Raw genomic sequence first — 72,089 nt, 5'->3', positions numbered from 1 at the left:
CCAATAAAAATCACAAAGTTTTATAGAAATTGTAAGTCTCAAACTAACCAAATCTCATGACTATTCTCTAAATTTTTCAAAGTGATCAATTAACATGAATTTGATGCATGACCTTTCTTTTCCATACTAAAAATATTTTCATCATTGGCCAATTCATTAAAAGTTTCATGACAAAAATACTACAAACACACAAAATAAACAAAAAAATTAAACACACAAAAAATACACTAAATAAATAAACACACAAAATCAACTAAACAAATAAACACTCCAAATAAATTAAAACAAAGCACACAAAGTAAAATAAAATAAAATAAATAAATCTCCCCCAAACTTAAACATGTGCATCGTCCTCGATGTGAATAAGCATGATAAATAGGAGAATGCACATACACTGGGCAACGACCGTCAGTGGTCATTGCCATCATCCTCATCATCATCATCATCGTGGTGGGGTGGTTGGAACTCTGGCGGGTGGTAGACAGGTGGCCACTGTAGAGGAGGTGGAAACGGATGACCAGTAAGTGGAAGCAGATGGAAATTGCTGAGCCAACACCGAAGTGAAATCCATCATGTAATCCATGAATGTATCGGCCCTATACCTCAACGCATCCATCTCTTGGCGTTGAGCTCGCATGTCCTCTTCCAACATAGTCAATCTGTTTCTCATGTGCCTGTGCTGCGGTGGTTGTTCTTGGGCTTGGGCTTGGTCACGTCTCTCTGCAGCTCTTCTATTAAATTCCCTTTCAGCTCTACGTGCTGCAGCTTGGTCATTTCTGATGCCCCATGTGGTTGAATTATCACAATATCATTCTTTGGCTTCAACAACTCTTCATTCGGTGCCCAAGTAACCCCCGCATGTTGGCATAAAACAGTGATGAGAGAGGGGTGGAGAAGTCCACTCGGAGAGTTATCTCTTGCATAGTCGAGAATCGAATTCTGAAGCAATTGACCTAAATCGATTGCTTTCCCTGTCATAATGCAAAATGTGAGGATAACCCTCTCCTTGATGACGGTAGTGGTGTGTTCGGTAGGCTTGATCCTAGCAGAAATGAATGAATACCAATTTTTAGCAACAGTCTTCAGATCAGACTTTGCTAGGCTCAAGTGCACATCGTCCCTCATTCTCCATTCGGCTCCCTGTATACATATTGTTTGAAGAATACTGTTATAATCAACATGCTCATTTCTGTATTCTTCATACTCATCGTGCATGATTTGAGGGAAGCCATATATCGTGTTAATCGTATGTGCATCAAATGCTACCCATTTTCCCCGCACAAACACCGTCAACCGATCATACCTAACCCTGAGGTTAGCATAGAACTCTCTCACCAATGAAATGACAGCATCTTGTGGCTGCCTGCCAAATTCTTCCCACTGTCGAGCCCTAAGCATTTCTCCAATTTCAGTATGAGGGGCACTAAGATCAAATCCCCTTTCCTTTATAATGCTTCTATTCAAAATTTTGCCATATTGCTCCTCCGCCTTCTCATCATAAAACCGACTCGCATCATAATTTACCATTGATGAGGATGAAGCACCCTTTGATTGTTTTCTTCTTGGTGGCATTTTGTCGAACACCTTCTAAACACAACTTCAATTCAACCCACTTCTCAAAATACAAGATTATTGCAATCCACCAAACTTCTACTTCACAATATTCACACTTCAACAATGTACACAATAATCAATATTTCCAAAATCAACAAGATGCTTCACCAAATGAATAATTTCCTTCCTTAGCAACAAACCCAACAAATTTCGAATTTATCCATAAATTTGCTATGAATTTGCTCACCTTGGGTGTGTTGAATTGTTTCTTGAAGAACAAAAACAAAGTTTTGTTCAAATTCTTGAAGAAATTTTGAAGCCCCTTATTTCAACCCTAGGTTTGATTTTGAATTTGATGGAAAGAAATGAAGTATTTGATGGAATGAGTGAAGATTTGTAGGTTGTAGTGATGAATTTGTTGAAAGAAAAAAACAAAAATTTGGTGTGTGAGTTGTGTTTGGAGTAGGGAATCGAAAATGGAGATGGGTGATCTTGAGAGGTGTTTTTTTTTTCGAGTGTTGAAGAGAATGCCCGATTGTGTTTTTAAATGGTGTGACCGCGGGGTAGCCGGGGTACATGTTCGGCAGTCCTTGTATTTTTCCATGCGAATCAGCACGTGGGGTGGTGTTATGAATACCGCGGCTGCGGTGTATTTTCGTGCAGTTCAGCGCAAGGGCGGTATGCTAGGGAGCGCGGGTGCGCTGTGTTCTCGGCATTTGCATGTATTTCTCCATACTGCACGACCGCGGGTGCGGTGATGTTAGCACCGCGGGTGCGGTTGTGCTTCGGCACACCAAGCGCGGGGGCACTGTCTTTGTACTGCGGGAGCACTCCTGCTTCGAATTTTCTTGTATTTTGAATGCACATCAAGCATGGGTGCAGTGCACATGAGATTGCAGGGGCACTTCTGTTTTGTCAAAATATTTTCTTCTCAAATTTTCAGTCCTGAAAAGAAACAATTGAGATTCATTAAATTTGGGAAGATAAAATCACACATTATATCAAAAATACAAAACCACAAATAACATGATACAAAAATAAAATCAACTCCGAAATAAAAATTCAAAAGAAACAAAAATTTGGGTTGCCTCCCAATAAGCTCTTTGTTTAACGTCTTCAGCATGACTACCATCAGTTTAAATCAAGTTGATCCGCCCAAAGGAATGTTGTCAAGGTGCCTTATTTCATTTCCATAGTATGGCTTAACTCTTTGCCCGTTCACCTTGAAAGTCCTCCCATCACTGCATTTTAGCTCAATTGCACCATGTGGGTACACTGTTTCTACTGTGAATGGGCCAGACCATCTGGATTTTAACTTACCAGGAAACAACCTCAGTCGAGAATTGAATAATAACACCTGTTGCCCTGGTTCAAAGTTTCGTCGAAAAATTTGCTTGTCGTGCCATCTCTTGGTCTTTTCTTTGTATATCTTTGCATTCTCATATGCTTCATTCCTGAATTCTTCCATCTCATTCAACTGCAACATTCGTTGCTCGCCCGATGCTCCCATATCAAAATTGAGCTTTTTGATAGCCCAAAATGCCTTGTGCTCCAGTTCCAAAGGTAAATGACAAGCTTTCCCAAAGACCAACCTATAAGGTGACATCCCGATAGGTGTCTTGTATGCAGTCCTGTATGCCCATAACGCGTCATCTAGCTTGATCGCCCAATCCTTCCGGTTTGTCTCCACTGTCTTTTCTAATATTTGCATTATCTCCCGGTTGGATATGTCTGCTTGCCCATTAGCTTGCGGGTGGTATGCCAGTGTCACCCTGTGCTTCACATCATACTTGGCCAATAGTGAGTTAAAAATGTTGTTACAGAAATGTGTACCTTCATCACTGATAATGGCTCTAGGCGTTCCAAATCTCGTGAAGATGTTCCTGTGGACAAACTTAACAACAACTCGAGCATCATTAGTTACGGTGGCAATTGCTTCCACCCATTTTGACACATAATCGACAACAAGTAAAATGTATGATTGACCAAACGAAGATGGGAAGGGACCCATAAAATCAATACCCCAGACATCAAAGAGTTCCACCTCCAAAATATTTGTTAGTGGTAATTCATGTCGTCTAGAAATATTGCCAATTCTTTGGCATTTATCACATGACTTGACTAAAGTATAACTGTCTTTAAATAAATTAGGCCAATAGAAACCTGACTGTAATACCTTAGCTGCTGTTCTAGATGCCCCAAAGTGTCCACCGTAGGGTGAGGAATGACACTGCTATAGAATAATACCCGCTTCTTCCTCAGCTACACATCGTCTGATTATTTGATCAGCGCATCTCTTGAACAAGAACGGATCGTCCCACAGGTAAAACTTGGCATCATGAAGAAATTTCTTCTTTTGATGATACGTTAAATCTGAAGGCAATTCTCCTGCAGCAAGGAAATTAGCTATATCTGCAAACCACGGATATGTAATACTTACCTTGAAAAGTTGCTCATCTGGGAACGACTCGTTGATAGCTCCACCTTCAGTTCTTTCTTCCAACTCTAGTCTTGACAGGTGATCAGCCACCTGGTTCTCACAACCTTTCTTGTCTTTGACCTCAAAGTCAAATTCTTGAAGTAAGAGTATCCATCGTATCAACCTGGGCTTTGCATCCTTTTTGGCAAACAGGTAACGAAGAGCTGCATGGTCAGTAAAAACGGTTACCTTGGTGCCAATTAGATATGTTCTGAATTTGTCGAATGCAAACACCACTGCTAGCATCTCTTTTTCAGTAGTTGTGTAATTTTGTTGGGCTGCATTGAGTGTACGACTTGCATAGTAGATGGCTTTAAACATCTTGTCTCGCCTTTGTCCCAATGCTGCTCCCACAGCATAGTCGCTAGCATCGCACATGAGCTCAAAGGGCTCCTTCCAATCAGGTACTATCATGATGGGTGCTGAAATCAGTGATGCCTTGATTTTGTTAAATGCCTGCAAACAGTCATCGTCAAAAATAAATGTAGAATCTTTCTCTAATAAATTACATAAAGGTCTAGTAATTTTAGAGAAATCTTTAATATAACGACGATAAAACCCGGCATGTCCCAAGAAGCTTCTTATTCCTTTCACATTCTTCGGCGGTGGAAGATTTTCAATTGCCACAACTTTGGCCCTGTCAACTTCTATTCCTTTAGCTGAAATTTTGTGGCCAAGCACAATACCTTCTGGAACCATGAAGTGACATTTTTCCCAATTCAGAACTAGATTCTTAGCCTGACATCTCTGCAAAACAAGCATTAAATTTTGCAAACAATGATCAAAAGATGTACCAAATACAGAAATATCATCCATAAAAACCTCCATTATTTCTTCAACCATGTCAGCAAATATGGCCATCATACACCTCTGAAAAGTAGCAGGTGCATTGCATAGTCCAAATGGCATTCTCCTGAAAGCAAATGTACCGTAAGGGCAAGTGAAGGTAGTCTTCTCCTGATCCTCCGGTGCTATGACAATCTGATTGTAACCTGAATAGCCATCTAGAAAGCAATAATAATGATAACCACCAACTCTATCAAGCATCTGGTCAATAAATGGAAGTGGGAAGTGATCTTTCCTAGTAGCATCATTCAATTTCCTGTAGTCTATGCATACTCGCCAACCAGTCACTGGACGAGTTGAAATCAATTCATTGTTCTCATTTTTCACTACAGTTATTCCTCCCTTCTTAGGCACTACTTGTACTGGTGAAACCCATGAGCTATCAGATATAGCATAAATAACACCAGCATTTAACAATTTTAATACCTCAGCCCTCACAACCTCTTTCATTGCAGGATTAAGCCTTCTCTGATGATCAACATAAGGTGAATATGACTCCTGCATCAAAATTTTGTGCATACAAACAGTAGGGCTAATTCCCCTTATATCATCAATTGTCCATCCCAGAGCAGATTTAAATTCTCTCAACACCCTCAACAATTTTTCTTTTTCAGTACAAGTAAGAAAAGAAGAGATGATTACTGGATATGTTGAATTTTCACCTAAAAATGCATAACAGAGGTGACTTGGAAGTTCCTTCAATTCAGGGGATACTTTTGGTACTTCTATACTTGCATCTTCAAGTAGTTCTACATTATGCACATCAATCTTTTCTTTAGGCAATGTATCGAGAACAAGTAACTCCTCTTGCACGTCCCAATCATCTTCATCCAGTATAGACGCGGATTCCAACAAGCATCTCTCCAAGGAATCTTTCGTCAATCTACCTGCACCAACATGAGATACACATGAATCAATTACATCAATACTATTACAAGTACTTACCTCATTTGGTTCTTTGATTGTGTTGTAGATGTTGAACATGACTTCTTCTCCACCTACTCTCAATGTAAGCTCACCCTTGTGCACATCAATCAAAGCTTTTCCGGTGGCCAAGAATGGCCTTCCAAAGATAAGTGGAGTGTCCTGATCTTCTTCCATATCTAAAATGACAAAATCAGCAGGAAATATAAATTTGTCTACCTTTACCAGAACATCCTCCACTATACCCCGTGGATATGTAAGTGATCTATCCGCCAGCTGCAGGGTAATAGTGCTAGGCTTCACCTCGCCAAGCTCTAAAGTCCTGTAAATAGAAAAAGGCATTAAATTAATACTGGCACCTAAATCACATAAAGCTTTATTTATTCTAGAACCACCAATAATAGAAGGAATAGTAAAACTCCCTGGATCTTTGAGTTTCTGTGGTAGTTTCTTTTGGAGTATGGCGCTACACTCCTCGGTCAACTTAACTGTCTCAAACTCATGCAACTTCCTTTTCTTTGACATCACATCTTTGATGAACTTTGCATAGTTTGGCATTTGCTCCAAAGCATCGGCAAATGGGATGTTGATATGAATCTTCTTGAAGATCTCCAAAAATTTGGCAAATTGCTCATCCAATTTCTTCTTTCTAAACCGCTGTGGATATGGAAGTATTGGCTGAAATACCGGAGGTTGTTCAACTTCAACTTTGGATCCCTCAATTTCAACTTCTTCAACAGGCACCTCTTTTTCATCCTTTTCATTGGAATTTTTACCCTCAAGTTCTTTTCCACTTCTCAAAGTCACAGCTTTGCATTGCTCCTTTGGATTCACTTCAGTGTTACTTGGAAACTGACCTTTATTTTGATCTTTCAATGCATTAGCCAATTCACCAATCTGTGTCTCCAATGACTTCATTGTGGCTCCCATATTTCCCATGTGAGTTTCCATGCCATCAAGACGAGATTCAGTCCTAGCCATTCTTTTACTCGATTCTACAACAAATGTCCCAACTAAATCCTCAAGTGAAGGTTTTCCTTCCCCCTTTGATGCATTGAACCCCGGTGGAGGATTCAACACATTCTTATTATTAGCATATGAAAAATTCTCGTGATTTCTCAAACCCGGATGATAAGTGTTAGGGGGAGGGTTACTTCGATATCCTCCATAACCACCAAAATTCCTATTGTTGATATAATGTGCCTCATCTGGAATATGTGGTTCTTCAGTAACAACAGATGCATTTTCAACCTCTGATGTACTAGCCTTGTTCATTGCTGCAATTTGAGTTGTTAAAGCTGAAACTTGAGCTGTGAGTGATGTAATAGGATCTATGGCATAAATCCCAGCTTGCTACTTCACTCCTGATCTTTCAGTCGGCCACTGATAACTGTTAATGGTCATCTGTTCAAGCAAATCATATGCTTGATCGGGTGATTTGGCAAATATTGTGCCACCAGCTGCTGCATCAACAGTGCCTCTTGTTTGTCCATTCAAACCATTGTAAAATAATTCAATTTGTACCCAATCTTCAAAACCATGGTTTGGACACTTTCTCAGCAACTCCTTATACCGTTCCCACGCCTCATATAGTTGCTCAAAATCAGTCTGCCTAAAAGTACTTATCTCGATTTTCAACTGTGCAGACTTTGCAGGTGGGAAATATTTTGCAAGAAACTTAGTTGCTAAATCCTGCCAGGTAGTGATACTCCCTAAAGGAAGCGATTGGAGCCATCCTCTTGCTTGGTCCCTAAGAGGAAAAGGAAACAGACGCAATCGAATTATATCATCAGAAACACCATTTATTTTTACCGTGTCAGTAATTTCAAGGAATGTTCTGAGATGTAAATGAGGATCTGCAGTAGCGGCTCCCCCAAACTGATTCTGTTGAACCATGTTTATCAACGCAGGCTTGAGCTCAAAGTTGTTTGCATTAATTGTTCCTCGTGCTATATGTGGGGCCCTTAGCTCCTAATCGTTATTACAATGCAATCAGATTAGGATTTAATTAATCACAGCGGAAAACGGGTTTAAAATTTCTTTACGACGAGCCCAAAATATCTCTTCTATAATTTAAATACTAAAAATAGTATCTAAATTCAAATCATAAAACACGCCCACACGAAATCAAAACCAATCACATACAAACATCTCATATCCTCGGGACATGCCCCGGTATATAGATACATATACATATATACTGGGAACAAGACATAAATATAAACCTCAGCCCAAGCTGTGGCTCCCTCCAGAAGTACCCTCTCTGGTCTCCTGATATCCTGGAGTACCTGCCATTGTCCACACACAAAGACAACAACAGCCCCCCTTGGGGGTGAGCAAAGCTCCGTATGGAACAACCAATCATATATACCACAGATATCTAAACAATGATATATGGTATGCAATGCATGTATGTCGTGGAGGTATCAGGTCAAATGCCCATCCACTGAGCACATGTCAGAATCAATCGAATCGCTATCAAATCAAATCAATGCTCGAGCTGGCACACCGGCCGATATGGGAATACACATATGACAACGTCGACGAAGCGTCGTCAATCCCACATCTCATATCCAATCATATGGGGCCAAAATTGTCTATGCTTTACGGGTCATATAATACCGGCATAGCGATTGTGTTCACAAACCCCGGAATCCAATCAAATCATATCAGGGTATCCAAGGATCATAGCTCAACGTGCATCTCATGTATCGATGTATGCATTGTGTTAACAAAACATTTATTTTATACATCGATACTCCAATCTCAATGTCATGTATGCCACATCAAATCATCAAATAGGCACATAGACACGTATTCCAATCCAATCCAATCAAATCAATCCAATCATATATCATATAATACAGATACCTGTCGTATGTTACCCGGTCGCAACATACCTCAATTCTTCGTTCCAGTTGATGTAGCCTGAAGATATCGGTATAATACTTTATCTACATCAATTACATACTCATTTCAATCAATAACATACTCCAAAATCATTAATATGAGTTTCAAATATCATTTGAAACTTCAAAAATTCATATCAAATCAAAATCATATCATAATTTAATTCCGACTTCGAATACAAGTTTCTTGTCGGTTATTCTACTACATATCAGAAATTCAACTTCAAATACATGCTATTCCAGCACTATGATATTTAAAGCTGCTGGAACTCGAAGAAAATTACCTCAGTCAGAAGCCCTCGATGCGACGATCACAAATATATAATTTGTCTCGCGTTTAGACAACGTCTCGAAGTCGATTCGGGCGAAAGAAAATCGAAATCTCTCGGTTATTCTCGAAACTCTGAAATGTAAAATGAAGAAAACGAAAGAAAGAAACTCATTCTTATCTCCACCGCTCTCGCGCTCGGGCGGTAGAATTCTCGCGCCCGAGCGCGAGACATTCTGCCCCCGGATCGCATTTGTGCCGCGCTCGAGCGGTCAAAAACTACCGCTCGGGCGCGGCATGTTCTGCACGAGAACACGCTTCATAAGCCCTGGCGCTCGGGCGGTAATTTTCTACCGCCCGGGCGCCACTCGTACTGTACAAATGTTTTATTTTTGTACTATTTTTGGCGTCCGGCCTCCAATCGAGCTCTTACAACGTCAATTCATATCCAATATTCATTCTCAATTCCATTGTCACGATATACATCAAATACCTAATCCATGACAATTTCATAAATTATCGATAATCACGTAGGATTTACGATAATACGATACACGGTCCTTACACTATACCAGAATAATGAGCATTCAATACCGGCCTAAAATGATCTCGGATGGGTATTGCAGGGGGTGGATTTTCATTGTCTCTGTTTTCAGCCATTGCTAGAATCTCTTCTCTTCTTGCCTTTCTTAACCTTCTTGCGGTCCTTCAGATCTCAGGATCAAAGATAAGCAAGTCAAGATTTTGCGATCTTCGCATGCACTGTCAAACAAAGACAATAAACAAATCAGTGTTTAATGTAGTATAATAAAAATAGCTCTAAATTAAAATCTAGACTAATTGGTAACAATACTAATATAAATTCAAATTTTACATTCCCCGGCAACGGCGCCAAAAACTTGTTGCGTGTTTTCTTTAATGCTCGCAAGTGCACGACGTCAAGTTATAGTAAAATGTAATTTCGAGTACAAGTGTCGATCCCACGAGGAATGTATTTCTAAATTTATATTAATGCTTGTAATTAAAATAGTCTCGATTTTATTTAGTATATTCACTTAACAGAGTTGATTATACCAATGACTATAATTGAAAATAAATTTAATTGTAGCAACAAACAGATTTGAACAATGGAATAAAAGATCTAGAGGTCCGACTTCACGCAACTATCCACCATGTACTATTTTGTGTAGCTATATTATAATTGTCCTTCTTATTCATTAACCAAGAATTCTATAATTATCTACTCCCTCTCCCGAGTGCTAAATAGATACTAATTATCTAACAAAAGATTGTAACATCCCTGTCAACAATCTAAAATTAAATAACACAATAAGCACTAAATTCTTTTTATAGCTTCAATAGCAAGATATGTCCTCCCGAACTATATAAATACTACCGATGTATTTTTCCCTTTCTTGATTATAAATTTCCTTTTCCAAGTGATAATTTATAACATACAAATCATTCAAGAAATGGACAATAAAATGAAAGCATTAAGATTGGAAAAACACAAATGAACAATAAAGACAACTTATATAGCATAAATCATGAATCTCAACACATGGTTCTAGTTTTGTTCCATCATCCCTCTAGAATTAAAATTTAGTTCATAATAATAAAAATAACACAACAATACATGAATCTTAAACAAGACATATCAACTAAAAGTAAAAATAAAGAAAGAAAGAACTTAGAACAAGAGTTTTGGAGTGTATGAAGTTTTTGTCCAAAGATGTGCAATGACTTGTTGAAGATGATGATTTTGATCTTCAACTCTTTTCTTTGTAGCCTCCAACCTTTTCCTAGCTTCTCCCCTCTACCCTAGATGATGAAAAAGAGACCCTTTTATAGTCTAGACAAGATATCCCACGTAGCACACCATTTTCCCCTTCTTTTCTTCAAAGTCCACAAAGTTTCACAATTTCCGGAATGGTGTTTGTGCATGACCGCGGGTGCGGTGGTATAAGGACCGCGGGTGCGGTGCCCTTTCGACTAAAACTCCTCCTGCTCTTCTGGTGAGACCGCGGGTGCGGTGCTAGCATGACCGCGGGTGCGGTCATGCCTCGGAGAACAGCGCGGGTGCGCTCTTGTGAACACCGCGGGTGCGGTGTTGCTTCGTGTATCTTTGTCCTTTGCACCTTCTAATTCATTACTATATCACTCCAAACTCTCATTTCTACTCTTCCAAACTACAATAACAAAAACAACAACATATCAAATAAAACCTGCTCAAGAATCACAAAATTCCAAGTTAAAAACAAGTAATAAAAGTACAATAAATTGCACTTATCAAACTCCCCCAAACTTAAGATTTTGCTAGTCCCGAGCAAAACAAAACAACAAAAACAAACAAACAAACAAGTCATGAAATATTTTAAAGAACTTTGCCTCAATATAAATTCAAAATCCATCATGCATTTACAATTCAAATCAATTAAACCACTTGTTCATCCGGATAAAATCATGTGATGAGTTCATTCTCTAACTTCAAATCTCTTCAACCATGTTTCAAATCATTATCAATTGATTTCAAATTTTTACAAACACATATCACAAGGTCTTTTTCGGTAAAAATTGGGTTCAAAGCAATATTCATTCAAGAAATGGATACCCAATAAATATTTGATGCAATGAGGTGTGTGTAAAATTGATCAAGATTCTTATTCAATGACAGTGTTTATCAATTGTCCATAGGCTAGATCCTCCCAATCACTCTCCACTAGTATATTGGACAACTATGACTAGGTTAATAGGATTTTCAATGGTTGTAATGTTAGGCCTTGGTTCATGGCTACAAATAAAGATTAGGAGTTCAAATAAGGGAGTAAATTGAATTTCATCTCTTTTTCTAACTCCACTATTTCTTTTGATCTCCAATTTTTTTTTTTCTTTATTCATTTCATCTCTTTTTTTTTTTCTCCCCTTTTTCTCCAACTTCAACAATGTATCATTATTCATTTTTCTTTTGTAGGAGAAAATAACTTTCTTTAATCTTTCGAATTCTTACTCCCTTGAGAAGGTAGGAATTAATTGTATAAGATATTCAAAAGGTTGGTAATTGTGGGATACTTGAAAAAAAAAAAAAATTGAATGGGGGTCTTTTACACATATTTACGTGTGCCATTCAAATTCATATAAGCTCAAAGAGGTGACAAATGATAAATTAATTTATTTGGTAGCTTGAAAGGCTCAATCGATCCAAAAATCACCTAAATCATTCCTAAATCATAATTTGTCCGTATTTCGCCTCAAGTGATGTTTGGATAGTTCTAGACAAAATCTCAATTCACCATCAAAGAGTAGAATTTAATCATCGTGAAAATGGTGGCTCAATGCATCAACCAAATATATATATTCAAAAAGAAATGTGCTTGGCTTCCAAGGAATTTCAAAAACACAACTCTTTCTTTGTATAGGCTCAAAAGGGCATCAAATGAATGTTTATGAACAAAATAAATGGCCCAAATAAAATCAAAGATTGCCTCAATCATCTATGTGTTTGCAAAAATTTTATTTCAATATCCAATAAAAATCACAAAGTTTTATAGAAATTGTAAGTCTCAAACTCACCAAATCTCATGACTATTCTCTAAATTTTTCAAAGTGATCAATTAACATGAATTTGATGCATGACCTTTCTTTTCCATACTAAAAATATTTTCATCATTGGCCAATTCATTAAAAATTTCATGACAAAAATACTACAAACACACAAAATAAACCAAAAAATTAAACACACAAAAAATACACTAAATAAATAAACACACAAAATCAACTAAACAAATAAACACTCCAAATAAATTAAAACAAAGCACACAAAGTAAAATAAAATAAAATAAATAAATCTCCCCCAAACTTAAACATGTGCATCGTCCTCGATGTGAATAAGCATGATAAATAGGAGAATGCACATACACTGGGCAACGACCGTCAGTGGTCATTGCCATCATCCTCATCATCATCATCGTGGTGGGGTGGTTGGAACTCTGGCGGGTGGTAGACAGGTGGCCACTGTGGAGGAGGTGGAAACGGATGACCAGAAGTGGAAGCAGATGGAAATTGCTGAGCCAACACCGAAGTGAAATCCATCATGTAATCCATGAATGTATCGGCCCTATACCTCAACGCATCCATCTCTTGGCGTTGAGCTCGCATGTCCTCTTCCAACATAGTCAATCTGTTTCTCCTGTGCCTGTGCTGCGGTGGTTGTTCTTGGGCTTGGGCTTGGTCACGTCTCTCTGCAGCTCTTCTATTAAATTCCCTTTCAGCTCTACGTGCTGCAGCTTGGTCATTTCTGATGCCCCCATGTGGTTGAATTATCACAATATCATTCTTTGGCTTCAACAACTCTTCATTCGGTGCCCAAGTAACCCCCGCATGTTGGCATAAAACAGTGATGAGAGAGGGGTGGAGAAGTCCACTCGGAGAGTTATCTCTTGCATAGTCGAGAATCGAATTCTGAAGCAATTGACCTAAATCGATTGCTTTCCCTGTCATAATGCAAAATGTGAGGATAGCCCTCTCCTTGATGACGGTAGTGGTGTGTTCGGTAGGCTTGATCCTAGCAGAAATGAATGAATACCAATTTTTAGCAACAGTCTTCAGATCAGACTTTGCTAGGCTCAAGTGCACATCGTCCCTCATTCTCCATTCGGCTCCCTGTATACATATTGTTTGAAGAATACTGTTATAATCAACATGCTCATTTCTGTATTCTTCATACTCGTCGTGCATGATTTGAGGGAAGCCATATATCGTGTTAATCGTATGTGCATCAAATGCTACCCATTTTCCCCGCACAAACACCGTCAACCGATCATACCTAACCCTGAGGTTAGCATAGAACTCTCTCACCAATGAAATGACAGCATCTTGTGGCTGCCTGCCAAATTCTTCCCACTGTCGAGCCCTAAGCATTTCTCCAATTTCAGTATGAGGGGCACTAAGATCAAATCCCCTTTCCTTTATAATGCTTCTATTCAAAATCTTGCCATATTGCTCCTCCGCCTTCTCATCATAAAACCGACTCGCATCATAATTTACCGTTGATGAGGATGAAGCACCCTTTGATTGTTTTCTTCTTGGTGGCATTTTGTCGAACACCTTCTAAACACAACTTCAATTCAACCCACTTCTCAAAATACAAGATTATTGCAATCCACCAAACTTCTACTTCACAATATTCACACTTCAACAATGTACACAATAATCAATCAACAATATTTCCAAAATCAACAAGATGCTTCACCAAATGAATAATTTCCTTCCTTAGCAACAAACCCAACAAATTTCGAATTTATCCATAAATTTGCTATGAATTTGCTCACCTTGGGTGTGTTGAATTGTTTCTTGAAGAACAAAAACAAAGTTTTGTTCAAATTCTTGAAGAAATTTTGAAGCCCCTTTTTTCAACCCTAGGTTTGATTTTGAATTTGATGGAAAGAAATGAGGTATTTGATGGAATGAGTGAAGATTTGTAGGTTGTAGTGATGAATTTGTTGAAAGAAAAAACAAAAATTTGGTGTGTGAGTTGTGTTTGGAGTAGGGAATCGAAAATGGAGATGGGTGATCTTGAGAGGTGTTTTTTTTTTCGAGTGTGGAAGAGAATGCCCGATTGTGTTTTTAAATGGTGTGACCGCGGGTGCGGTACATGTTCGGCAGTCCTTGTATATTTCCATGCGAATCAGCACGGGGGTGGTGTTATGAATACCGCGGCTGCGGTGTATTTTCGTGCAGTTCAGCGCAAGGGCGGTATGCTAGGGAGCGCGGGTGCGCTGTGTTCTCGGCATTTGCATGTATTTCTCCATACTGCACGACCGCGGGTGCGGTGATGTTAGCACCGCGGGTGCGGTTGTGCTTCGGCACACCAAGCGCGGGGGCACTGTCTTTGTACTGCGGGAGCACTCCTGCTTCGAATTTTCTTGTATTTTGAATGCACCTCAAGCATGGGTGCAGTGCACATGAGATTGCAGGGGCACTTCTGTTTTGTCAAAATATTTTCTTCTCAAATTTTCAGTCCTGAAAAGAAACAATTGAGATTCATTAAATTTGGGAAGATAAAATCACACATTATATCAAAAATACAAAACCACAAATAACATGATACAAAAATAAAATCAACTCCGAAATAAAAATTCAAAAGAAACAAAAATTTGGGTTGCCTCCCAATAAGCGCTTTGTTTAACGTCTTCAGCATGACTACCATCAGTTTAAATCAAGTTGATCCGCCCAAAGGAATGTTGTCAAGGTGCCTTATTTCATTTCCATAGTATGGCTTAACTCTTTGCCCGTTCACCTTGAAAGTCCTCCCATCACTGCATTTTAGCTCAATTGCACCATGTGGGTACACTGTTTCTACTGTGAATGGGCCAGACCATCTGGATTTTAACTTACCAGGAAACAACCTCAGTCGAGAATTGAATAATAACACCTGTTGCCCTGGTTCAAAGTTTCGTCGAAAAATTTGCTTGTCGTGCCATCTCTTGGTCTTTTCTTTGTATATCTTTGCATTCTCATATGCTTCATTCCTGAATTCTTCCATCTCATTCAACTGCAACATTCGTTGCTCGCCCGATGCTCCCATATCAAAATTGAGCTTTTTGATAGCCCAAAATGCCTTGTGCTCCAGTTCCAAAGGTAAATGACAAGCTTTCCCAAAGACCAACCTATAAGGTGACATCCCGATAGGTGTCTTGTATGCAGTCCTGTATGCCCATAACGCGTCATCTAGCTTGATCGCCCAATCCTTCCGGTTTGTCTTCACTGTCTTTTCTAATATTTGCTTTATCTCCCGGTTGGATATCTCTGCTTGCCCATTAGCTTGCGGGTGGTATGCCAGTGTCACCCTGTGCTTCACATCATACTTGGCCAATAGTGAGTTAAAAATGTTGTTACAGAAATGTGTACCTTCATCACTGATAATGGCTCTAGGCGTTCCAAATCTCGTGAAGATGTTCCTGTGGACAAACTTAACAACAACTCGAGCATCATTAGTTACGGTGGCAATTGCTTCCACCCATTTTGACACATAATCGACAGCAAGTAAAATGTATGATTGACCAAACGAAGATGGGAAGGGACCCATAAAATCAATACCCCAGACATCAAAGAGTTCCACCTCCAAAATATTTGTTAGTGGTAATTCATGTCGTCTAGAAATATTGCCAATTCTTTGGCATTTATCACATGACTTGACTAAAGTATAACTGTCTTTAAATAAATTAGGCCAATAGAAACCTGACTGTAATACCTTAGCTGCTGTTCTAGATGCCCCAAAGTGTCCACCGTAGGGTGAGGAATGACACTGCTCTAGAATAATACCCGCTTCTTCCTCAGCTACACATCGTCTGATTATTTGATCAGCGCATCTCTTGAACAAGAACGGATCGTCCCACAGGTAAAACTTGGCATCATGAAGAAATTTCTTCTTTTGATGATACGTTAAATCTGAAGGCAATTCTCCTGCAGCAAGGAAATTAGCTATATCTGCAAACCACGGATATGTAATACTTACCTTGAAAAGTTGCTCATCTGGGAACGACTCGTTGATAGCTCCACCTTCAGTTCTTTCTTCCAACTCTAGTCTTGACAGGTGATCAGCCACCTGGTTCTCACAACCTTTCTTGTCTTTGACCTCAAAGTCAAATTCTTGAAGTAAGAGTATCCATCGTATCAACCTGGGCTTTGCATCCTTTTTGGCAAACAGGTAACGAAGAGCTGCATGGTCAGTAAAAACGGTTACCTTGGTGCCAATGAGATATGTTCTGAATTTGTCGAATGCAAACACCACTGCTAGCATCTCTTTTTCAGTAGTTGTGTAATTTTGTTGGGCTGCATTGAGTGTACGACTTGCATAGTAGATGGCTTTAAACATCTTGTCTCGCCTTTGTCCCAATGCTGCTCCCACAGCATAGTCGCTAGCATCGCACATGAGCTCAAAGGGCTCCTTCCAATCAGGTACTATCATGATGGGTGCTGAAATCAGTGCTGCCTTGATTTTGTTAAATGCCTGCAAACAGTCATCGTCAAAAATAAATGTAGAATCTTTCTCTAATAAATTACATAAAGGTCTAGTAATTTTAGAGAAATCTTTAATATAACGACGATAAAACCCGGCATGTCCCAAGAAGCTTCTTATTCCTTTCACATTCTTCGGCGGTGGAAGATTTTCAATTGCCACAACTTTGGCCCTGTCAACTTCTATTCCTTTAGCTGAAATTTTGTGGCCAAGCACAATACCTTCTGGAACCATGAAGTGACATTTTTCCCAATTCAGAACTAGATTCTTAGCCTGACATCTCTGCAAAACAAGCATTAAATTTTGCAAACAATGATCAAAAGATGTACCAAATACAGAAATATCATCCATAAAAACCTCCATTATTTCTTCAACCATGTCAGCAAATATGGCCATCATACACCTCTGAAAAGTAGCAGGTGCATTGCATAGTCCAAATGGCATTCTCCTGAAAGCAAATGTACCGTAAGGGCAAGTGAAGGTAGTCTTCTCCTGATCCTCCGGTGCTATGACAATCTGATTGTAACCTGAATAGCCATCTAGAAAGCAATAATAATGATAACCACCAACTCTATCAAGCATCTGGTCAATAAATGGAAGTGGGAAGTGATCTTTCCTAGTAGCATCATTCAATTTCCTGTAGTCTATGCATACTCGCCAACCAGTCACTGGACGAGTTGAAATCAATTCATTGTTCTCATTTTTCACTACAGTTATTCCTCCCTTCTTAGGCACTACTTGTACTGGTGAAACCCATGAGCTATCAGATATAGCATAAATAACACCAGCATTTAACAATTTTAATACCTCAGCCCTCACAACCTCTTTCATTGCAGGATTAAGCCTTCTCTGATGATCAACATAAGGTGAATATGACTCCTGCATCAAAATTTTATGCATACAAACAGTAGGGCTAATTCCCCTTATATCAGCAATTGTCCATCCCAGAGCAGATTTAAATTCTCTCAACACCCTCAACAATTTTTCTTTTTCAGTACAAGTAAGAAAAGAAGAGATGATTACTGGATATGTTGAATTTTCACCTAAAAATGCATAACAGAGGTGACTTGGAAGTTCCTTCAATTCAGGGGATACTTTTGGTACCTCTATACTTGCATCTTCAAGTAGTTCTACATTATGCACATCAATCTTTTCTTTAGGCAATGTATCGAGAACAAGTAACTCCTCTTGCACGTCCCAATCATCTTCATCCAGTATAGACGCGGATTCCAACAAGCATCTCTCCAAGGAATCTTTCGTCAATCTACCTGCACCAACATGAGATACACATGAATCAATTACATCAATACTATTACAAGTACTTACCTCATTTGGTTCTTTGATTGTGTTGTAGATGTTGAACATGACTTCTTCTCCACCTACTCTCAATGTAAGCTCACCCTTGTGCACATCAATCAAAGCTTTTCCGGTGGCCAAGAATGGCCTTCCAAAGATAAGTGGAGTGTCCTGATCTTCTTCCATATCTAAAATGACAAAATCAGCAGGAAATATAAATTTGTCTACCTTTACCAGAACATCCTCCACTATACCCCGTGGATATGTAAGTGATCTATCCGCCAGCTGCAGGGTAATAGTGCTAGGCTTCACCTCGCCAAGCTCTAAAGTCCTGTAAATAGAAAAAGGCATTAAATTAATACTGGCACCTAAATCACATAAAGCTTTATTTATTCTAGAACCACCAATAATACAAGGAATAGTAAAACTCCCTGGATCTTTGAGTTTCTGTGGTAGTTTCTTTTGGAGTATGGCGCTACACTCCTCGGTCAACTTAACTGTCTCAAACTCATGCAACTTCCTTTTCTTTGACATCACATCTTTGATGAACTTTGCATAGTTTGGCATTTGCTCCAAAGCATCGGCAAATGGGATGTTGATATGAATCTTCTTGAAGATCTCCAAAAATTTGGCAAATTGCTCATCCAATTTCTTCTTTTTAAACCGCTGTGGATATGGAAGTATTGGCTGAAATACCGGAGGTTGTTCAACTTCAACTTTGGATCCCTCAATTTCAACTTCTTCAACAGGCACCTCTTTTTCATCCTTTTCATTGGAATTTTTACCCTCAAGTTCTTTTCCACTTCTCAAAGTCACAGCTTTGCATTGCTCCTTTGGATTCACTTCAGTGTTACTTGGAAACTGACCTTTATTTTGATCTTTCAATGCATTAGCCAATTCACCAATCTGTGTCTCCAATGACTTCATTGTGGCTCCCATATTTCCCATGTGAGTTTCCATGCCATCAAGACGAGATTCAGTCCTAGCCATTCTTTTACTCGATTCTACAACAAATGTCCCAACTAAATCCTCAAGTGAAGGTTTTCCTTCCCCCTTTGATGCATTGAACCCCGGTGGAGGATTCAACACATTCTTATTATTAGCATATGAAAAATTCTCGTGATTTCTCAAACCCGGATGATAAGTGTTAGGGGGAGGGTTACTTCGATATCCTCCATAACCACCAAAATTCCTATTGTTGATATAATGTGCCTCATCTGGAATATGTGGTTCTTCAGTAACAACAGATGCATTTTCAACCTCTGATGTACTAGCCTTGTTCATTGCTGCAATTTGAGTTGTTAAAGCTGAAACTTGAGCTGTGAGTGATGTAATAGGATCTATGGCATAAATCCCAGCTTGCTTCTTCACTCCTGATCTTTCAGTCGGCCACTGATAACTGTTAATGGTCATCTGTTCAAGCAAATCATATGCTTGATCGGGTGATTTGGCAAATATTGTGCCACCAGCTGCTGCATCAACAGTGCCTCTTGTTTGTCCATTCAAACCATTGTAAAATAATTCAATCTGTACCCAATCTTCAAAACCATGGTTTGGACACCTTCTCAGCAACTCCTTATACCGTTCCATGCCTCATATAGTTGCTCAAAATCAGTCTGCCTAAAAGTACTTATCTCGATTTTCAACTGTGCAGACTTTGCAGGTGGGAAATATTTTGCAAGAAACTTAGTTGCTAAATCCTGCCAGGTAGTGATACTCCCCAAAGGAAGCGATTGGAGCCATCCTCTTGCTTGGTCCCTAAGAGAAAAAGGAAACAAACGCAATCGAATTATATCATCAGAAACACCATTTATTTTTACCGTGTCAGTAATTTCAAGGAATGTTCTGAGATGTAAATGAGGATCTGCAGTAGCGGCTCCCCCAAACTGATTCTGTTGAACCATGTTTATCAACGCAGGCTTGAGCTCAAAGTTGTTTGCATTAATTGTTCCTCGTGCTATACCAGAATAATGAGCATTCAATACCGGCCTAAAATGATCTCGGATGGGTATTGCAGGGGGTGGATTTTCATTGTCTCTGTTTTCAGCCATTGCTAGAATCTCTTCTCTTCTTGCCTTTCTTAACCTTCTTGCGGTCCTTTCGATCTCAGGATCAAAGATAAGCAAGTCAAGATTTTGCGATCTTCGCATGCACTGTCAAACAAAGACAATAAACAAATCAGTGTTTAATGTAGTATAATAAAAATAGCTCTAAATTAAAATCTAGACTAATTGGTAACAATACTAATATAAATTCAAATTTTACATTCCCCGGCAACGGCGCCAAAAACTTGTTGCGTGTTTTCTTTAATGCTCGCAAGTGCACGACGTCAAGTTATAGTAAAATGTAATTTCGAGTACAAGTGTCGATCCCACGAGGAATGTATTTCTAAATTTATATTAATGCTTGTAATTAAAATAGTCTCGATTTTATTTAGTATATTCACTTAACAGAGTTGATTATACCAATGACTATAATTGAAAATAAATTTAATTGTAGCAACAAACAGATTTGAACAATGGAATAAAAGATCTAGAGGTCCGACTTCACGCAACTATCCACCATGTACTATTTTGTGTAGCTATATTATAATTGTCCTTCTTATTCATTAACCAAGAATTCTATAATTATCTACTCCCTCTCCCGAGTGCTAAATAGATACTAATTATCTAACAAAAGATTGTAACATCCCTGTCAACAATCTAAAATTAAATAACACAATAAGCACTAAATTCTTTTTATAGCTTCAATAGCAAGATATGTCCTCCCGAACTATATAAATACTACCGATGTATTTTTCCCTTTCTTGATTATAAATTTCCTTTTCCAAGTGATAATTTATAACATACAAATCATTCAAGATATGGCCAATAAAATGAAAGCATTAAGATTGGAAAAACACAAATGAACAATAAAGACAACTTATATAGCATAAATCATGAATCTCAACACATGGTTTCTAGTTTTGTTCCATCATCCCTCTAGAATTAAAATTTAGTTCATAATAATAAAAATAACACAACAATACATGAATCTTAAACAAGACATATCAACTAAAAGTAAAAATAAAGAAAGAAAGAACTTAGAACAAGAGTTTTGGAGTGTATGAAGTTTTTGTCCAAAGATGTGCAATGACTTGTTGAAGATGATGATTTTGATCTTCAACTCTTTTCTTTGTAGCCTCCACCCTTTTCCTAGCTTCTCCCCTCTACCCTAGATGATGAAAAAGAGACCCTTTTATAGTCTAGACAAGATATCCCACGTAGCACACCATTTTCCCCTTCTTTTCTTCAAAGTCCACAAAGTTTCACAATTTCCGGAATGGTGTTTGTGCATGACCGCGGGTGCGGTGGTATAAGGACCGCGGGTGCGGTGCCCTTTCGACTAAAACTCCTCCTGCTCTTCTGGTGAGACCGCGGGTGCGGTGCTAGCATGACCGCAGGTGCGGTCATGCCTCGGAGAACAGCGCGGGTGCGCTCTTGTGAACACCGCGGGTGCGGTGTTGCTTCGTGTATCTTTGTCCTTTGCACCTTCTAATTCATTACTATATCACTCCAAACTCTCATTTCTACTCTTCCAAACTACAATAACAAAAACAACAACATATCAAATAAAACCTGCTCAAGAATCACAAAATTCCAAGTTAAAAACAAGTAATAAAAGTACAATAAATTGCACTTATCAGACAGGGTGATATGACGGTTACGGAGTTCATCCGTAAGTTCGAGAGGAGCTGTCACTTTGTGCCCCTGATAGCGAATGATGCCAGAGCCAAATTGATGCACTTCCTGGTGGGTTTATGGCCGATCTTGCGCCGGGATGTTAGGGTGTCTGACCCTGCTACTTATGAGATTTCCATCTCCAAGGCCCTAGCCGCAGAGCAGGATCTGCGGGACATCGAGAGGGATCGCCAGGGCAAGCGCCCCGTCCAAGTACCACACCACCCTCCTCCTCATCAGCATCAACAGCAGAATAAGAGGCCATTTCATGGGCCGCCTAGAATCAGAGGCCAGCAGCCGCAGAAGCAGCAGGGGCGCCCAGCCCCGAGGACTTTTGAGCACCCAATCTGTCCCAGGTGCTCACGCCGCCATCCTGGAGCGTGTATGGCTGGCTCAAGAAAGTGTTTTAAGTGTGGCAGTCCAGACCATGTGCTGCTGCAGTGCCCTCAGAGAAATCTGCCTACTCAAGGCAGAGTTTTTGCTCTCCATGCAGCGGAAACAAACCCGGAGACTATGTTGTTGACAGGTACCTTTAAGCATTGAGTTATTATTCGAATTTCAGCGTTTTGGGAATCGGGATTTAGATTTTGAACTTAAAACTGTTATAGGATTGCATGTTGTACTCAGATTTATTTCGGGGGAATTAAGCTAGAAGAACCTTGACCTTTGCATGTCTATAAGTTTAGATCTTTATTGGGATTCAACTTAGAGTTCCGATCTTTCAGGGAGAATTTTTATATCTGGTTCTGCTACCAAGGCCTTGATAGATTCAGGGGCCACTCACTCGTTTATTTCGGAGATTTTTGCAAATTTTCTCAAGATCAAGACCATTGGGCTAGACATAGCCTTTTCAGTAGTGTTGCCGTCATGCGAGGAGATGGCAGCTACCAATGTTATCCGAGATATAGACCTGGAGCTGCACGGTAATCTTGTTTATGCGGATCTGATCGTGCTACCGATGCCAGAATTTGACATCATCCTAGGGATGGACTGGCTATTGAAGAACAGAGTGTTGATAGACTTCCAGCGGAGGTCTGTCCTCGTCCGACCGCCTGGAATGGAGCAATTCTTATTTGAGCCGGACAGGTACTTTCCTTTACCGCGCATTATTCCATATGTTCAGGCTAGGAAGCTCATGCATAGAGGGTGTCGGGCATTTCTAGCGACCTTTTTATCTGTCCCCGAGGAACCTAGCCAGTCAGCCTCAGATGTTACGATTGTCAGAGATTTCTTAGACGTTTTCCCCGAAGACGTCTCTGGTATGCCACCTGAGAGAGAGGTGGAGTTTTCCATTAAGCTTATGCCAGGTACGGCTCCGATATCCAAAGCGCCGTACCGATTAGCACCGACAGAGATGGCAGAGCTTAAGAAGCAGATTCAGGAACTTCTCGACAAGGAGTTCATTCGCCCGAGCTTTTCACCATGGGGCGCGCCGTTCTTATTTGTGAAGAACTTCATGGCTCGATGAGGCTTTGCATTGACTATCGGGAGTTGAACAGGGTTACAGTTAAGAACAAATACCCACTTCCGAGGATTGAGGATCTGTTTGACCAGTTGCAGGGAGCTTCGATTTTCTCCAAGATTGATCTGCGTTCCGCTTATCATCAGTTGAGGATGAGAGATGCTGATGTCTCGAAGACTGCTTTTAGGACTCGTTAAGGCCACTACGAGTTCCTTGTGATGGCGTTCGGTCTGACAAATGCGCCAGTGATCTTCATGGATCTCATGAATCGCGTATTTCAGCTCGACCAGTTTGTGATAGTGTTCATAGATGACATTCTCGTCTACTCCAAGAGTCGGGAGGAGCACAGCAGACATCTGACCACAGGGTTGCAGACCTTGCAGAAGCACAAATTATTGGCAAAGTTCAGTAAGTGCGAATTCTGGTTAGAGAAGGTGGCGTTCTTAGGCCACATTGTTTCTAGCAGTGGCATTGAGGTAGACCCAGCGAAAGTCGCTGCAGTCAGAGATTGGGTTGTGCCGCAGAATGCATCCGAGATCCACAGTTTTCTTGGGCTAGCAGGATATTACAGGAAATTCATTCAGGGATTCTCCTCCATTGTCGTTCCACTCACAGCACTGACCAAGAAAAATGTGAAGTTTGTGTGGAGCGATGACTGTCAGAAGAGCTTCGATACTTTGAAGCAAGCTCTTATTTCAGCACCAGTTTTGGCCACACCGTCAGGACCCGGCGAGTTTGTTCTGTATACCGATGCTTCGAAGCTCGGTCTTGGCGCAGTATTGATGCAGCATGGGAGAGTGATAGCATATGCTTCTCGACAGCTGAAAATCCACGAGAAGAACTACCCCACGCATGATCTAGAGTTGGCCGCAGTAGTTTTTGCCTTGAAGATTTGGAGGCACTATTTGTATGGGGAGATGTAGTGACCCGTTCCAGAATCACCTACTAATCAAGAACTAAGCATGCGATTAACTTAATTAAAAACAATCAGAAATAAAGGCGGAAAACTGTCACCAAAAAATAGTTATACAACCCAATCGAAAATCCAGGACAACTCAACTAAAAAGAAAAATACGGTACAACCATATCGAATCAAAAAGATACCGAAGAACTAAACCAACCAGCTACTCAACGTCCTCCTCCTCCTCCTCCTGAGCTGTCCAACCTGAGGCCTGCCCCGTGGGAATGGGGTGTCCAAGATAAACAAAACCGAGGACGTGAGCGATAAGAACGCCCAGTACAAAAGCATGAGTATACAAACCTATATGAAATGCACATGCTATGATATGATACCAGGGTAGTCAAGAAACAGGAGTAACAAAGGATCTCAATATGCTCAGTCTAGAGGCGCCAAGTGGATAGTGCCGCGCGGTACTCCTCTGGGTCACTGCATCCACTACAAGAACAGACGTGGACCTAAAATGTCCCGGATCACCGAAGCCCTCCGGACCCGTCGGCCACTGTGTACTCTCGGTGTCCATACGTCCACAACACAAGACAGGGCTGAGCGGCCCCACAAGATATAGCTTATCTCGAAAGAGATACAGCTCAACAGTAAAGGCTATCTCGAAGGAGATACGGCTCAACATGAAATGCAACATGCATCATACAGCGTGACATAATAGCATGCATCATATGACATATATCAATGCACCACATAATCATGCAACACATATAAGAATGTATACTCGACCAGGATATCTCGGATAGTACTTTCGTACCTCTATCACTGCAATCCTAATCCACTGGAAAACCAGACAAACAGGTCTATTCCAAGCCTATTCATCAAGTGAAAACCATCACTAAAACTTATCTACCAGACTTAACTAGATAATCCTGAAATAATAATGATACAATTCCAAACCTTCGTCCGTCGCTAGCCCGCTGATGCCGCTAGCTCCCAACTAGAGCACAGCTCCGCTACAAAGCCAGTAGCTCCCTGCTAGTGCCTGAACCTCGGGAAAGACTAGAAACCTCTCAGAAACGACTAAAACGCTCTGGAACGCTCTGAAATGGCGAGTAAGAAATGAAGCCTCGCGCCTCTATTTATAGCCAATGTTCGGACGATCCGATCCACTTCGGAAGCTCCGATCCGGTACACTTCGGACGATCCGAACCCACTTCGGACGATCCGAACCTTGCATGCGTTCTACGTGTCCAGCCACCTGTCTCGGACGATCCGAACCCTTGCTCGGACGATCCGAATTCTGCATGTCTGCCACGGGTCCAGCCACCTGGCTCGGACGATCCGACATCTGGCTCGGACGATCCGAACCATGATCGGACGATCCGAACCCGGTTCGGTCCTTCCGATCCCACCGAAAAATAATTAATCCAATAATTAACTCAAATTAGGAATCGGGATACTACATTCTCCCCCCCTTAAAAAGATTTCGTCCTCGAAATCAGGTTTATAGGATGAACAAAAAGGAGTAACAACATTGTTATTATATCTCAATTGTTGTTGAACACAACTGATTTTTGGATTACAACGGAAAACACCCACACACATCCATAGTACAACTACAGTACAACTCAAAAGAGCTCTGGATGCTCCGAACGCATACGACTCTCTAGCTCCCAAGTGGCTTCTTCAGTGCCTCTGCGCTGCCACTGAACTAAGACAAGAGGAATGATCTTATTCCGCAATACATTGTCTTTGCGATCGAGAATCCGCACTGGTCGTTCCACGTAAGTCAAATCCGAATTTAGTTGAACTTCAGAGGGATGCAAGATGTGAGACTCATCTGCTACGTATCGTCTCAACAAAGATACGTGGAATACATCATGAATACTTGATAGGTATGGCGGCAATGCAAGTCTGTAAGCCAAATCTCCCACGCTTTCCAATATTTCAAATGGACCAATAAATCTCGGAGACAGCTTACCCTTGAGACCAAATCTCAAAATCCTGCGAAAAGGCGAAACTCGGAGAAATACTTTCTCACCTGGCTGAAAATAAAGAGGTCGCTGCTTGGTGTTCGCATAACTAGCCTGTCGATCCTGAGCGATCTTAATCCGTTTCTTGATTACTGCAACCTTATCAATAGCCTGCTGGACTAACTCCGGTCCCTCAACATGTCGTTCCCCAACTTCGTCCCAGATTAATGGAGTACGACAACGTCGCCCATACAACGCCTCAAATGGTGCCATACCAATACTACGATGATAGCTGTTGTTGTACGCGAACTCAATCAAAGGCAAATGATCCTGCCAAGCGGGTCCGAAATCCATAACACAAGCTCGCATCATATCCTCAAGTGTACGGATAGTCCTCTCTGTCTGACCGTCGGTCTCTGGATGATAAGCCGTACTCAAACTTAGTGAAGTGCCCAATGCTGACTGGAAACTACCCCAAAATCGTGAGGTAAAACGAGGATCTCTGTCACTAACAATACTGACTGGCACTCCATGCAGACGTAAAATCTCTTGAATATACAAGCGAGCCATACGATCGAAAGTGAAATCACGGTTATATGGCAGAAAATGAGCAGACTTGGTGAGTCGATCCACCACTACCCAAATAGCATCACTATTCCTCGAAGACAATGGTAAGTGAGTAATGAAGTCCATCGCGATATGCTCCCATTTCCATTCAGGAATAGGTAAGTTCAGCAATAATCCTCCCGGTCGACGGTGCTCTGCCTTAACCTGCTGACAAACAAGACACTTGGAAACAAACTGATAAACGCTGCGCTTCATCCCTTTCCACCAAAATCGTGTCCTCAAATCTTTATACATCTTATTGCTTCCCGGATGAACACTCAACTTGCTTCGATGGGCCTGAGATAAGATCTCTTCCCTCAAAGTATCATCCTCTGGTACTACAACCCGATTAGACAAACACAGAAGACCATTAGACTGATAATGGAAATTACTATCTCCACCAGCCAACCGAGCTAATCTCTGAGTCTTGAGATCAGACATCTGAGCATCTCGAATCCGAGCGAACAAAATTGGCTCAGATAAAATGGTAGCAACACGAATGCTCTCCATACCTTTCCGATGTTTGAAATTAAATCCCAACGAACAACAATCCTGGATAGTACTAATCATAGCACTGGTCTGAAGTGCAGAGGCTCTCACCTTGCGACTAAGAGCATCGGCTGTGAGATTCGCAGAACCTGGATAGTACTTGATCTCGCAGTCATAATCTTTAAGTAGATCCATCCAACGACGTTGTCTCATGTTCAACTCAGCCTGAGTGAACAGATACTTCAGACTCTTATGATCAGTAAAAATTTCAAACTTAACCCCGTACAAATAATGACGCCAGATTTTTAGCGCAAACACAATAGCAGCTAATTCTAGATCATGAATAGGGTACTTCTCCTCGTGAGGTTTTAACTGCCTGGATGCGTAAGCGATCACATGATCATTCTGCGTCAACACACACCCTAAGCCTTGAAAAGAGGCATCGGTGTAAACACTGAAACCATCAGATCCTGATGGTAACGCCAAAACAGGTGCAGAAGTCAGAAGTCGACGAAGCTCTCTGAAACTATCTTCACACTCAGATGACCACTCAAATGGAACATCCTTCCGAGTAAGTTGCGTCAATGGTCTAGCTACCTGAGAGAAATTCACAATGAAGCGACGATAATACCCTGCCAGACCTAGGAAACTACGGATCTCAGCCACCGTCGTAGGACGTGACCAATTCAGCACTGCCTCAATCTTGCTGGGATCCACAGAAATTCCTTCCTTGGAAATCACATGACCAAGGAATACTACACGATCAATCCAGAACTCGCACTTACTCAGCTTAGCATACAATTGCTTCTCGCGAAGAATCTGCAACACACTCCTCAAGTGCTGGATATGATCTTCCACACTGTGAGAATAAATCAAGATATCATCGATGAAAACCACAACAAACTGATCCAGAAAATCACGAAAGACTCGGTTCATTAGATCCATGAACACCGCTGGCGCATTCGTCAATCCGAATGGCATAACTAGAAACTCGTAATGCCCATATCGAGTACGAAATGCAGTCTTGGAAATATCATCATCTCTGACTCTCATCTGATGATAACCCGATCGCAAGTCAATCTTGGACTAAACAGAGGTACCCTGAAGCTGATCGAACAAGTCATCAATACGAGGTAATGGATACTTGTTTTTGATCGTCACACGATTCAGCTGGCGATAATCAATACACAATCGCATCGATCCATCCTTTTTCTTGACAAACAAGACTGGAGCTCCCCAAGGTGAAACACTCGGGCGAATATAACCTTTATCAAGAAGATCCTGCAATTGCTGCTTCAATTCTCTCATCTCTGACGGAGCAAGACGATAGGGGGCACGAGAAATCGGTGCAGTCCCTGGCATTAACTCAATGCCAAATTCCACCTCTCTAACCGGAGGAAAACCAGGAATCTCATCTGGAAAAACATCAGGAAATTCACAAACCACTGGAATATCATCTATACCAACACTACCTGTGGAGGAATCAATCGCATAGATGAGGTAGCCTTCCCCGCCCGCCTCTAAAGCACGACAGGCTTTCAGAGCAGATACCACTGGCATCGGAGGTCGCGCTCCCTCACCATAGAAAAACCAACTAGAGCTCTCAGTCGTACGAAACTGAACAAGCTTCTGGTAACAATCCACGGTAGCTCGGTAGGTAGTCAATAGGTCTATACCTAGAATACAATCAAAATCTTCCATCTCCAGGATCATAAGATTCGCAATCAATTCGTTACCCTCAAAATCTAAGGGACAACCCATCACTAGACGCTTAGCTAACACCGAATGACCCATCGGGGTAGAAACAGAAAGAATGACGTCTAGAGAAACATACGGTAACTTATGACGCTTAACAAATCGTGCAGAGATGAATGAATGTGATGCTCCGGTATCAATAAGAACAAAATCAGGAATACCGCATAAACGAAAAGTACCTGCTATGACTCTCTCTGTCTCATCTGCAGCCTGATCCTGGTTCAGCGCAAAAACCTGACCTTGGGCACGAGGTCGAAGATTTGAACTACTCACTGCCTGACCCTGCCTCCTCTGCTGAACAGTCGTCTGAGATCCGGAACCAGATCCTGCTCCACCTCGCAACTGAGGACAATTCTTCTTGATATGACCCATCTCTCCGCACTGAAAACAAGCTCCCGCGGCTGATCGGCATTGCTCCGATGGATGGTTCTTCCCACAATGCACACAAGAAACCTTCTTCTTACCAAAGCGAAAAACACTGCTAGACCGTGATCCAGATCCAGAAGAAGAAGAACCTGACTTCTTGAAAGACTGAGATCGAGGGCTCAAAGTACTCGGAGGTCTAGAAGAAAGAATAGCCCTACCACGCCGGAGACTGATCTCTGCCTGGCGACACCGGTTCACTAACCCATCATAAGAAGTAGGATTATCACAGACAGTGACTCGATCAAAAATCTCCTGGTTAAGACCCTGAAGGAAATGGTCATACTTGGCCTCAGAACTGCCACTGATATGAGGAGCAAAAGGTAACAACTCGAAGAACTTCTGCTGATATTCATCAACAGACATACTACCCTGCTTAAGGTTCAGGAGCTCAATCGTCTTTGCCTGGCGAAGGGCTGGAGGAAAGTATAGCTGCATGAAAGCCGCACGGAAATCGGCCCAAGTCACCCTACCCTGGGACTGAACTATCGGCGCAGAAGTCGATCGCCACCACTTACGCGCACGGCCCTCGAGAAGAAAACTAAGGGTCTCTATCTTCTGCTCCTCGGTGCACTGGAATGCACGGAAACAGCTCTCCATGCGCTCTAACCAATCCTCAGCATCATCGGGAGTCTCACCGCCGACTAAAGGCTTAGGCCCCATCTGAATGAAACGGTGCAAATCAAAACGCCTAGGACCATCCCGACGATGACGATGTTCACGATGACGCCTACGATCGTCCTGGTCACCCCAACGACCTACACTTCCCTGACTACTCTCATCACCAAAGTGGTCAGCCATCGCTACAAGATAGAATGGGGAAAATGGTAAAATGATCAACGAAAATCCCAAAACAGAAATCTATATCCCAAAATCGTAAGCATGCTCTGATACCATAAATGTAGTGACCCGTTCCAGAATCACCTACTAATCAAGAACTAAGCATGCGATTAACTTAATTAAAAACAATCAGAAATAAAGGCGGAAAACTGTCACCAAAAGATAGTTATACAACCCAATCGAAAATCCAGGACAACTCAACTAAAAAGAAAAATACGGTACAACCATATCGAATCAAAAAGATACCGAAGAACTAAACCAACCAGCTACTCAACGTCCTCCTCCTCCTCCTCCTGAGCTGTCCAACCTGAGGCCTGCCCCGTGGGAATGGGGTGTCCAAGATAAACAAAACCGAGGACGTGAGCGATAAGAACGCCCAGTACAAAAGCATGAGTATACAAACCTATATGAAATGCACATGCTATGATATGATACCAGGGTAGTCAAGAAACAGGAGTAACAAAGGATCTCAATATGCTCAGTCTAGAGGCGCCAAGTGGATAGTGCCGCGCGGTACTCCTCTGGGTCACTGCATCCACTACAAGAACAGACGTGGACCTAAAATGTCCCGGATCACCGAAGCCCTCCGGACCCGTCGGCCACTGTGTACTCTCGGTGTCCATGCGTCCACAACACAAGACAGGGCTGAGCGGCCCCACAAGATATAGCTTATCTCGAAAGAGATACAGCTCAACAGTAAAGGCTATCTCGAAGGAGATACGGCTCAACATGAAATGCAACATGCATCATACAGCGTGACATAATAGCATGCATCATATGACATATATCAATGCACCACATAATCATGCAACACATATAAGAATGTATACTCGACCAGGATATCTCGGATAGTACTTTCGTACCTCTATCACTGCAATCCTAATCCACTGGAAAACCAGACAAACAGGTCTATTCCAAGCCTATTCATCAAGTGAAAACCATCACTAAAACTTATCTACCAGACTTAACTAGATAATCCTGAAATAATAATGATACAATTCCAAACCTTCGTCCGTCGCTAGCCCGCTGATGCCGCTAGCTCCCAACTAGAGCACAGCTCCGCTACAAAGCCAGTAGCTCCCTGCTAGTGCCTGAACCTCGGGAAAGACTAGAAACCTCTCAGAAACGACTAAAACGCTCTGGAACGCTCTGAAATGGCGAGTAAGAAATGAAGCCTCGCGCCTCTATTTATAGCCAATGTTCGGACGATCCGATCCACTTCGGAAGCTCCGATCCGGTACACTTCGGACGATCCGAACCCACTTCGGACGATCCGAACCTTGCATGCGTTCTACGTGTCCAGCCACCTGTCTCGGACGATCCGAACCCTTGCTCGGACGATCCGAATTCTGCATGTCTGCCACGGGTCCAGCCACCTGGCTCGGACGATCCGACATCTGGCTCGGACGATCCGAACCATGATCGGACGATCCGAACCCGGTTCGGTCCTTCCGATCCCACCGAAAAATAATTAATCCAATAATTAACTCAAATTAGGAATCGGGATACTACAGGAGAAGTGCCAGATCTTTACCGACCACAAGAGCCTCAAGTATTTCTTTACGCATAAGGAGCTGAACATGCGTCAGAGGCGTTGGTTGGAGCTTGTGAAAGACTACGATTGTGACATTAGCTACCACCCGGGTAAAGCTAATGTAGTTGCGGATGCTTTGAGCAGGAAAGTCGCAGTGATGGCTCACTTGACGATTCAGAGACCTCTTCAGACTGAGATGCAGAGGTTTGATCTCGAGACTTACCCTCGAGGTAGAGTTCCCCGACTATCTACCTTGACCATTCAGTCTTCCCTTCTTGACCGTATTCGCAGTGGTCAGTCAGCAGATGAGCAATTGGCACAGTGGAAGAAGAGAGATGAAGCCAAGGGCAGTGTCTTGTATACAGTCACCGACGGTATTGTGAGATACCGAGACAGGATGTGGGTTCCTAGCAGTGGTTCTATCCGAGCAGATATTCTATCAGAGGCCCACATGTCCCCGTACTCTATTCACCCTAGGAGTACGAAGATGTACAAAGATCTGCAGCTATTGTATTGGTGGCCAGGGATGAAGAAAGACATCAGGCGTTTTGTATCCGAGTGCCTGACTTGCCAGTTAGTGAAGGCCGAGCATCAGAGACCAGCAGGTTTGCTCAAGCCTCTTCCTATTCCCGAGTGGAAGTGGGAGAACCTTACCATGGATTTTGTGACCGGTTTGCCGAGGTCAGCCAGAGGATCGAATGCCATTTGGGTGATTGTAGATCGTCTTACCAAAGCAGCGCACTTCTTGCCTATTAAGACGACTTTCACCATGGTTCAGTATGCAGAGTTGTATAACCGGGAGATAGTCCGACTTCATGGTATTCCAGTTTCGATCGTATCCGACAGAGATCCCAGATTCACTTCCTCATTTTGGAAGAGCTTGCATTCGACTTTGGGTACGAAGTTGTTGTTTAGCACAGCTTTCCATCCGCAGACAGATGGGCAGTCGGAGCGAGTTATTCAGATTTTGGAGGATCTTCTCCGTGCTTGCGTCATTGATTTCTCAGGGAGTTGGGAGTCGAACTTACCATTGGTTGAGTTCACCTATAACAACAGCTTCCAGTCTTCTATTGGTATGGCACCGTATGAAGCTTTGTATGGCCGCAAGTGCAGATCTCCTGTTCATTGGGATGAAGTAGGAGAGAGAGCAGAGTTGGGCCCAGAAATTGTTCAGCAGGCTGCAGATGTAGTAGTCAAGATCCGTGATCAGATGAGGACTGCTCAGAGTCGACAGAAAAGCTATGCAGATCAGAGAAGGAGATATCTAGAGTTTGCAGGCGATCATGTCTTTGTGAAAGTGGCACCTATGAAGGGTGTCATGAGATTTGGCAAGAAAGGGAAGCTCAGTCCGAGATTCATTGGACCGTTTGAGATCCTCGACAGAGTTGGGACGCTAGCGTATCGTGTGGCTCTTCCGCCGAATCTGGCCGGAGTACACAATGTGTTCCACGTCTCCATGCTGAGAAAGTACATGGCGAATCCTTCGCATGTGCTGAATTTCGAGCCGTTGCAGCTTACTCCGAACTTGTCTTATGAGGAGAGACCCGTGCAGATCCTAGACCAGCAGGAGAAGAAACTTCGGAACAATTTGGTTAAGCGAGTCAAAGTCAAATGGCTCAACCATTCAGAGGAGGAAGCTACGTGGGAGTCTGAGTCAGAGATGAGAGAGCGTTACCCCGAGTTATTCGGTGAGTTCTAATTTCAAGGACGAAATTTCTTTTAAGGGGGAAAGGATTGTAGAACCCGTAAATCAGTCTACGTATAAGCCATGCATAATTCTAGTGTTTTAAATTTAATTGACTTCATTGCATGATTATTTAAATGCTTTTATTTGAAGTTAATTATTTTAGCCAGCAGTTTGATTTTATTCTTTCAGTTATTTCAGTGAGGTCGGACCGAGGTTGGAGTTTAGAGATAAATTTAAGATTTCAGAAAATATATCCAGGATTTTATTTAGCTAGCAAGTAAGTTAATTTAAGTTAAAAAAGAAGTTTAAGGAACTATTTTAATTACTTGAGGTGAGTAGAAAATAAATTCATTTGATTTCAATTAATTAAGGGATTAATTCACTAAATTATTTAAAGAATAGGTAAGGCTTTAAAGGTTTAGAAATTTATCAACTAGATTATATTTTCCCTCCTATTTTATTAAAATTTTCGGCCACCCTCATTGACTAGATAATTCATTTGCCAACTCTCCACATTTAACCCCTTTCTTTGTATATTATTAGTAGGATAATCTTTTGATTTTTGGGAGCACCATTTAATTAACTAATAAGCATTATCCTAGTCTAGCTATCAAAGAGAAAATCGGCCCCCTTTTATTTGAAAGATTTTATTAGTTGGCAATCCATTTCTTAATTATCCTTCCCTTAAAAGTTTCTAGGTAAATATTCTCCTAACTTTTAAATCCCTATCAAATAATTAATTTAGCACCATTCCTCCCTTGTACCTAGACACCATGATCGACCCTATGCACCCCAATATCCCCTCAAAATCTTTGATATCATTCTTGTTTCCTATCTAGCAAATGAACTAGGATAGAAAGATTATTCTCCTCCCTCTTTCTTGCAATCTTCCCATATATTCCCTAGCCTTCCTCACCATCTCAACCACCGAAATTTGAGAGAATTGAGAGCATTTTCAGAGAGGGGAAAAACCGTGAGGAAGTAGAGAAAAAAAAAGGGGAGAAAAATCGAGTAGTAAGAAACAAGAGAAACGTTCCACTCCTCCGCGTCGCGTCGTCGTTGTTTTATTCGTTTTTCGTTCGAAACGAACCAGGCATGTATATACTTTTTCCTAAACCTCAATCAAGTCATATTATCATTATTTTTAACATCACATGATCATCTTTATATGCAAAAACCGAAATACATCTAGGATTTTCAGAAAAATGCAACATGCAGATTTTTCGGCCCTTCATTACATGCTTCACGGGTTTGCTCTTGTTTTGATGTTTCAGGTGGATGGCTCGACTCCAGGCTCACTAGGATACTTCTAGACACATACTAGGGTGTGTCAAGACCTTGATGGTCCATTCAAACAAGCCCCATGCATGATAGAAATCGGAAATGACAGCAGCTTTCTTTCTTGTCATTTGAGTTTCGAAAATTCTGTTGTGGGCTGTCAAGGGGGTGGATCTGATCTGGGCTGCCACAAGGCATATAGCCATGGTTATATCCCTCCCCTAGCATGTCTAAGACGTGACTAAGTCGCCCTTTTGGTGGCTTGGTCGGTGGTGCATCGGTTTTAAAATAAAATGCAAGAACAGCCCCTCCCCTCTCGGCCTTCAGTTTTTGACAGCAAGTGTGTTCGTTTTGTTGAGGCGTGGTGTGAATCTTGGTTGGCCTAGGGCCCTTAGCCACGGTTTACACCTTGCCCCTAGATGTCTAGATCGTGCCATGGTCAATGAAATGGCCATTGGAACGACACGAGACAACAAGCGAAGCCAAACTCCCTACGCGCGCAGAATTTCCTTCTCGGCTAGGCGTGTAGTCTCGTTTCTGGTGTGGTGCGAATTGTGGCTGGTCTTGTGCCCTTAGCCATGGTTCAAATCATTCCTTGGGATGTTTGTAAGAGTCTCTGGTCGGTGGTTCACGCCCCTAATGGCCGATAGTCTCGAAACCAACGCAAGTCTTGTAGTTGCGCAGCTGCTGGAATTTACAGCAAGTTGCTGTGTCGGTTCAGAGGCTCGTTCGAGTTCTCGGTCGGCTTTTAGCCTATGGCCTTGGACTGTACAGTGCCCCATAGAGTTAGGAAGGTCATGTTTTTGGCCGTTCGTGATTCAAATCAGTTTTGAGGTCGTACGAGAATTTACGGTGCGATGTGCCAAATTGACTCTCGAAAGAGCGTTTCATGTTTTGGCCTCCATTCACCTAGATTTCGACCCTCATCATTTTAGGAGCATAAATTCATAATTTTAAGTGTATTTTAATCATGACGTCACGTTGGTTCAGTGTTGGTTCGGGTTGGTTCAAAGTCATGATTAAAATACGAGGTCGTTAGACGTAATTGTCGCATTTTCAAAATTTAATTGCATAAGTTTGCCCAAGAAAATCCATTGCATATTTTCATGACATATTTAGGTTGCAGCGAGCCTGGGGACGATCCAATCCAATTCAGTTGGGTCATTTAATTTATTACGTGCATAAAAATAGAAAATGCTTATTTTTGAGATTTATGCGATATTGCTTGTGGTTCATTCACTATGTGGGAGTATTATTTTATACGGTCGCCAGTGACCGCTCAGTTCAGTTTGGTAGCACCCGGTCGCCAGTGACCGGCCAGCTCAGTTCAGTTTCAGACTCCCCGGTAGCCAGTTATCGATCAGTTCAGCTTAGTGCAGTGGCCACAGGCGTAAAACATAATCTCAACAGAAAATTTTACCAGTTATTTCAGTACAGGGCTCCAAGGAGCAAATATTTTTACTGTGATTTTCAGTTCAGTTATGCACGTATTATAATTGCTCAGTACAGATTATTTTCAGCATGCCTCATGACATGATATTTTATCCCATGCATATTTTACTTCAGATTTTACTCGTTACCTGCGATATATGCATGCTGAGTCTTTAGGCTCACTAGACTTGATTGTTGTAGGTACTGATGAGGCGAGGGCCGAGGGCGGGGACCAGTGAGCCAGCTTGGGTCGGCAGTAGTGGCACCCGAGGACCTCAGTGCAGCAGTTGTTATTTTATTCCGCAAACATTTTATCAGTCGTTGGATTTTTTTTAAATTGTGATTTTTTGGCAAACTTTATTTTCTTCCGCTGCGATATTTTAAACTTTGAACTAGATTTATCAGTTGATTTTATGAATGAGGCCATTTAAGTTCTTTTAAAAAGAAAATTTTTAATTTTCCGCAAATTTTCAAACAAGGAGTTTTAGGGCCTTTAAAAAAAAAAAGCGCAGATGTACCATAATTTGTCAAATCAGTACTACGTAACAATGTAACTGATGCTGAACATATGTGAACTAAGCTAGACCATGTCATAAATAAATGTATAAACATATGTTCGAGTGACTTATATGTTAGAAATGACCATAGATGATTTCTATACGTTGGATGTATAAACATTTGTTTGAGTGATTTAGATGTTTGTAATGAACATAGATGATACAAATACGATTGGATGTTTAAACATGTGTATGAGCTATTGGTATTTGTTCTTGTATGATATAAGCGGTACAAATGAAATATAAATCGTGGTATATATTTTTTGATTTCTGGTTCAAAATTGCTGAATTGTGAAATATTTGAGCCTATATTAGCATTACAAATATATATTTAAAATTTAGTATCTTTTGCATATAGTAGAGCAAGGGCTCGGTGACTCATAGGGAGGGGAGGGCCTATGGGTACTAGCCTTGACTTCATCTCATCCTCATTTATTGACCATTTTTGCAATATAAAAAATAAAAATAAAAAATAAAAAATAAAAAAAATAAAGTCCCATAAGTCATAAGAAAACGCAATACAAAAATACAAATTTCACAATACAAAATTAAAACTCAGAATTTCTATAATAAATTGGAAACAAATATTCATATATATACATTTCTTCAGTGCCCAGAAACCACGAATCAAACAAGCATAGCACTAGAAATCAACATTATGCACTACAAAATTACGCAATGATATCATCATCTTCAAATAATTAAAAATAATAACTAATCTCCAAAAACAAAAACAAAACAAAAAAAGAAGATGAAATTAACATCTACAAATTAATTATCTACAAGACAAACCCTAATGTCCAGCTCATCATAGAATTTACATCGTATTTCTCCCAAAAAATACTAAAAATTGTATGGGACCTGATATTTTACACCGCCAGCTCTAGGAAAGACGGCCAAAGTTTGTCTTGCTGATTTAGAAGAAAAAAACTGCGGTTGAAAAAGAAAACCCGCTCGACACTTTAGAAAGATTAATCTCTCTATCGGAAAGAAGATGTATCTCCGAAATCACTTAGTGATCTCTTCGGTAGATGAAATTATTCGCCACGCCGAAAGAATCGATGGAGGGAGTAGAAGCAGAGCCGTACATGTGTTCGATAGAGCGTGAAAATTTAAAAATAGATTCTCTTGTTAGTATAAATAATACTAAAATTCAGTTATCAAATAATAAATAAAATAAATAATACATATATACACAAGAAACAATATATTACATAAAAAAAAATCAATAAATATTTGAAATATTTACAAAAGAATAATCGTCTATTTATTTTAGAGGAAAAATATATATCAAATTTATATAATCCAGTTTTCGGATTATTTTCTTGACAATCAACAATATAGCTAGCTCATTTACTATATTTTGTGACATTATTAATTGAAGATAAGTATTTATTAACTTCAAATTCGATAAGCTTGTTTCTACTTATGCAACAGTTACTAGAATAGTTAATAAAATCTTATAGGCAATATAAATATTTGATAATAAATCATTCAGTTTGTCAAACACTATTACATCTTAAAAAATTATTGAAATTCTGTACAAAATTTCATCAAAATTATTAAAAACTAACTCGTTAACTTCTCCAAACTCAAAAAATGTCCCAAAGTCTCTTGATATTATTTAAATTGTTCAAAATGACCTGAAAAAATATCGAGTTTGATCAATTATAAAAAAAATATTCAAATTAATCTTCTTTTTATTTAATAGTGGACAAAAAAATTGATTTCAATATATCATCAACTCAAAATATATATGTTGGACTCTTTCAAAGACCGAGCCCTGAAACGGTGGCTTTCTTGAGCTCATAAAAGGTCCGACCCTAAGTAGAAGACATTAATGATGATGAGGTTGAAAGAAAAATCAACTAAGAGTTTTAATTTACTCATATTATAAAGTATTATCTCAAAAATTATATATAAAAAAAAAAGAATTAATTTTATTTTAAAGTATTACCTCAAAAAAAAAATTAAAAAGAATTAATTTCCTTGGAAACGCGTGTTTTATCATTCGTGTACAAACGTTGCTTCTCTCTTGGTTGTATCCCAACGTTGACTATCATACTGTTGCCACACGTACAAATCCCTAATTTTCGATTCATCTTCCTTCAATTCACGTCTTCTATGTCAGAAATTTGCCTAATATTCATTCCCGTCGCGGTTAATCCATTGACATTTGTATTTGCAATGTACAATTTTTAGTATTTTTTTGTTCTTGATTATTGGAATGAGTGCTGAATTATAGCCCTGGTCATCCCGAGCATTTCTTGCAATAATCTTGCCTTTGAATGGCGGCGCAGAGGGGCCTGGTGGTGGACACCGGGGTGCGGATATTGGATGTGGATGAGGGGAAGAATCCGGAGTCCCCGACGGGGAAGAATTTCAAGGCAGACAAATTTCCGCTTTCGCGATGGGAATCTGCGGTGGCTTTGGGGGTGTTTTTGCTGTTTTCAATCGGGTTGATGTGCTTATACCTGACCATGCCTGCGGCGGAGTACGAGATGCTCAAGCTGCCTCGTACCCTTGCTGATCTTCGCTTGCTCAAGTAAGGGTTTTTTTTAAAAAAAATTAGATTAGATTTCCTTCTTTTTGGTTTAATTTTTCTTCGTTGATCTTTAACCCAGCTCCTGCCACTGCACGAGTATGGTATCTATACTATTCCAAAACAAAATTAATGGTTTTACATCATTGAGATCCAAGCATTTAAATTATATTCATGTGTCAATTTCACGGTTTCTTCTTTCCTTCAGTAGCCCAAGATTTTGGCTTTGAATTTTGTATTTCGGAGTGCCTGCAACGGGATTGATTGGTGTTTCTGTTGTAGCGATATTGAGTTTCACAGTCTAATTATGCTGCAGGGACCATCTTGCAAACTATGCTGGAGAGTACCCTGCAAAGTTCATCCTTGTTTACTGTTCGACATATATATTCATGCAGACATTTATGATTCCGGGGACAATATTCATGTCCTTGCTAGCTGGAGCACTATTTGGTGTTATTAGAGGGCTTTTCTTGGTTGTTTTTAACGCCACAGCTGGTGCATCCTCATGCTATTTTCTATCCAAACTGATTGGCCGGCCTATTGTTAACTGGTTGTGGCCTGACAAACTGAGATATTTTCAAGCTGAGGTATTTATTTCATTTTTTGTAAGATTTTACTTCATTTCAGATTGTAATATCTAAGAAATTATAAGTTTCTTTTTAACCCCAATTGCCTTTGTCTTTCACTGTCTTTGGGACCTTGCTGAGAAGGAAGTTTTTGGTTTCAGATAGCTAAGCGGAAAGATAAGTTGCTCAATTACATGCTCTTTTTGAGAGTGACGCCGACACTTCCGAATCTCTTTATTAATTTGGCATCACCGATTGTGGATATACCATTTCATGTTTTCTTTCTGGCTACAGTCATTGGTATTATTCCAGCCTCGTATATCACCGTCCGAGTAAGACTTTTTCTTTTTGTTAGATGCTTCTTCAAGCATTTCAATTTGGGTTAAGAGTACATTAGATGCAAGTCGAGTTGAATAAAAAGAAAATTTTCAATACTCGAGTTCTACTTGATTTCCAAGTAATAATTAAAGCTTGAGCACATAAAATTAATATAGTTTCTCGAATATGAAGTGAACTCGAGCTTGGAAGCAAATGGCAAAAATAAATCTTTTATCATCCGAGCTCGAGTACTAAATCTATGAGGTATTAAAACGCGAGTTGGACTCAGGAGAGTGCTCAAGCTGCTCGAACTCAAAGCTGAGATCTGAGCTGCGTGCCAGCTACGGACAAGTGGCTTGGCTCGCTTACTTCTCAAATTGCTGCAGTTGCTTCATTTCTATTAGTTTGTTCATCTTTATACAATTGACATAAGTTTCTGCCACTGCTTTTGTTTCCATCAGGCTGGACTAGCACTTGGCGATCTCAAATCAGTGAAAGATCTATACGATGTTAAGACCTTGTTCGTTCTTTTCCTTATTGGGTCAATTTTGTTGCTTCCTGCTATATTGAAGAGGAAGCGGGTATACGAATAGAAGTGTCCCCTTTCTCCATGAAAATTGAAAATTCGAAATATGGATCGTGAGGTTTTTCCCCTTTTCTTGGGATACATGAAAATCTTTGAAGCCTCCTCTCCATATAAATTAGAAGAAATCATGAGATTCGACTCTTATGGAGTTGAAAATAGATTTTGATTCAAGTATCAAATATATAGATAGTGTTTAAGATTTCATCCCTATAGTGCTTACACCTTAAAACTCAGTAGGAGTTTGGGATCTGAAGCTGACTACTGTGATATAGTTCATGATGCAATTTGGTACTGGAGAACTAAAACAAAATATTTATACCATTACGAAATCCTTGTGTTCCTCAATGTAAACTTACCAAATTTGATTGATATATCCCTTTCGATCATGATTTGATGTTTTCACCATCGAGACGAATGAGCTAGTAGCATGACTGACGGGCTTTATTTGTTAGGTTTGTTGTTTTCGCTAGCAACTGCGAAACTGTGCATGGAAATATATGTGTTTTTGCATCTAGTAAACTAAACTCTCAAATTTTTGAATCTTTATAAATTTATTTCCCAAAATTGGAATGGATAGGGCTTTCATCTATGGGTTGCCTTAATCTGGGGTTGTGATATAGAAGCTGGTTAGTTGTGTTCGTCATAATTTTATTTTTGATCGATTATTAAAGGAATGTAAAAATTGAGTTTGATATCATACAGAGTAATGGCACCATCCTAAACGATTTGTTTAATTTTTTTTTAATAAATTATTCAAATATCGATATATTTTTTTCCCAAAAACATTTAATTCTCCAAGTCAGTTAAAAAATTATCAACCTCCCAGGTTTGGCTTACATGAATACAAAAATTTGTTAATTATAAGTATATATTTATATATAGAAAAAACCTACGTGCATTATTATTTTAATAACTTTAGGCAATGGATCCGTCGTTTGGAATTGGTAATGGGTTTTAAAGGATCCTCTCCAGTATGTATATTGCTAATAATAGTAATAATATATTTATATGATATTATATTGATATTAAACAATAAACATTGTGATTTCTAATTTTATTTCACAATATTATCGTTTTTTTCTGACTTATATTAAATATTTCAAATTTACAAAAATAGATTTTTTATGATATTTTTTATTACATGAATATGAATTATTTTTATAACTTTTTGGTTTGAATTTAATTTAGTAATTTTATACTATGACTTCAAAATTACTTATTCTAAGCTCCTCGTGTATTATAAACTAGTATAGATGTCATTCATTGTTGGGATGTAATTATGAAGAATGTATCAATTTTTGGACTTTTTTATTTAATATAATAAAGTCAATGCATAACAGGCTTGCAGGTCCAACTCGGATTAGACCCGTCGACTTTAGGGGCGGGACTGGTCCGGTCCGGTCCAATCTTGGCAGAAGTAGGTCCTGAGATTGGAAACCGACGATGCTTTGATGGAGTCTCTGGTTTGTGTTAGAGAATAGACACTTATGGGCAGCTAATGTAGTATCGATGGTAAGCTATTTTTGGGAGAAATATTTAGCTTTTCAGAAGAAGAGCATCCCCCCATCAACTATCTCAGCATCTACCCCTTACCAAGGGAGTTTCGTAGTATAGGAGTGGGAGTGGTAGCTCCAACGACATTGCAGGGATCTTTACTCCTTTTCGTCGCAGAATCGATGGTTGTTCGTGAAGATTTGTAACAATCATAGGCTATCCCGATCTTGAGCTTTTTTTCCCTCACGAGCTTTCTCATGCGCCATTAGACTCTCCACTACTAGAAGTGGAGTCTGTACCTCCCCAGGTTTCGATCTCATGACCTCCAGGCTAAGTACATGGATCATTGAAACCCGGTACCAATTGAGCTAGGGTGGAGAGTTCTATTAGTAATGGCGCATGAGAAAGCCCGTGTGAGAAAGAAGGCACAGGTCGTTACAAGAATTGTTGGTGGCTCTTCCACATCAATGGACTAAAGTTATCATCTGAACAGAAGCCACTAATGTGGTCAAATTCCATTTACAATCCTTCCCTTTTGCAGCAGAAGCATCCATCATCACTTATGTTCGCAAGCTCTTGTTTGCATGCACAGGAATCTAGCTATAAATTTAAGAATAAGAGATAAATTTGATCCCGAAAATGTTATATTATCAGTCTTTGTTTCAATTGAATTCGTTGGACAGCCTAATCTAGACTTCCAATTCTCTCCAACAGTCATTCACTTGGATTTTGTGTTCATGGAACGAGCATATTGATATGAATCAATAAAAGATAAATACAACAACTAAGCAAATCAAAAAATGCTCCGAACAAACACAAATAAAGCCCACATACATTCAAACGATTCATGTATCTTTATTGAAGACCTAGTACAAGATGTTATTTAGAACAAGATGATTCTTGAAACAAGGTCATATATACATATAGATGTAGTACTAACGTTGATAGAGCACTAAGCCTTCAAGCGCGAGTGTTCCCATGTTCAGAATGAAGCTCGAGTTTTCGACTAGGGACGACTTGAAGCACTCCCGGATGTTCTGCAGATTGTATCGTACTTTTATCAGTATATTGAAGTAGATTTAGTGTAATAATGAAAATGAACAGAATGAGACAGACATAAAAACTATGATTAGAAAAAAGACTAGAATGAGAGTAAAAATCTGTGCGTGTGTTACATTTAAATATTAGAGACGAAATTAAACTTTTGTGAAATATATGTATCCTCTCGTTTAAAATAGATAAATTTCATCTTTGGTGCCATATAGCAAGGATATTAGTTTCTTGGCAGAGGGATCACATAGTTTTTGCTTTAAGCACAACCTGAGACTCCATTATACATCTAAAATCCAAACAAGACCAAAAGATTAGAATAAGAGATATATCTAAAGTTTAAATCCAAGTCTTTCTCTGAAGCATACTATGTGTAATTCATCCATAAATTCCAGTCGATTTTTGTTCAAAACATTCATATAACCAAGACAAATTTCGATCTGCTAGCAAATAAGTCAGCCTTGTCCTTGCTTTGGTAACAGATTTACTCAGGTCCCTCAAACTTTTTTCCTCTGGCTTTCAAAAGTCCAATCATGCAGAATAATGAAGTTTTGAACTCAAACATAGATCCTATGACCGTGAATATGAGACAAATCCAAGGTAGTCCAGCAACCGAGAAAGAATTTAGTTTCATAGCAACTTCAAACTTTTTGAAGGGTCAAGAAAAGCGTTTTTGAAACTCCTTTTTTTAATTATTTTTCATTTGAGAGGCAATGATCCTTCTCACCCATGCTGTATACCCATGAGAGAAAAATGCTGAGAACCAAGAAACACAAAAGTATACGCTAGTTTGTTTAACACTATACACATATATATAAATGCATACACATGCATACATTTAACATGAAGGAAAACACAAAAGGAATACAAACAAGTGAACAACTATGTAGCATAGACACAGACACAGTTACACAAAGCGAAGTTTTAAAAAAAATTTAAGGCATGGTATGGCAAAAATGTGCACATACACATACACACACAAAAACGCATGCGATAACAACAATATTAATTATATATATCAAAATTTGAAAATATGCAGCGGTAAAGATATACCAATGAGAAACTAAAAAACATAAATCTTTTCCAAGCTTTGAAATCATCATACAATACATGTAATGAACAGGAACTGCTAAAAAATTATTTTTCAGAAAATATAATTGCCCTATAAATGTTAAAAGAAATGCTGGTTGCATCCAAAACTTGTCGGATGCTCTGCGCGGCCATGTCCGAAGTTTTTTCTTAACTTAATTTGGATACAACATATATTCAAGTTACATACAAATTATAGTTGTAGCCAACACAGCAAATCATAGAAGCAGCATAATCATATAAAAATCTACTTTCGCAAATGACGCAACGCTATGAATTAAGACACCAAAAATCAACAGATAAATTATTATCAATTCATTAACCCACAGCAAAAGAATAGGGTGAAAAAAAAAAAGCTTACTTGAAAGCTGAGAGACTTGTTCAGGAGTTAACTTAGCTGAGAACCCACTGGCTGCATGCTTGTAACTGTACACCAAAGCCTCCTTTGCAGCATCCTCACTTTTAACCAAAATTTCAAAAACAATTTCACATACCACCAAATATAAAGATTTTCATGAAAAGTACACACACCTTTATCTTCGATCTTGACAAAATAATCATCAAAGGTTCAAACAAAAACCCATAAAAATGCATATAAAAAAATATCAAACCACAAAACTAGTTCCGTCAAAAACAAAAACATTATTGGCCCAGATCACCAATGGTTTTTATCATCAGTATAACAAATATAAAAAAAAAAATTAGTCAAACCCATAAGAACTCACAATCAAATACCACAAGATTCCATCCCAGATCACTAAACGTAGTTTCCTTCAAAGGGATCCGAAAAGATTGAAGCTTTTTCTAAACTTGATAGATCTAACACAGTTTTTCATTCAAATTCGAATTTTAAAAAAAAATAACAAAATAACAACCTGCCGAGAACAGAGGTGAGGGTCTTGATATGATACTCTTCAGGCTCCTGGCCTTCAGGTTTTTCGGTGTAAACTATGTGAACTTTGGCTTCAGAAGAAGCTGAATCAGCGGCCATGGTTGATACCAGGAACAAGAACAGCAGCAATATTTGCTTTGGGAGAAAATCGTGAATTTTCTGCATCAACTTTTCTGTGGGAGTCTTTTTCGATTGGGAAAATGGGATATGCTTATTCTTGGTTTTATTCTTAGCGAGAAGCTTTGAGGATTTTAGTGTGTTTAATTAATGCCTCGAGGAGTTGAATTGGGCAAAACGAGGGAAAAGAAGAAGAATCTCGTTCTGATTTAATAATAGAGATGCTCATATTCAACTCAAATTCAATCTATTGATGAAAAATTAGATTTAGTGATAAAAACTCGATTCAAACAAAAAATTAGATTTAAACTCGACATAAAATTTTTTGACAAAAACTTATTTGAAACAGTCTCAAAAATCATATTTTATGAGATAAATATCTTATTTGGGTCATTCATAAAAAAATATTATTTTTTTATTATAAATATCGACGTACTCAAAATTCTTATGGATTTTATGTATTTTCTTGCATATAAAATTAAATATTGATGAATTCATTTAGTGGTGAGATGGGTTATATAAAATTGTTTTTAGATTCGAGTCTGGGCCATTTCAAATAAGTTTGGTGTCAGTTTTTTTTTAAAAGGCAAACTTCTCAAAAATTCCCAAAAGTAAACAAAAATGTGTTTCCAGTCCCCATGTCAGGAAAAATAAGTTTTAACTCCCTGACCTATTTTAATATATGTTTAAGGTCCCTAAATGGCATGAAATTACGTTGTTGCCCCTTGTTATTTTTGGATAACCCTTAAGCACCCTCGTATTTGTTTTTTTTTTTTATTTTACGCTTCCTATTGTATTTGTCCCGACATTACTCCTCCTAATTCCCAACGTCTCCCAAACTGTATCTACCTCGTGCCACTGTGAATCGGAGGAAAGCTTGCAGAGAAATCGAACAACAGAGACAAAATGGGTAAAAAACTTGAGTATAAGAATCTGAAGAAGATGATAGAACCAAAGGAGAGGAGGACGAGTAAATCACCACGAAAAAAGATAGTGAAGAAATTTGTGAAAGAGAAAAATCAGAGAAAGCTGAAATCAGGTTTGTATATTTCTGTAATTTTTAAATCGAATCCTCTTTTTATGATGTTGCTATTTTGTTTGGTAATTTTGTTCTTGTTCGGACAGTGAGTGCTCGAAATTTTCTCCCATTGATTAGGAACATTTATCCCCAATTTGTAGGGTTTCCTTTTTCATATTGTTATCAAGTTGGTTCTGTAGTTATATTGCATATTTCTGAAGATTACAGATGAAGTTTATAAATCAGGTTTAAAAGTGTTGGTTTTATGAATCAATTATCCCCAATGACCACGTTACTTTTATGTTAATAGTAATGTGATTGATACTTGATCGACTCTCTTTATTTATGTTTATATTTAGCCTAGATTCTTTGTAAAAAAAAATCACGTGATATATATATATATATAAATACACACACACACATCAGAGATAGATTTGATTGTTTTCTCATTTTTTAATAGTAGAGTTTGCTGAGAAGAACCTTGTTCAATCTGGTAATGAGCAGAAGGAGGAAAATGAATTATGTTCAAAGCTACTTTCACGTTGTTCCTCCCATTTCTTGAAATTCGTGATGAGAAAACTGAAGCATGTCTTAGGTTTACAACAAATTGGTCGGATAAAAGATACGCCGTTTGCGAAATGGATTGATATCCATGTCCTTGCGATAAGTAGTTCGAGAATTGATTATGTTCTCAATAGTTTTCAGTTTGATTCGTGCTCGTTCGTTGTTGGTGAAGATATATCAATATCTTTTAGTTCAGAGGATTTCTCTGTTATTCTCGGTCTGAATCATGTTGGACAACCTGTTGATTTGGACCTGAAAGTGGATTCCAAGTTTTTGTCTCGTCAATTTGAAGGAAAAGTGACTAATGCCAAACGTGCTGTTAGTTTTAAAAAATTAATTTCGCTTGCTGCCAGTGACGATAACAGTGAAGTCGATGATTTTGTTCGTTTTTTTATCTTGTTTGTTTTCAACTGCATAATATTCCCAACTTTTAATTATTCAACCCCTGGTTTTATTTTCCCTTATCTCGATGACCTTTCGACGTTTTTCGAGTATGCTTGGGGAGATGCTGCCTTCCGATTTTTGTGCCGAGGTTTACGTGACGTCGGAAGTAAAAGTTATTTAGACGGAAGCATTGTTGGTTTAATGATTAGTATTGTGTTTTATTTTTGTTAAAAAAATTTGTTCTCAATAATTTTCATATTTTCTTATTTGTTTTAGGCATGGGTATATGAGAGGGTTCCAGTATTAGGAGTGTGCACCGGTTTACATGTTTTCTCTTGGTTGTTTCGATGGGTAAAAAGCAAGATTCCATTGAAGTTTGTTGAAGCTGAATCGCTCTTGAATTCCATAGATTCAACCCAAGTTGGTCTTATTTCATCCGAGTTCATTTTAAGTAATCTCGCTTTGTAAATATAATGGATGGATGAACTGACATAAATTTTTTTTGTACTGGTGAACAGGTTCTACCAATTGCACCATTCTCTGAGGAGAGAGAGTTGTTGGACATAAACCATGCAATGAAGCTGGAGAATGGTAGATCTCAAGTGAGAAAATTTGAAAAAATTTTAAAAAAACAAAAGGATGAACTGAAAATGTTGAAAAAGAAATGTGTTGAATTAGAGCGAGAATGTATTTTACATGTAGCCAGAAGATCATTGGATTCTAAGAAGAATGATGAGATTATTGATTTAAAGTTGGAGGATGTCGAGCTGAGTGATAAAGAATTGGATGAGATTATTGAGGAAAAGTGGGAGGAGGGTAGGCAGATTGATAAAGAATGTGCTGCTGAGTCTACAAAAAATGTAGCCGATAATTTTGATGATGATGTTGACGTAATGTTGAAGAATGTTGTCGCTGATTTGCATAAAGAAAACCATGAACTGAGGGCAGCTGATTGAAGGATTTATTCAGGTAATAAAGAGAATAACGAAGTGAAAAGAACTAATTCTGGAAATCCTTCAGTTGATAATATTACAATTGAACCTAATGCAAATTTTATGGTGCATAATGTTGATGTTGATTGTGAGATAGAGAACAACAAAGTATTAGGTCCTGAATTTGCAACCGCTTCATTTGATGAAAACAATTTTGTGTTTGGTCGAAATAGCGGGAGTGGAACAAATGACGATGATGAGAATGATGCTGGCAAGTGGCATTGGTACTTCAGAAGTGCTGAAGATCACCCTTTTTCAATCTTCAATTGTATATACCGTGAGGACTAGGGGTGATCGTATGAAAAAGAAAAAAACCCACGAGTTTTGTGACTCCACCCAGCTCTACACCAAAATGGAAGAGGCGTTCCAAAAAACATGTTTTCTTAGAAATGGTGCACAATTTAATCCCCGAATAGTTTGTTTGATCTCAATAATATGTCAGTTTTTTTATTTATACTACTGCTAATCTTTTTTGCATCTTATATTAAAAATATATTGCAACATAGGAAAATTATGTCCAAGATGTTGATGAGGGAAATAGTCTTCTTAAGACTTGCATGTTGAAATTCAAAGGTAGAAGCGATTTTTGTGGGAGTGAAGACATTTTTGTAGAATAGAGGAAGTTGTTGACAGAATTTCTGAATAGGGAAGAATTGAAGTATGTATATCTTTGAAATTTTATTTTTGTTCTTAATTTTTTTTTCTCATTGTTTGTAATGAATTATGTATTCTATTCATGTAGTGTTACAATTTGGATGGATGAGAATATTTATTTAAGTGGACCTTTGTTTTGGGACTTCTTGTTTGGTGAGCTCGTCAGTGGCATTATGATAAACGTGTACATGAGAATAATGCAAAAGAAAAGTATGGATTATGGATTTTAGACTTATTGTATGGACACGTTGGTACAGGTGCGAATGAAATTGAGTTCTTGTTCAACTTATTGGATTATGGAGTATGAGAATATATTTTTTGTGAATTTGTAGAAGGAAGTGCTTGAAGATTTGGTACGATACGGTAAAAGGAGATGTATAAGCAAGACATAGTATGGAAATTTCATTGGTAGGCTGACATCCGCGACACGAGAGATGTTGCATGAACTAAACGAAGATCTTTTCAGAAATTGCAAGTATATCATTTTTCCAATTAATGACATATTTCATTGGTATTTGCTAGTTTTCAAAGCATCTGAAGGGAAATTTTTAATTTTAATTCGCTTCACGATCCCTTTTTCAGTTGGGACTGCTAAAGTAATGGTAAGTATGACAATATTATATTCCAACAATAGTAATTATTCCATTTTCAATCAATTCTATTTATTGCAGGCACGTTTTTTGAGTGGTTGTGTGTCACATATATCCGGATTCACCATAGGCAGTGATGATGTTTTGAGATAACGATGCCATCAACAAGGTACATCTCTGGATTGTGGCGTTTATGCATGCATGTGGATAGAGTGTCTCTGTTGTGATACTGAAGAAATTTGGGCATATGAACAAGATGTGAAGATGGACACTTATCGAGCCCGTGTTGCCGCCACTATAATTTCTGATGGTAATGGAATATTGAAAAATACATTTGTTTAGTACAGAATAGGTTAAAACTTGGGCTCCTTTTGGTGTTAATGTGAGGTGTCTCTTTTGTACTGATGACAAACATATGATGGTGAAAAAATAATATTTTTTGGAACGATTATTTTCCATTAATAAAATTAGTAATCTAAAGACCGGGTCGACGTGTAAGGCCCGAGAATTTGATTACCGTAATCTGAGATTAATTTGAATTGATTTATTGATTAATCAAGGTAATTATAGACAGAACGGAGTGGACCGGGAAAGGTGAGAAAAGACGCGAATTTTATGTGCAAGGAGGTGTGCTCGCGCACATGCGCGACGTGATGCGCGGAGTGGACAGAAGACCCCGCGCATATGCGCGAGGTGTCCAGTAGCCTAAGGAAGTGCTCGGCGCATATGCGCCGAGCAGGGCAGAAAGGTTGGCGCACATGCGCGGCAGAAGGCGCGCATCTGCGCGAGTTAATGTATGCGGAGACAGTAGGTCTCGCGCATATGCGCGATGTTAGTGCGCGCATATGCGCGAGCAGTCTGGTAGCACGGATAAGGCTCCCGGCGCATATGCGCGGAATTGTGTGCGCATATGCGCCAGTCATGCAGAACAAGAAGAAGCCACTTGTCTTTTGAGGAGCAACATGTATATATATATATATATGTATATACAAGCAAATTGTTCTTCAGAATTTAGAGAGGAAACGCCGAGGGAAGCTCGGGTGAAATTGAAGTTACGAGCAATCCGTCCGTCTGTTTTCGAATCCGAGTACAGTACCGTGTTCCTAGAGACGACAGCTACAACTGGACGTAAGTTTTATTACGTTTAGACATGTTCTGAAATTATGATATTGTCAGAATTGAATAGGATTCATATATGATGTTCTTGTCATGTTAGACATCATAGAATCGAAATCAGATTGAAAAACAGACTGTTTATGTAATTGTTATGATTTTCGGAGTCGATTTGATTGAGATTCGATATCATAATTATATCATCATTGAGAGTATGATTCCTACTGATACTGATTACGAAGTCTGGTATTATATCTGTGATGTTGGGACTGATGGGGTTATCGAGATTGTATTATTATGCCGTCGAAACATCAGGAGATTAATATGAATCAGATTCAGTAGTAATTTCGATTATATCGTTATATCGTCAATATGGATTAGATTGTATCTTGATTCGATATTGATCAGAATATATTTCGATTTGAATATTGATCAGAACAGGTATTGAATTGAGTTGTGTATTGATATTATACCTATTCGATTGTCGTTATCAGATTGAGTATGGACAGAGTTGAATTTGGGACTTCGTCTTCGTCATACCGAGAAGATAAATGTATAAATTAATGTTGAGTTGGGATTGCACAACTCGAGTGAGGTTTGGCTCGAGTTTCCCTAAATCACATACTTTATTTTATTGCATAGACATTTGCAATAAATGAATTGATATGCTTGTCTTTTTGATTGATAGATAGCAGGTAGTAGAGGAGTAATCTTGTGACAGAAGTACCTGATAGTGGCGGGATCACCACGGGCACATTGCACGATGTCACAAGATAGTGTATTGGCGTTAGTGCCAAAGTCTGCACCGGATGTTTGGCTATCGATGTGGATAGAATTAGATCTTTTTATATTACTGGTGATCGATACCGTATCGATGTGGATAGTCGGAGCTTCTTCTATTACTGGTGATCGATGTTATATCGATGTGGATAGAATCAGAGCTTCTTCTATTACTGGTGATCGATACTATCTCGATGTGGATAGAATCAGAGCTTTTTCTATTACTGGTGATCGATACCATATCGATGTGGATAGAATCGGAATTTCTTCTATTACTGGTGATCGATATGGAATGCCAACATTTGGAAACCGGGATCCCTAGGCTAGGATTGAGTCTAGTCTAAAACGTAGAGTCACGAGTTTAAGTGACAGTTATATCGATTTATATCGATTGATGTTAATTTATGTTCCTGAATATGGTACACGCCTATCGGTGTTCCTGATTTTGGTACATGTTTAGAATAGGAATTATTCTTGATATTATTTCATGTTTCTGATTCTGTTACATGTTATGAAGGTTTGTTATATGCTTTTATATGATTTATATGACTGCATGTATACATGGTTTATACTGAGAATGTAATTCTCACCGGAGTATCCGGCTGTTGTCTTGTTTTGTATGTGTGCATGTCAACAGGTGGAATAGGATCAGGGTCAAGAAGAGAACGAGGCTGGACTAGATAGCGTGGAGATCCGGGCTTCAAAAGCAACTTAGGATTCAGTATTGATATGTAGTGAACCTAGTTAGATTATTGTAGATAATACAATAATGGTATGTTTATGTTTAATATGTAATTTGAATTTAATTACATTACGTTTCTGCTTTGTATTGTTAAAAAAAATTAGACCCTGTTTATACTAATTGATTAATTAGTCATAATTATGATTTAGAACATGATTAGCGTCCGGGTTCCCACAACAGATGGTGTCAGAGCTGTAGGTCCTTGAACTGTAGGTTCCTTAGCACTGAGATAGAGATGAGTGAGCGGGATAGATTGAGTTTTCTTACCTGCTTTTGATTGATAGCATGTGATTTCTTATGCTGTTGTTTGACACTATATATGCTAGCATGCTAAGTACGATTTACTGTTTTAAATACATGTTACCTGAATATCTGAAATGATTTGGTAATATGTCTAATTTGAAAATAAATCAGAACCAATTCTTGATCAGTGGTAAGCTGATCAGAAAGGGACTGAGATTGATTTATCTCCTGTGATTACTGACTCTTATGATATCAGATATACCTCCTAGAAGAATTTCAGAAAGGGGTAGTACTTCATCTTATCAGATAGATGTATCAGAAACTCAGATGGAAACAAAGTTGAAAGAGTTTCAGTTATTTCAGCCGCCGATTCTGAGTGGTATCGAGACGTCGGAAGATTGTGAGAACTGGTTTGATGACATAGAAATATTGTTCGATTTACTTGATTGTACAGATGAACAAAGAGTTGAAATGGTGCCTAATCAGTGACGAGAAGCCGTCATGAGTTGGCGGATTACAAGTAAAAGAATGTTAGAACAGAGAGGTACAGTGATCTCGTGGGAAATATTCAGAACTGAATTTTATCGAAGATTTTTCTCAGTTTCGTACCGAGAGGACAAGAAAGCAGAATTGGAGAATTTGAGGCAAGGTCAAATGAATATTGAAGAGTATGTCTAAATTCTCTACTCTACTGCGTTTTGCTCCTCATGTAGCTGGGAATGATGAAGCTGTAGCGAATCAATTAATCAGAGGATTGAACTCGGAGATAGTTGCATTTATGAATATGCAGCGACCGTACCATTTTGTTGATACCTTGAGTAAAGCGAAGAGAGCGGAGGCGAGTCTGATTAGACAACTAAAAAGGTTGTGTGCGATGCAACCCCAGACACAGCAATCCCCTCTCATATTTGATAGTGGCATTACGAGTGGGAAGCAAGAGTTGCTGAAAGTTCGAAAGAAGCAGTTTAAGAAATTAGGAAGTGGACCGAGTGGTTCATCTAGCTCTAGTGGTTCTAGCTCGAGTTATACTGGAGTTTATTGCAGGACTTGCGGAGGGAGATATCCCACAGAGCAATGCCAGGGAGTGACTGGTAGTTGCAACATCTGCCGACAGTCTGGACACTTTGCTAGAGTTTGTCCACAGAGAGGTTCCCGAAAATTTCGGGGAGCAGGATCATCTGGGTGTAGTGATCGAGGAACAGACCCAGGACACACTTGTTGATATAGCGACAGGTACTGCTCTTTTATGATTATATTGCATATGTATTGATATTGTTAGAGTAGGTGCACGTCGAGCCAAGTGTTGGCCGACTGTTCACAATGAAACTCTTTGTATAAACGATCTTTATTTTAATAATATTTCAATTTATTAATTTGGCGCATCTTTATCTTTATACCCATGCTTGTTGCATAGATAAAGTCCTTGAATATACAAATAGTAGAAAGAATATGAGATGCTCATATGATGAGTATCATGAAACTCATATTTGGAATACTGTATATTCTAAACCGTTCCTAGTCGATTCAGCCGCCACTAAGAAGGATAAAGGCCGCTCGAGTTAGAGACTAGTATCTGCGATGTGAGTACCATGTTTCATTGGTAGGGGACATTGTGATGTCCGAGCATGCAGATAGGTGCTCCTGGTAGAGTGCACTGAACAACCCTCTAGAAAGGACTTTCCAAGTGGTTCTCACTTATCGAGTGGAAAAGTCCTAGTTTATGGTTGTACACCATTAGTCCTTATGACCCGGGACAACATTGAGACTCTATATGCTAGCGTTTCACTTTGACTTGTTTACCGACTCTTATGGGGTCATCAGGTGGCAAGGTTGGGTGTTACGGCGAAACATATAAGAGTCGATGCATTGTAGCCGGGGATTCACCGCTTACCTACGGGTATGGATATCCTATGTGTTTTTCATGTATGTGTGGGTTGAAATCTCTGATCAGAGTATGGTGGTAATTATGAAAGGGGTTTCATAGATTACACCATCGATGCAACCACGACATGACACATAGTATCGATTCATTGACAACTCTCGATAGACCAATAGTTGTCGAATCGGTCGGGATATATGAGTTGAAGGGACCGTACTGTACGCTAACCATAATTGAATGGTTCTTGCAGGCACTATCATGTGATACCTAGGGAATCACGTAAGCGATGCTGCTAGGCGTTTAACGTGATTGGTTGGGTACTATCAGACTTGAGTTCTGACGTTCTTACTATCAAGGAGTTGATAAGTAAGAATGGAGCAATTGGGGTATGCTCGAATAAGGACATGTTTAGTCCGAATCACATAGAGATGTGAACCCACGGCTAGTTGTATCAATGAACCATTGAGGGCCACACAAGTACTTGCTTGGTAAATCCCGATGAGAAGTAAAATAGTTCAATGTGTTGAACGGCTTATAAATGTGTTTATAAGCGTTAAGAAAAATAGAAGTATAACTTCTAAGAGAGAAATATAAATTTTAATTTATGGAAGTGTTCCTAAGATTAAAATTTGGCCAAGTGAATAATGTAGTTGAAAATTGTGATTTTCATAAACATTATTGGAGACTAAATTAAATTAATTCAAGTGTTGAATTAATTAAACACTAGTGGACCTAGTAGAGTCCAAATAATTAAAAATAATTCAAGTGTTGAATTAATAATATTGAGTCTTGTAGAGCTCAATTAAAATAATTATTTAACTAGTGGGACTTGAATAAATTCAAGTAGTATTTAATTAATTTCAAAAATATTTGAGATAATTAAAATTTAGTCTATGGTTTTTAATGTGTTAAAAACCATATAATATATGTGAGACATGCTAGGGTTTGCATGCTTGGGAGGTGAAGAGGTGTGGAATATTTTTTGATTAAAAAAATTGCAAAGGCATGCAACTTTTCTCCCAACTTTTCCCACACCCAAGACTAGACTTCACTCCTCACTCTTCCCTCCTCACTTGGCCGAAACTTCAAGGCTTTTCTCTCCATATTTTTCTCTCATCTTGTGTTCTTCATTTTCTTGGAGAATACTCACTTCTTTTTGATAAATCTTCAAATATTTCTAGTGCAATATTTGAAGGGGTTTACAAAGCTAAGTGGTGGGCCTAATTCTTGAAGAGGAAGTAGGTGTGCTTGTAGATTTTCATCCATACAAGAGCTAAAGTGTTTACACTTTAGTTGGAGCCATTCATCAACTCTAAGGGGTTGATAGGTAAAACTTTCTACAAACACCCTATGTATGATTTATTGTGTTTGAAATGTAAATATTGCACAAAAGGAGGTGGCCGAAATTTTGCTCTAAAAACTTAAAATTTTTGCTTCCGTTGCGTTTCCGGCCACCGTAACCGGTCCGCTTTCAAGTGGTATCCGAGCTAAGGTTACGTTTTTGTGTGATATTTGCATAATATTGTGTTGAGATCGATTTCTAACCGCTTGAGAATTTTTGTGCATAGAATATGCAAGGACCGAAATTTTGAAACAACAAAAAAAAAAATAATAATTTTTCGGGGCTGCCCGAGGGCTGCCCGAGGGGCTGCCCGAAAATTTCGGGCAGCCGAGGGGCAGCCCAAGGGGCTGCCCGAAACTTCCAGTTTTAAAAAAAAAAAAAAATTTTTTTTGTTGCCGGAATCCGGCGACGGAGCTCCGGCGACGGCGATGACGACTAGGGTTTCCAAAAGTGTTTTGGTGAATCTTAGTGTCATGGGCCTTGAGATGTTGGGCCATTGGATGGACAACATAATTTGTGAAATTTAAATGGGCCAAAATATTTTGGTGAAAAATGTCTTTTGGGCCCTTAAGTTTAAATTTACAATTGTTGCACATATTTTCTCATAAAATAAATAATTGAAGTAGGACTTTAATTATTTATAGTAAATTGTGATTTACAAGAAATTCGATTATAAATAAATTAATTTGAAAGTAGACAAAGGTATTTGTATACTTTGTTGATTTAATTTATAATTGTGGCGGTTAGTGATTGGATCAAGATATATAATATTGGATCAATTAATTATAGTGATAATTGATTGATGGTGTATGATATGTGATATTATGCATGAAGGATGATCAAAAGCCCAAGCCCAATTTGCTAGGTGTATGCTAGGATATTTGTGTTGTATGATTGTAATAATTATCAATTTATAAAGTGGGCTTGGTTTATGGCCCGTTCCCACCCCCCATGAGATGTATCCCTATGTGCCATGGATATTTAAATGTAAATATTAGAATAGTGGAAGATCAAGATTGGAAGATGGTGGCCTTGGTGATTATGAAGATCGAAGACATGTAATATTGGATGCTAATGTAATAATTTAGTTGCATTGCATCCCTGCATTTACCCTAGGATTGGACCTAGGCCCGTGTTTGGCTCACACGGGCCATTAGTTTTGGGGCGATTGATCATCCTTGTACTGTTTTCTATTTATAATATATGCATGATATGTTATAAATAATGAGTATGTGCGTTATTATTATTATAATAACAAAGTTGCATGAATCCGGCAAACATACGATCAAACATGGCGAGCTTTTAAAATAAAATTAATGATGAGACCTTTCAAAATTAAAAACCCTCATTTTGAATAAGATTCAAAATTAATATCAAGTCCGAAAAGGGGAATTATAAATTTGTTTATAATTTCCTTGTCTTCCATCGACAATGGATACATGATGAACGCTACCCGTACTCGGGGCTCGGCTCATATTATTGAGGGGGCCCTGGGTGCCGGAAAGCTGTGACATCCATTGACATGGTGATGTGAACTACGTGGAACTCCCATGATTTCGGCTCATATTATTGAGGGAACTCATGGCGACCGTCCATTAAGGTTCAATATCGATGGGTTAGGCTTGACACGTAAAGATGAACGACGTCATATTATTGGGTCCTAATCAAACGTGAGACAAAAGAATACGTAGAGGGTTGCATGGCGATGCAATTGGAAACTACCTTTTAGGAGTTGTGATGGCCGATATTATTCGGGATCACAATTCGCTAATTGGACCTTACGTACCTACTGAGGAAAGTGTTTCCCGTTATCACTAGAGGGTAGTGAAAATGTCAAAACAGTGGGAGCGATTATTTATAAAGTAAAAGTCCAAACTTTATATCTTATTAAATATTTTAAAATAGTCATTAACATTTATCTGTTTTACTTTTCAGTACAATCTTTGACATGTCATCAATTCGCAACCCGTTTTCCGTCATTCTCGAAAAACACATTCTAACCGGACCAAACTATATCACTTGGCTAAGAAATTTAAAGATCGTCCTAAATTCGGAGAGAATCGCATACACACTGACTGAGTCGCCCCCTGATGAGGCTCCGACTGACTGCAGTCCCGAGGAACTGCAGACCTACAAGGATTGGTGCGACCATGACTTGAAGGCCAAGTGTTACATGCAAGCTTCGATGAACGATGAGCTGCAAAGGCGATTCGAGGATGCAAAGAATGCTGCTGACATTCATATGCACCTCAAGGAGCTCTTCGGAGAGCAGACTCGGCCTTTGAGGCATGCCACAGTAAAGGAGCTCATCACTTTACGCATGCGAGATGGGACTTCGGTCCATGAGCATGGCCTAAAGTTGATTGGGCTCGTGGACAAGCTCGTAGGCATGGATTTGGTGTTGCCTTCGGAGTTGACCACTGATGTGTTGCTGCTATCGCTGCCTAGCTCTTTCGATTCTTTCGTTGTGAACTTCAATATGAACAAGCTCGAGCCCAGCCTTGAAGAGTTGGTGAACATGCTTGTGACCTTTGAGTCCACAATCAAAAAGGAGAAGCAGGTTCTTTATGTGGGCTCTTCATCTGGCACGAAGACCGGTCCACATGGGAAGGGAAAGAAGCGTTCTTTCCAGCGCCCCAAGAAGAGCGAGCCCTTGAAGAGGCAGACTCCGAGTCCCTTAGTGGCAGCCGCGCCAGCAAAGGCTGAGAAGACTGTTGACATCTGTCACCACTGCAAGAAGCCTGGACATTGGAGGCGTAACTGCAGGGAATATCTTGCGCAGAAGAGTTCTGGCAAAGGTATGTTCTACATTGAAGTGAATATCTCCATTAACTCTACTTCTTGGGTATTGGATACCGGCTGTGGCTCACATCTCTGTAATGATTTGCAGGTGATGGGAAGAAGTAGGAAGCTCAGGGAAGGTGAGACCTTCTTGAGGTTGGGCAATGGAGCAAGGGTTGCTGCCAAGGCTGTGGGAGATGTTTATTTAATTTTGAACAATGATTTTAAGTTTGTATTAAGAGATGTTTTGTTCGTACCAGACTTGATTAAAAACATTATTTCCATTCCTATGCTTGATATTGATGGATATTCTTGTTTATTTGGCAAAGGTGTTTGCAATATTTACAAGAATGAATGTTTAGTTGGTACCGGTGAACTTGAAAACAATCTCTACACCTTAAAATTAAAAGATATTCCACTTAACAATGTCCAAACGATAACAACGACAAATAAGCGCAAACAAGATACTCTTAATTCGGCACAATTATGGCATGCTCGATTAGGTCATATATCCCTAAGAAGGATGAACAAGTTAGTGGGAGTTGGCATGTTTGATATGTCCGATATTAATGCTCTCACGACTTGTGAATCCTGTCTAAAAGAAAAGATGACCAAAATTCCCTTTAAGGGCCATGCGGAGCGAGCCAAAGGGTTATTGGATTTGATCCATACCGATGTGTGCGGTCCGCTTAGCATCACCACTAAGCATGGACATGCCTACTTCATCACCTTTACCGATGACCATTCGAGGTATGGGTATATGTATTTGATGAAATACAAGTCTGAAGCCTTTGAAAGGTTCAAAGAATTCAGAAGTGAAGTAGAGAAGCAATTGGGACGAAGCATCAAGACACTTCGATCGGATCGAGGTGGTGAGTACTTGAGTGCCGAGTTCCAAGAGTATCTTAGAGAGAATGGGATTCTCTCGCAGTGGACTCCGCCCGCTACACCACAGTTAAATGGTGTTTCGGAGCGTCGTAACCGGACTTTGATGGACATGGTTCGGTCTATGATGGGGTTCACGGAGTTGCCGCCATCCTTTTGGGGATATGCGCTTGAAACAGCGGCACTGTTGTTGAACAATGTCCATACAAAGGCAGTTGACAAGACTCCATATGAGATATGGATGGGTAAGCCTCCCAAGTATTCTTATCTTAGAATATGGGGGTGTCCTGCTTATGTGAAGCAGACAGTGGGAGATAAATTGGATAGTCGATCCATTTTATGCTACTTTGTGGGATACCCAAGAAATTCCATTGGATATTATTTCTATCATCCCCAAGAAACAAAGGTGTTTGTTTCTAGGAACGCAACCTTTTTGGAAAAGGAATTTCTATTAGATAGAAAAGGCGAGATGATAGAACTCGAAGAGGTTCGAGAGACACCCACAGTTGTAGAACCCACACCCGAGAAGCCAAGTGAGGAGATACAAGCTCCTAGAAGAACCGAGAGAGTCTCGAGACCACCTGTGAGGTATGGTCTGCTTCTTGAAGAGGGCCATGATGAGCCTAACCTTGGATGTGATCCAAGGACTTTCAAGGAAGCGTTATCGGATGCCGATTCATCCAAGTGGCTTGAAGCAATGGAATCTGAGATGAATTCCATGCATTCGAACCAAGTGTGGAATCTCGTGGATCCACCTGAGGGAATTGTTCCCATAGGGTGTAAATGGATTTACAAGAGGAAACTTGGGGCGGATGGGAAGGTATTGACCTTCAAGGCGCGATTGGTAGCAAAAGGGTATACTCAAAGGCAAGGTGTTGACTATGAGGAAACCTTTTCTCCAGTTGCGATGTTCAAGTCCATTAGGATATTGCTAGCCATAGCTGCATGGTATGACTATGAGATATGGCAGATGGATGTTAAGACAGCCTTCCTTAATGGGGATATTAAGGAAGAAATTTACATGTCTCAACCTGAGGGTTTCACATCTATCGGAAGTGAGCATATGGTATGCAAACTTCAAAGATCTATTTATGGTCTTAAGCAGGCATCGAGGAGTTGGAACCTCAGATTCGATAGTACAATCAAAGAGTTTGGTTTTACTAAGAATCCTGAGGAACCCTGTGTGTATAAGAAGGTCAGTGGGAGTGCTGTGACATTCCTAGTTCTTTATGTTGATGACATTCTACTCATTGGGAATGATGTAGGAATGTTGCAATCAACTAAGATATGGTTAGCAAGTAAGTTCTCAATGCAGGACTTGGGTGAAGCATCTTTTGTATTGGGAATACAGATCTATAGAGATAGATCAAGAAGATTGCTTGGTCTCACCCAGTCCACATACATTGATACCATCGTAAAGCGGTTCTCGATGGATGAGTCCAAGAGAGGACATCTACCAATGTGTCATGGCGTGTCCCTATCCAAGTCTATGTCTCCCAAGACTGATGCAGAGATAGCGGCGATGACACGAATTCCGTATGCTTCGGCTATTGGTAGTATCATGTATGGGATGATATCTACACGTCCTGACGTGGCATTTGCACTAAGTGTAGTGAGTAGATATCAATCCAACCCTGGTCTTCCACACTGGAAAGCTGTGAAAGACATCCTCAAGTATTTGAGAAGGACCAATAAGTTGTTTTTGGTCTATGGGGGTGGAGAACTAAAATTGGAAGGCTATACCGACTCTAGCTTCCAAAGCGATGTTGATGACTCGAAGTCAACCTCCGGATTCATATTCATGCTCAATGGTGGTGCTGTCTCTTGGAAGAGTTCCAAGCAAGACAGTACTGCGGATTCCACTACTGAGACAGAATACATTGCTGCATCGGCTGCAGCAAAGGAGGCTGTTTGGATTAGGAATTTCGTCCAAGAGTTGGGCGTCATTCCAAATGGAGTTGCTCCTATCCCGGTGATGTGCGACAACACGGGAGCCATAGCTCAGGCGAAGGAGCCAAGGTCTCATCAGAAGTCCAAACACGTATTGAGAAAGTACCACATCCTCAGAGAGATCGTGGAAAGAGGAGATGTCGTGATTGACAAAGTCGGCTCCGCAGATAATGTTGCTGATCCACTAACTAAGCCTTTACCAGGACCATCATTCGAGAAGCATCGCGAATCAATGGGTCTAAAGCATATAGGTAGTTGGCTCTAGTGCAAGTGGGAGATTGTTAGAGTAGGTGCACGTCGAGCCAAGTGTTGGCCGACTGTTCACAATGAAACTCTTTGTATAAACGATCTTTATTTTAATAATATTTCAATTTATTAATTTGGCGCATCTTTATCTTTATACCCATGCTTGTTGCATAGATAAAGTCCTTGAATATACAAATAGTAGAAAGAATATGAGATGCTCATATGATGAGTATCATGAAACTCATATTTGGAATACTGTATATTCTAAACCGTTCCTAGTCGATTCAGCCGCCACTAAGAAGGATAAAGGCCGCTCGAGTTAGAGACTAGTATCTGCGATGTGAGTACCATGTTTCATTGGTAGGGGACATTGTGATGTCCGAGCATGCAGATAGGTGCTCCTGGTAGAGTGCACTGAACAACCCTCTAGAAAGGACTTTCCAAGTGGTTCTCACTTATCGAGTGGAAAAGTCCTAGTTTATGGTTGTACACCATTAGTCCTTATGACCCGGGACAACATTGAGACTCTATATGCTAGCGTTTCACTTTGACTTGTTTACCGACTCTTATGGGGTCATCAGGTGGCAAGGTTGGGTGTTACGGCGAAACATATAATAGTCGATGCATTGTAGCCGGGGATTCACCGCTTACCTACGGGTATGGATATCCTATGTGTTTTTCATGTATGTGTGGGTTGAAATCTCTGATCAGATTATGGTGGTAATTATGAAAGGGGTTTCATAGATTACACCATCGATGCAACCACGACATGACACATAGTATCGATTCATTGACAACTCTCGATAGACCAATAGTTGTCGAATCGGTCGGGATATATGAGTTGAAGGGACCGTACTGTACGCTAACCATAATTGAATGGTTCTTGCAGGCACTATCATGTGATACCTAGGGAATCACGTAAGCGATGCTGCTAGGCGTTTAACGTGATTGGTTGGGTACTATCAGACTTGAGTTCTGACGTTCTTACTATCAAGGAGTTGATAAGTAAGAATGGAGCAATTGGGGTATGCTCGAATAAGGACATGTTTAGTCCGAATCACATAGAGATGTGAACCCACGGCTAGTTGTATCAATGAACCATTGAGGGCCACACAAGTACTTGCTTGGTAAATCCCGATGAGAAGTAAAATAGTTCAATGTGTTGAACGGCTTATAAATGTGTTTATAAGCGTTAAGAAAAATAGAAGTATGACTTCTAAGAGAGAAATATAAATTTTAATTTATGGAAGTGTTCCTAAGATTAAAATTTGGCCAAGTGAATAATGTAGTTGAAAATTGTGATTTTCATAAACATTATTGGAGACTAAATTAAATTAATTCAAGTGTTGAATTAATTAAACACTAGTGGACCTAGTAGAGTCCAAATAATTAAAAATAATTCAAGTGTTGAATTAATAATATTGAGTCTTGTAGAGCTCAATTAAAATAATTATTTAACTAGTGGGACTTGAATAAATTCAAGTAGTATTTAATTAATCTCAAAAATGTTTGAGATAATTAAAATTTAGTCTATGGTTATTAATGTGTTAAAAATCATATAATATATGTGAGACATGCTAGGGTTTGCATGCTTGGGAGGTGAAGAGGTGTGGAATATTTTTTGATTAAAAAAATTGCAAAGGCATGCAACTTTTCTCCCAACTTTTCCCACAGCCAAGACTAGACTTCACTCCTCACTCTTCCCTCCTCACTTGGCCGAAACTTCAAGGCTTTTCTCTCCATATTTTTCTCTCATCTTGTGTTCTTCATTTTCTTGGAGAATACTCACTTCTTTTTGATAAATCTTCAAATATTTCTAGTGCAATATTTGAAGGGGTTTACAAAGCTAAGTGGTGGGCCTAATTCTTGAAGAGGAAGTAGGTGTGCTTGTAGATTTTCATCCATACAAGAGCTAAAGTGTTTACACTTTAGTTGGAGCCATTCATCAACTCTAAGGGGTTGATAGGTAAAACTTTCTACAAACACCCTATGTATGATTTATTGTGTTTGAAATGTAAATATTGCACAAAAGGAGGTGGCCGAAATTTTGCTCTAAAAACTTAAAATTTTTGCTTCCATTGCGTTTCCGGCCACCGTAACCTGTCCGCTTTCAGATATATACTAATGCATTCACTACGATTATCTTTGACTGAGTTGCATTGATATATGTTGTACCTGTTGGGTCTGTATTACTGTAGTATTGATCTCTTTATCCTTTGGGGGAGAGGAGTTGATATCAGTGAATTCTGTGATATATTGTATACTACAGTAAGATGACAATGAGATTGAATTAAATTATGTTGTACTTGTGTTGTCTGATTTTGACCGCATTATTGATATCAATATGCTAATAAGTACATAGAGGTTATAATTTCTTGCCAAGAGATGGTAAGATTCAGATTTGGAATGACTGGAGAACGAATAATATACGATAAGGATTCTCGATTTTGAATTCCTTGATATCTATATTATTTATGAATCGATGATTTATCAAAAGGAATGGAGTAATTCCTTATGTATTCAGTTAATTATTGAAGTTGAGCCTATCAGGGATTGATTTACTAGTAGCAGGAAGTTTGCTATAGTCTTTAAGATGAGATTTCAGGCTTATCTTATATCAGGGAGGATTTCAGCCTTGATTTGATATCAATTACTGGTTTCATTTTAAAATTCCGTATAGATTGACACTGATTGAATTGAAAAGAACTGAATGTCAGTTAGAAGATTTACTGCCTGAGAGTTAGAGTTACCTCTGATTATGTGTTTCTCTGGGAAATACTTCAGTTCTAGGTATGGGTGGATAAATCCTGTGTTCGGAAGTGTTCTGATGACTTTATGCTCGTTTTATCTATGATATTTTGATATATTCGCAGCGTATGATTGAATTGAATCGAACAATTGAAATTTGTATTAAATATTCGGGGAACGGAGATTGTTGTATGCAGAATTGTTCGGATATGAATCGTGATTGCAACAGATTGTATTCAGAATCTGTGATATCTGAAGATAGTATACTGATTGGTAGTTTGAATCTGATCCGATATTATTATCATTCTGAATCTGTGTTTGATACCGATTGTTATGAACCGTTGAGATTATATACAGTTCAGCTGAGTCAGAACTGATTTTGAAGATTCAAGCAGTTCAGAAATTTGATCAGAATGTTCAAGACTTGATTTTGATAGTCAGAACAGTGTGTCAATCAGAATACCAGGTAGGTAATGCTTTATTTTATATAATTAGTTGATTTGTTTTTGTCAGATATTTCGAATTTGAAATGATAGGTATTGTCAAATGCACACCGTAATAGATTCAGTACTATTCTGGTAACAGGAAATGTGTGATAATTCGAATAGACAGTTTTGAAGTAAACAGATGAAATCAGTTATGTCAGAATTTGTATTGAAATGTCTAAATCGCTGACAGATGAAGACAGAAAGATAAAAACCAGGGGATTGGTTATACAAATTATTGATTTCTACATAGAAATGGGAGTACATTTCTATGGACCTGGTGATGGAATTACCGAGATCTTACCAAAATTGTACCAGTATGTGGTTATAATTGAACGATTGTTCAAATCTGCCTATGTTATATTGTACAGGATGACGTACAAATATGACCAGACGACTGAGAGGTATGTCAGAAACTGAGGTCAGATTGTATTGAATGCCAAAGTTAATTTTGTCAGACTGTGATTTTCGTTTGATTTTGTACTTTTGGGTGAGTGTATAGGGTGATATTTCATCTATGATTTATAGATTGACGGATAGTCGGAGTGAACTATCCTGATACTGGAGATATCCAGGAATTGTAATGCTGGATTTTAGCACTAGTTGACATGATTGATTGTCATTTATGAATTATCGTACAACGAGAGCTATCAGATGAGTATTGAGATGACATCATTTGAGATGTTGTACAGTGAGAACTGTCAATTTCCGTTGTATGGGGATTTATATCTCGATGATACTTGAAATTGAATCCGATAGGATCAGAGAACTGATATCGAAAATGCGATGGAATCAGAAACGAATGAAGATAGCTCGAAATTTGACATTAAACAAGCCAACGTCGGATGATAACGGTTGGTATTTAAGGTTGAAGAATGAATATATTCGTGACTGAGATAAAAGATTTGATAACAGCTAATGGTTTTGGTTGGTTATGAACTGTTGATTGGTATATACGGATGTTGTATAGCCAATATTTTGTGATGGATTCTATCAGAATAAAGTTGTATTATGATATCATACTTCTTGAATAATATTCCCATTTGGAGTCAAGATCCGGGAAAGAAAGATAATCCAAAATATAACTACAATAGAACTGACAGAGCATTAAAAAGATTATCTGGAAGACAGAACTTGATATGAGTTTATTGCAGTTTCTGTATATCTCCTTCTTGTATCTGATTTGAGATATGATATGTAGGGCTGGCAAAAATTAGAAAATTCCCGACCCTTCCCGACCCGAATTTTTCCCGACCCGCTCAGAATCGGGAAAGGGACGGGAATATAAGATATACCCGACGGGATTCCCGACCCGACCCGAATATATTAATAAATTTAAATATTTAATTTTATTTGAAAAAGAAAATAAAATTCTAATTTTATTTATTGAATTAAAATATATTTTTTTAAATTTAATCTATACATAATATTTATACTTATTTGGGTTATTTTATATATATTTAAGATTTTATTAACTTATATGTATATATTCTTAAATTAGTTAGTCATATTAGTAGTTAGAGAACAAATACAAAACAAAAAGAAATTAAAAAAAATATAGAATAGTATAGAATGTATATTTGTGCAACTATCATTTGCTTTTAAGATATATGAAAAATATTGTTTCGCTTAGATATATTTTAGTAATTTACTTCAAATGCAATCATAATACTAAAACGTTTTAGTAATTTTATATTTATATTAGGTATATTTTATAATAACAAGCTACATTTAATTTTATCCGTAAAAAAAAACATAAATGAATCTTATTAATTTGATTTGAGTAAAAAAATATTAAATTTTATACTTAAATATATATTTTTATAAATATAAATCGGATCAAACTCTAGGTCATATTAAAAAGTACAAATATATAAAACATTCTTCAAATTTAATTTCTCATATCTAAACACGATTTGAGAGCCTTCTTTTCAGGACATAAATAAAAAAATATTTATCGGGATTTTGTCTCCCTTCCCGATCTGATCCCGAACATTCGGGTCCCGATATTTGTCGGGTACGGGATCGGGAATCTTTTTTTATTCCCAATTCTTATCGGGACGGGGATCAGGTTAGGGGGTTACGGGACGGGTCCCTACCCGATCCTAGCCTTAATGATATGATTATCTGTATTATACGGGTGAATTGTTGTGATTTCGAGACGAAATCATATCTTAGAGGGGGAGAAATGTTGTGGGGACCCGGACGCTAATCAAGTTCTTAATCATCATTGGGACTAATTAATCGATTATAAAACAGGGTCTAAAAATTTTTCTTTTTAAAATGCGGAACGTAGTGAAATCAAGACATATATACATATCAGTACAAAATACAATACAAGTCCTGTACTGCATGCATTCAAAATAAACTAAGGTTTAACAACTAATGTCAAATGTTCAACCCTATCTCTAATCCAAGTCTGGAGCCTCCACTCTAATCACGATCTCGCCTCATCTCCTGGAACCTGATCCTGTCCCACCTGTTGTCATGTACTCATACAGACAAGACAACAGCCGGATAACTCCGGTGAGAATAAATCCCAGTATAAATCAACGAAACATGCAATCATATAAACAAATATAAAGCATGTAATCAGGTAACAGTAATATGTATCCAAATCTGAAACATAATTACAATTCTACAATTCAGACTAGACTCAATCCTAGTGTAGGGATCCCGGTTTCCAAATGTGGTATTCCTATATCGAATTCCGTAATAGAAGGAACCGTATTCCTATTACTCGATATAACCAATATCCTGGTATTCCTATATCGAATTCCGTAATAGACGAATTCCCATTTCCTATTACTCGATATAACCAAACATCCGGTGTCCTGACCTATCCGTCATGGACTGTAGCTCTATCGCTAATATCATTATCTTGAGACATCGTGCAATGTTCCCGTGGCGATTCCACCACTATCAGGAACTTCTGTCACAAGATAACTCATCTGATACCTGCTATCTCTAATTCCAGAGAACAAGTACATCAGTCAAATCAATGCAAATATCAATGCAATAAAGTAAAGTATGTGATTTAGGGAAACTCAAGTCTAATCCGACTCAAGTCGATCTCCCAATACCACATTGACTTATACCTTTCTTTCGTCGGTTTCTGGCTCATTCGATGTCCTGAACTCACAGCCTGTCTGGCAATGACAATATCAATAATCTCATGTCAATATACCGTTCAACTCAATAACAATCTGATGAATCTGGATTTAATTCAAAATCAACGGCATAACGGTACAAACTCAGTATCCCTGTCAATACCATATTACCAGATAACAGTTACAATTCATAACTCATATCCATTACAATCTGTAATTCATTCATAATCCAAATCTGTCCGGTATAAATCACTATACCCCAAAAAATTCATAACAATTTCATATCATTCCGTTTCTTAATCTGACTTCGATTCTACGATGTCTAATATGTCAAGAACATCATATATGAATTCCATTCAATTCTGACAATATCATAATTCTAAAACATGTCAAAACGTAGTAAAACTTACGTCCAGTTGTAGCCTACGTTGCCAGGAACTCAATACCGAAGTCGGATTCAAAATCAGACGGACGGATTTCTCGCAAAAGGCGTAAGGATTTTCTCCTTTCTTCTTCAGACCCTTTCTCGATTTTCTTCCTTTGAAAACCGACTTGCATGCTTATATATATAGCCGTGCATGCGTAAGGCGAAGTGGCAGCATTTGCGTACAACACGCAACACCGCGGGTGCGGTCGTTGCTGCACCGCGGGTGCGGTCGCGTTAACACCGCGGGTGCGGTCTCGTTACTGTATCGATTCTTTCAAATTCCCGTAGCACCACCGCGGGTGCGGTCCTCCCCTTACCGCGGGTGCGGTCTCGCATGCTCATATTTTTCATAATTTTATTTCTGAATACATTTCTCGGTGTCCCGATTAATCCCTTCCTAATCACATGAAATGATAAATCAATCATCGTTAATTACCGTGATTAATTCTTGGGCATTACATTTCTCCCCCCCTAAGATACGATTTCGTTCTCGAAATCACAGGCATTTCATTCGTATCAGTAAGGAGTATATACAAAGTTGTATCTAAAATTTACATCAGTGAAACAATGCTGGGAATTCCTGTCTCATATCTGATTCAGTCTCCCAAGTGGCCTCTTCCACGCCATGACGAGTCCATTGAACTTTCACAAGAGGAATCCTCTTTGTTCTGAGCTGTTTTTCTTTACGATCTATAATCCGGATCGGTTTCTCGACATAACTCAATGTCTCATCTAGCTCAGTCTCGTCTGGTTGAATCACGTGAGAATCATCAGGGAGATATTTCCACAGCATTGATACATGAAAGACATCATGTATTCCAGATAATGAAGGCGGCAAGGCGAGTCGATAGGCACGATCTCCTATCTTTTCGAGAATCTCATAAGGACCAACATATCTTGGAGACAATTTCCCTTTTTTGCCAAATCTGACAACTCCTCTGAAAGGCGAAATTTTCAGGAATACTCGGTCTCCAGCCTCAAATACCAACGGTCTAAGTCTGATGTTGGCATACTTGGCTTGTCTGTCCTGAGCTGCCTTCATTTTCTTTTGAATCAGTTTAACTTTCTCGGTCATATCTCTGATCATATCCGGTCCAGTCTCAGGAACTTCAGAGATATCATCCCAATAAAGAGGAGATCTGCATTTCTTTCCGTACAACGCTTCAAAAGGTGCCATCTCAATACTCGTCTGATAGCTATTGTTGTACGAAAACTCACACAGTGGCAATGTATCTTGCCAGCTAGTGCTAAAATCAAGCACTATAGCTCTCAGCATATCTTCCAATGTCTGGATCGTACGCTCTGACTGTCCGTCAGTCTGTGGATGATATGCGGTACTCAAATGTAATTTCGTACCAAGAGCTTGCTGCAAACTCTGCCAGAAGTGCGAAGTGAACCGAGGATCACGGTCTGAAACAATCGACTTCGGCACTCCATGCAATCTAATCACTTCTCGGACATAGATATCAGCCATCTGATCATATCTATATGTCATCTTGTATGGAATAAAATATGCAGATTTGGTCAATCGATCAATCACGACCCAAATCGCATCACAACCTCGGGAGGATCTCGGTAACTGTGTCACAAAATCCATGGAAATGTGATCCCATTTCCATTCAGGAATGGACAAACTCTGTAATAATCCTCCTGGTTTCTTTCTTTCAGCCTTCACCTGTTGGCAATTCAGACACATGGCTACAAATTCAGTCACATCAGATTTCATTTGTTTCCACCAATACTGTGTCTTTAAATCATTATACATTTTCCTGCCACCAGGATGAATGCTAAAACGGCTGTTGTGCGCTTCTGACAGTATTCGCTGTCTCAAATCTAAAACATTCGGCACAACAATACGATTATTCACATACAAGACATTGTCACGAACCTGATATTCCGATTGATGTCCAGTTCTGACCATCGCAATCGAATTCTGTACATTCTGATCAACTTTCTGAGCTGTTTTAATTTTCAAAAGCAGCTCTGGTTCAGCTCGAACAGCACACAATCTCAGAGGCTGACGATCTGTCTCAAATATTAATCCAGACAAACAGCAGTCTTCAATCAAATTCGATACACCAATCGTCGATAAGGATAGTGCACATACCTTTCGACTCAGTGCATCAGCTGCTGCATTGGACTTCCCTGGATAATACTTGATTTCACAATCAAAGTCTTTCAATAAATCCAGCCATCTTCGCTGTCTCATATTCAATTCAGATTGTGAAAACAGATATTTCAAGCTTTTATGATCAGAATATATTTCGAATTTCTCACCGTACAGGTAATGTCGCCATATCTTCAATGCAAAGACTATGGCTGCCAAGTCAAGATCATGAATTGGGTAACGAGTTTCATGGGGTTTCAGCTGTCTCGAGGCATAAGCAATCACATGCCCTCGCTGCATTAAAACACAACCCAATCCTCGGTGAGATGCATCACAATAAACGACAAAGCCACCAGTATCTGAAGGAATCGTCAACACAGGCGCACTGGTCAATCTCTTTTTCAACTCAAGATAACTGGATTCACAGTCTTCGGTCCACACAAATGGAGCATTCTTCTGGGTTAACTGCGTAATCGGTTTGGCAATACTCGAAAAATCTTTAATGAATCGGCGATAATATCCTGCCAAACCCATAAAACTGCGAATCTCCGGCACAGATGTAGGTCTCGGCCAACTAATCACGGCTTCAACCTTACTGGGATCAACTGATATACCGTCTTGCCGATATAATGTGACCCAAAAACACAACCTGTTTCAGCCAAAACTCGCATTTCGACAATTTAGCATACAGTTTCTCTACCCTCAAAATTCTCAACACAGTCCTCAGATGATTAGCATGCTCAATCATATTCTTTGAATAAATCAATATATCATCAATGAATATGATAACAAAATCATCCAAGTATTTCTGAAATACGCGGTTCATCAATCCCATAAATACCGCCGGTGCATTCGTCAAACCAAAGGGCATGACAATAAATTCATAGTGTCCATACCTGGTTCTGAATGCTGTCTTAGAGATATTAGAATCCCTGACTCTCAGTTGATGGTATCCAGATCTCAGATCGATCTTGGAATATACAGATGAACCTTTCAATTGATCAAATAAATCATCAATACGAGGCAAGGGGTATTTATTCTTTACCGTTGCCTTGTTCAGTTGCCGGTAGTCGATACAAAGTCTCATCGACCCGTCTTTCTTTCTCACGAACAGTACTGGAGCACCCCAATGAGATACACTCGGTCTGATATATCCCTTGGCCAGTAAATCCTCCAACTGTTCTTTCAGTTCTTTCAATTCGATCGGTGCCATCCTGTATGGAGCTCTCGAAATCGGAACTGTTCCTGGCAGTAACTCAATGCTGAAGTCTTTCTCTCGAATCGGAGGCAATCCAGGAATCTCATCTGGAAAGACATCAGCAAATTCACACACCACGGGCAAATCCGCCAATGATGGGCTCGATTTCAGTAAATCAACTGAATATACCAGGAATCCATCCGCTCCCTTCTGCAATAATTGAGTCATATTCATTGCAGATAT

At 39.2% G+C, this 72,089-nt stretch overlaps 3 protein-coding genes and 1 long non-coding RNA gene across 4 annotated transcripts; 2 read left to right on the top strand and 2 right to left on the bottom strand.

The window, feature by feature from the left end:
• Positions 1 to 15,194: 15,194 nt before the first annotated feature.
• On the bottom strand, positions 15,195 to 16,510 carry LOC140835846 (uncharacterized). The gene is made up of 3 exons (XM_073201256.1): positions 16,494 to 16,510; positions 15,793 to 15,936; positions 15,195 to 15,684 (listed from the first exon to the last, which is right to left on the bottom strand). The coding sequence occupies exons 1-3, from the start codon at positions 16,508 to 16,510 to the stop codon at positions 15,195 to 15,197; spliced, it is 651 nt and encodes a 216-aa protein (XP_073057357.1).
• Positions 16,511 to 38,976: 22,466 nt separating this feature from the next.
• LOC140837402 (uncharacterized membrane protein At4g09580-like) lies at positions 38,977 to 41,352 on the top strand. The gene is made up of 4 exons (XM_073203538.1): positions 38,977 to 39,499; positions 39,813 to 40,083; positions 40,224 to 40,394; positions 40,842 to 41,352. Exons 1-4 carry the CDS (start codon positions 39,243 to 39,245, stop codon positions 40,971 to 40,973), a joined length of 831 nt encoding a protein of 276 aa, XP_073059639.1. The 5' UTR covers positions 38,977 to 39,242; the 3' UTR covers positions 40,974 to 41,352.
• Positions 41,353 to 43,272: 1,920 nt separating this feature from the next.
• Positions 43,273 to 45,809, bottom strand: LOC140837403 (subtilisin-like protease SBT3.9). Its single transcript, XM_073203539.1, has 3 exons — positions 45,475 to 45,809; positions 44,961 to 45,058; positions 43,273 to 43,497 (listed from the first exon to the last, which is right to left on the bottom strand). The coding sequence occupies exons 1-3, from the start codon at positions 45,654 to 45,656 to the stop codon at positions 43,421 to 43,423; spliced, it is 357 nt and encodes a 118-aa protein (XP_073059640.1). The 5' UTR covers positions 45,657 to 45,809; the 3' UTR covers positions 43,273 to 43,420.
• A 2,050-nt stretch (positions 45,810 to 47,859) lies between these two features.
• LOC140836209 (uncharacterized) lies at positions 47,860 to 49,609 on the top strand. Its single transcript, XR_012119022.1, has 4 exons — positions 47,860 to 47,994; positions 48,093 to 49,224; positions 49,309 to 49,477; positions 49,553 to 49,609. It is a non-coding gene; the product is annotated as an uncharacterized lncRNA (long non-coding RNA).
• The last annotated feature ends 22,480 nt before the right edge of the window (positions 49,610 to 72,089 follow it).

Source organism: Primulina eburnea, chromosome 7, assembly GCF_022965805.1.
Source record: "Primulina eburnea isolate SZY01 chromosome 7, ASM2296580v1, whole genome shotgun sequence".
NCBI classification, from domain to species: Eukaryota; Viridiplantae; Streptophyta; class Magnoliopsida; order Lamiales; family Gesneriaceae; genus Primulina; species Primulina eburnea.
Note: the sequence above shows the minus strand (reverse complement) of the source record. Positions and strands in the feature narration are given on the sequence as shown.

Excerpts from the sequence above, each read along its gene's own strand:
- LOC140837402 (XM_073203538.1), top strand. The coding sequence starts at position 39,243 with ATGGCGGCGCAGAGGGGCCTGGTGGTGGACACCGGGGTGCGGATATTG. Across the intron at positions 40,084-40,223 it reads TGAGATATTTTCAAGCTGAG|ATAGCTAAGCGGAAAGATAA; the intron begins GTATTTATTTCA and ends TTTTGGTTTCAG. Across the intron at positions 40,395-40,841 it reads CCTCGTATATCACCGTCCGA|GCTGGACTAGCACTTGGCGA; the intron begins GTAAGACTTTTT and ends TGTTTCCATCAG.
- LOC140837403 (XM_073203539.1), bottom strand. The coding sequence starts at position 45,656 with ATGCAGAAAATTCACGATTTTCTCCCAAAGCAAATATTGCTGCTGTTC. Across the intron at positions 45,059-45,474 it reads CTCACCTCTGTTCTCGGCAG|TGAGGATGCTGCAAAGGAGG; the intron begins GTTGTTATTTTG and ends TTTGGTTAAAAG. Across the intron at positions 43,498-44,960 it reads ACAAGTCTCTCAGCTTTCAA|AACATCCGGGAGTGCTTCAA; the intron begins GTAAGCTTTTTT and ends TACAATCTGCAG.
- LOC140835846 (XM_073201256.1), bottom strand. Across the intron at positions 15,685-15,792 it reads TACCACCCGCAAGCTAATGG|GACTGCATACAAGACACCTA; the intron begins GCAAGCAGAGAT and ends ATGGGCATACAG.